The 72,089-nt window shown below is 41.1% G+C and overlaps 1 protein-coding gene across 1 annotated transcript; it reads left to right on the forward strand.

Moving 5' to 3' along the window:
• Positions 1–24,490: 24,490 nt before the first annotated feature.
• On the forward strand, positions 24,491–27,788 carry LOC147905534 (alpha-galactosidase-like). Its single transcript, XM_087380460.1, has 15 exons — positions 24,491–24,646; positions 24,804–24,862; positions 25,154–25,210; positions 25,414–25,448; positions 25,549–25,652; positions 25,848–25,920; positions 26,052–26,110; positions 26,210–26,275; positions 26,396–26,479; positions 26,557–26,621; positions 26,734–26,816; positions 26,951–27,041; positions 27,151–27,200; positions 27,316–27,456; positions 27,604–27,788. The coding sequence occupies exons 1-15, from the start codon at positions 24,504–24,506 to the stop codon at positions 27,694–27,696; spliced, it is 1,203 nt and encodes a 400-aa protein (XP_087236586.1). The 5' UTR covers positions 24,491–24,503; the 3' UTR covers positions 27,697–27,788.
• Positions 27,789–72,089: the final 44,301 nt, after the last annotated feature.

Here is a 72,089-nt window from a genome sequence, read left to right on the forward strand (position 1 = left end):
AGAGTATAGAGGCATTGCAGATTGTTTAAGTGGGCAGATATAGCACTTGATTTCACACACACATGCCACCATTGTAAAGCCTATTCGGTTATCTCACAGCATCATGCACATCATTTCAGCCTTGTAAAGCCTCTTGGCTATTCCCGGCATCATTGCCACAAGCCTTGTAAGACATATTAGATTTTATATATTACAGTTCTATCTTCACCGACAGTTCAGAGATTTCACTTGGCACAATTAGTGTATTTGCAGTTGATTCATACAGAGATTTTCACGATACTTTTAAGTACATTCCTTGCACCATGTGTATGACTAGCAACCTCAATCTGGAGGCATCTGCTAAGTTAGACAACTCCAATTATGGTACATGGAAATACCGAATGGAGACCATTCTTGTACTTTAGGACAAATGGGAGTATGTCGAAGGGTCTACACCTAGACCATTGGACGATCCAGCCACAAATAGCTCTACTCCATCTATTGTCACATCACCAACAATGGGATCTATAGCTACACAAATAGTTTCTGCACCTGTAGCAGATCCTGCCATCACGCGAGCTCAGGCAGAATGGGATAAGAAAGACAAGTACGCCTATCATCTGATCAAGCAGAATGTGCAAGATGTCATGCTAGGATAGCTCAACATAGTCAAGACATCGAAAGAAGCATGGGATATGTTCGCAGCTCTCTACGAGTCCAAGAACACATCCAGAATTCTCACACTAGGAAACTAGATCAACCAGAGTTTCCACAATAGCACCGAAACCGATTATGCTTATGTACTCCGCATAAAAGACTACAATAATCAACTTACAGCAGCAGTAGGAGAGACTATGAACCCCGTAGAAATGGTTAAAGTCATCTTGAATGGACTAGGAGAGGGATATGAGAATCTAGTCCAGAGTATTGCCATTCAATGGCAAATTCCAACATTGGAAGAACTTCAGTCAGTTCTACTTAGTGAAGAACTACTCAGGCAATTCAAGCACGTAAAGGTCATTCTAATGATCAGGCATTCATAGCTTCAGAAAGAAGTAGAGGCAGAGGTAGAGGTAGATCATATCAGAGAAGTGGTCATCATCAGCAACAAAATCAAAGTCAGCATCAACATCAGCATTAGCATCATCGTCAGCAGCATCAAAATCAGCATAGAGGAAATCATTCCAATCGAGGAAGATTTCAAGGATGAGGGAATGCATCCACCAACATGTTAAACATCCACTGTAATTACTGTCACAAGTTTGGACACTATGAAAGAGATTGCCGCAAGAAGCAGTACGACCAAGGCGGTCAATCCAATCGAGGGAATTTTCGAGGTAGAGGAAATCATTATGGTGGACATTCTAGTCACAGTCATTTTGCAAATGAACATGGAAATATGTTTCTTGCAAGTGAGGAAATGCATCAGACTGATACAGGTACCCAGACACTGATTTCAATCCCAAAGAGGACTTCAGCTATCAAGTTGACCAAGTGGAATAGGATCCTTGGTATATCAATAGTGGTGCATCATCTCACATGACAAATTATTAGGAATGGTTCACAGAAATGAAGCCATTAGAAGGTCAGAAAAATGTCATCTACACAGCAGACAATACACCGAATCCGGTTCAAGGGATAGGTGTTATCCCTATGAACAATTTCACTGGTACAAAAGGATTGGTGAAAGATGTGCTCTATGTTCTGAAGCTCAACAAGAACCTTTTGTCATAAGTAGGACAAATGACGGAACACAATTACAGAGTCATCTTCGACGGTTATGAATGCAATATTAGAGATAAATCCAAAAGATGTCAGCTAGTAGCAAAAGGTGTCAAGGAAGGATGCTTATATAGAATGCTAGCTATAGTACCAAATAAGCATGCCATGTCAGCTCAACCGCAACAGATGCCACTATCTACAAAATGGCACAAGAGACATGGTCATGTCAACTTCAAGTACTTGTTAGATCTCAAGAATCAGAATATGGCAATTGGGATTCCAAAGCTACAGTTTCTTGGAAAAGTTTGCAAAGCATGCTACTTCGGCAAACAAAAGTGAACCAACTTTGGCAGAAGTACCTCTCGTGCACGAGGTATTCTTGATTTAATTCATACAGATGTATGGGGTTATGCCTAGACCCGCAGCATCAATGGTTCACTTTACTACTTGACTTTCATCGACGACTATAGTAGATATTGTTGGGTCTACTTTCTGAAAGAGAAATCTGAAGTGTTTTTCAGATTTCAAGAATTCAAAGCCATGGTAGAAAACTAGACAAACAGAAAGATCAAGCTCATGAGATCAGATAGAGGAGGTGAATACATGTCTTCAGCATTCATGAACTTTTGCAGAAATCACGGCATTTGAAGACAATTCACATGTGCAGATACTCCTCAGCAGAATGCAAGAACTAAAACAAAGAATGGGACTTTAGCAGATAGTGCTAGAGCAATGCTTAGTGAAAAGCATCCTCTGAATCAGTATTGGGCAGAAGCAATAGCTATAGCAAACTACTTGCTTAATTGGCTTCCTACCGAACTCATACAGGGTATGACTCCTTATGAAGCATTCACTTGACACAAGCCACGCATTGGGCATCTCCGCATATTTGGTTGCATAGCATATGCCCACATACATGATGATCATCATAGGAAATTGGATGCAAAGTCATGCAAATGCATCATGGTTGGCTACAGTGAAGAAAGCAATCTAACCCTAACCCTAAATGGGTGTGTATATTTTCTATTTTTTCAACTGTACACGTGCTCTCTAGATGTGCCCTCTCTCCTCATCTCCACTCTTCTCCTCTCCCCTCATATTTTGTCACCTGTAATGTCCCAACCCTACCAACACTAAGAACCATGGAGAAGAGGTTGGCCGAAGTGGTACCCTACAATAGAAAAATCCATTGAGGAGAGGTGCCACTCAATAGAGTGAAAGATCCACAACTGGCAAAAGCAGCTCGGGTCATTACACTACTAGCACAAATCCAATTGACAGAGCACCATTTTGTCATCCTCCCAAACCTCCTACTGTGACTATACAAGCCGAAGACCACTAACTAAGTAGACTTCTTTTACAAGGAGATCATTAGCATCTGTCAACATGGCGAGAAGATCGATAATGCAATGTTCTTGATGCCCATCATCCATCACCTTTCTGCTAACCCCATCCCAGAAGGCTAAGGAAATACGGATATAGATGTCAGATTATTAGCAACGCCATCCACCTGATCGATGCCAACAAAGAAAAGAAGGGAAGAAGAGGCAATCAAAATGGCCCAAGAAGCAAAAGTAGCCAAGAAGCTCCAAGAGGAGGAAGCAGCCAGAAAGCTCAAAGCGGAAGAAGAGGCCCAAAAACAAAGGGAGGAAACAGAGAAATGGGAGCGAGACCTCCTAAGGCAACAAGAGGAGCAAGAAAAACTCTAGGTAGAGAACAAGCAAAAGAAGGCGGAAGAAGCACAGCAAGCTATGAGCGAGAACACTGGCTCAAGCAACCGATAGGTCCTAATGAGAAGATCACCAATTTTGATCCAGGATGCTTAAGAGCCTAACCCCTTGCCATCTACTTAACAACAGGGAATAGCAAACCCCTCTCTAGGCCCCCTTCATCCCAAGTGTTTGTACCAACAGGCAATGGAGTACTGTACATTGACTTCATACAACTCCATTGAGGGGTTCAGGGATTTGATACAACATGATCAAAATCTTGATATAAAGGAGCTGGCCTTCCTATAGTCGATCGATGCTCTCATGGTCGCATCACAAAATGTCCTGTTGTGATGTAAGGAGGCCTTTAGACTACAACACCAAGAGACACTCCAAACCTTCTACTAGCTCAAGAAGACAACAACCACACTCCAAAAGGAGCATCTAGAATGCTTGGTGGTGGAAGCCTCAGTACTCTAGGTGATTGAAATTGGATGCCGATATAGATATCCTCACCCTTTGCTACCACCCCATCATCTACAATCTTATGGCATGGTGAAAAGTGCTTAAAGACTCGGCCAACTATCTCATGGCAATGCCACTATTAGAACTAGTAAAACCTTGAAGCTCTAGAAGACCACCAAATCCTGCCATCCCAACATAATCCAGCGCAGTCTGGAGTGGATGTAGGCGTGTAGTCACAATGAAGCTGAGTACATCTTCGACTACTTATTTCGGGTAGCAAGCAAAAGATACCCACCACCTAGAATTAGTGTTATGTATAATAATATCATGCAAGCATTACAAGATATGCTCCAGAGTGGCATTAGCCAGTTTGATGACTCATATGTAGCTTACCCCATGGAAGTCCATGACCATGATATGGACTTAGTCTGGGATCTTTTTTCCTCTGCACCACCACCACCACCACCACCACCGCCCTCACACCCAGACACATCACTAGGCATAGGCGCAAGCTCCATCATAACAGGCACTCACCTACGCATGGCCACCACCTCACAGCCATCCACTTCACAGCATGAAGCTGAGACCATGCAAAAGTAGCCTGTCGATGGACAAGAACAACAAGACATGGGAACAAAGCACTAGTATAATATTCTCAAACCCATGCTCTTGTTAGAAATTGAAGGGTCCTATGAAGAGGAGCTAGAGGAAGAAGTGGCACAGCAACCACCAAAAGAATAGGACCAGCCGCGCAAGGCTCCACCCCAACCACAACACTTGGTATGAAGCCATCACATCATTCTGGTTGGTCGAGGATGTGGCAGATGTCAACAAATCAAAAGGGAAGCTACAGAGCTTTCATATCTCTATGAAAGATATTCTAGAGGTGCGAGGCCTCAGTAAATGTTGTCTCTGTGCCAACATGGACTTAGGTAGAACAAAATGTGTGCGTAGAGTAGCAACAAAGCTCCGCTTGTACTTGCATAAAGGCTAGAAATAATCCCTCTTAGAAATCCAACATGCAAGTTCTACATGCGAGTTTTACATGCAACTCCTACATGCGAGTTCTACATGCGATTTCTACATGCAACTCTTATATGCAAGTCCTACATGCGAGTCCTACATGTGAGTTCTACATGCCACTCCTACATGCGAGTCCTACATGCGAGTTCTACATGCAACTCCTACATGCGAGTCCTACATGCGAGTTCTACATGCAAATCCTACATGCGAGTCCTACATGCGAGTTCTATAGGCAACTCCTACATGCAAGTCCTACATGCGAGTTCTCTATGCAACTCCTACATGTGAGTCCTACATGCGAGTTCTACATGCAACTCGTACATGCGAGTCCTACATGCGAGTTCTACATGCAACTCCTACACGTGAGTCCTACATGTGAGTTCTACATGCAACTCCTACATGCGAGTTCTACATGCAACTCCTACATGCGAGTTCTACATGCGACTCCTACATGCAACTCCTACATGCGAGTTCTACATGCAACTCCTACATGCAACTTCTACATGCCTTTCCTACATGCAACTCCTACACCTTCTGACTGCTTCAAGTTGCCACCTGCAGGTACACATTCTCCGGCTCCTCTTCTTTGCCGAAATACTCAATCATTGCTGCTATTAACCTTGGCCAGCTTTAGCGAACGTCTTCAGCCTGCTTCTCATACCACACTTGAGCCAAACCCTCTAGAAATGTGGGAAGAACCAACAGCCATCTATCTTCAGTAAGAAAGTTGAGAGAAACACAGCGGTGCTTGAAGGCCACAAGATACTCATTTGGATTTTCTTCAACCCATCCACAAAACATGGGAATGTCAGCCATGCTTGGAAAATGGAAAAGAGAGAGATGAAATGAGGCTTATCTATGGGCAAACAATGGAAAGAGGTAGCTTGAACTGAAAATTAGGTGAAGATACATCCACAAAGCACACATAGGCAGGGTAGGTGTGATTGGTGTATTGTGAAATACTACCCGGGAAGAATTTTCAGCATAGAATAACTCATAGACAATCTTAAAAGGACCAACCCTCATGATATCACAGCCATCTTTACAAGCGAGGGTTAGAGACGCGGCGCTGCATGAGGTTGTTCATCAAGGCAAACAAGAATGCCATGACAAATGTCAACAGTTGGAGAGCTTGCACAACACCTTTAGCTCCTTCTAGTTCTTGTAGTTGCCATGCTATTTCTCTAAGGGGTGTGCGGTCTGGCATCCTTCTTTTGAGCAATGTCCTTGAGGACCTTTTTGATGATCTTTCGAAGTCGGTAAACTCGTATCAAGTATGCCCAATACTTAGTTTCATGATGACCACAACATTTGCATTCCTTACAAATGATCACCCTCCTTCATGGCTTGCAGCTTTGTTGGGGTGGTGCTTCCACTCGCGTCATGCGTGATTAAAGTACAAGCTTCACGTGCCAAGAAATCAGCAACTATATTTTGAGCTCGAGGGATATGTTGAATTTTTACCTCTTCAAATTGGTTGCAAAGTTCCAATGCTTGTTGATGTCGTGGAACCAAGCCTTTGCTCCGCACCTTCCACCTTCCACTAACTTGTTCACACACTAGTTGAGAATCTCCTTGCATCTCAATTTACTTGACATGATGTTCTTGTGCCTTTTGTAGCCCAAAAATGAGTGCTGAGTACTCAGCTTGGTTGCAAGTACTTGCAGGTTCAAACTTGCTATAACAATACTCCTCACCACCTGATGAAGTGAGCTTCACACCCACGCCATCAGCCTTGGTCGAAGGTTTGTAAGCTCCATCAAATTGAAGGATCCAAGATGTCATCACACCAAGAATAAAATCCGGACATCCCAAGTTTCTCGGTAGTCCAAGATAGGTAGAAGGAGAGGGTGGGGAGAATTCAATACTTGAGCCAAACATTCAGTACCAAATAAACTTGCAATCCTTTGTTGATAGTTTATCTTTAGACCAAAAAGAATTACAACTTGAAGCTCAAAATGAGGCACAAAGGGTTGATTACGTACAAAGGGATTCCTTGGTTGAAACATTACCAACCATAGTCGAGCCCTAGAAACCTTTGTAGTGAGATTGAGAATAAACCATTCAAGATGCGCTTATCCACAGGAATTAATAAGCAGATGCACCAAATCTCCTCCCAAGCTTGGGGAGCATCCCACCCTTCGAAGAAGGACACCCTTTTAGTTACCTCCGAAGCAGCAAGTAGCTCGATCATCGCACAATGAGTAGAATTAAAATCAAAGTTCTCCCAATGTATCACTAGTTCTTCACCTTGAATCATCCACAGTGTATCATCCCACCCGTCGTCTCCTTGAACAATGCATTGGACAATCAGCTGTTGAAGGTCGACATGAAGATCAAGAAAGAGATCTTGCCAATTGGTAGCCGTAATGAGTGGAGGACCAGGCACCAAATCCTTAAACTCATCGAGAAGTGACATAAATATCCACCCTGCTCTGTGTGGCGTGCATCCGTGAAGTGAACTTGGAAAAGTTCCGAATCGGTGATCTAGTAGGAGATGTGAATAGAGCACATGAAATGAAATACTTTTGCTTTTTACAGCAAGAGGAAACTCCCCACGGTTAGAGAGTTACAGTTCCCGAGATTTCAATATATAAGCAAAAATCATTACATTTTCATCACTTCCTACTTGTTGGCCCAATGATAAGTCTCCCTTTTGTGAAGGGGGAGGTCTTGGATGCATGGAGGTGTACATAGTGGACACGTGAATGCACGTGCAGGAGCTCAGAGGGAGCACCGATGTTGCAGTTCTGCAGATGCGATCGGTACGAGCAGAAGATTCGCCAGCCAGAATACACGTAGGGACCGCAAGCAAAAAGCAGGCCGACTGGAAGCGTAGAAGTAGGGAGGTTTTGCAGCCGTAGAGACAAGGAAGGCATGTAGTTTGGAGGTGCAAAAGTAGAGAACTGCACACGAAAGAGGCCGCAGAGCCGCACCTAGTCGTAGGAGTAACAGATTTTACACCACTAGCCATGGAGATTTTGATCCCAGCAAGAGGAAAGGAGAATGTGAGGGCAAAACGTTATCATGGGAGGGGAAAAGGGATTAGAAGGGGAGGGAATGAAGAGGGAGACTATGGCACAAGGGGAAAGGGAGAGGGGGATGTACATGATGGGAAGAGGAATGTAGAGATGGAGACATCAAGGGAAGAGGGTCATGCTTTATTTGAAAGGAAGGATGGGGGAAATATCAAAGTACTAGCTAGGTGGCTTTACAAGAATGAGCGTGTCTCATCAAGGAATAGCCCCCTCCTTTTATAGCCAAGAGAGGGGGTCTCTCCCAATAAATGCATCCTCCCACATGCATGGTGTGTGTGGAAAAGTCTCCCATGTGGGCTAGGTGATTATGCACTCTCAATTGTGTGCGACAACCCTTTGCCTCATTTTTCCACATAAATCAAGCCCCATATCTCAAGTCTATGATACTCCCTTGGTCTCTCCCCAATTTTATAATACGTTCAAACCTCTAGGAGGACAAGTGGAGGGTTGGCACAAGGAATCTTGCCACCTCATCCTACTTTCCCCATTATTTAACTTGCTCTCTTGGACCTTCTATACCTCCCCCACATGGGCCTGTCCTACATGGAGGGAATAACCCAATATAATATCCATCTCCACCTATTTTATATTACTTCTCCCATGGACTTTGGGCCATATCTCACTAAATGTAGCCTAGGTGGAGGGGTGGCACATGGAGGAGCCATGCCACCTTACATTTTATAATATTACTACCATGGATTATGTACATCACACCTTATGGGTCCTCTTACGTGGAAGGGTGGCACATGGTCATGCCCTGCCACCTCAACCCTGGGCCCTATGCACACCATATTTTATTATACTATTGCCACACATACAAACACACACATATATTTATGCCTTTTTACTTTGGTCAAATTTATCCATAACACCACACAATCACCTTTCTACCATCAACAGTCTCATCAATAGACCTCATCTAACATGCAAGTCAGGATCCATCCAATGTCCTGAGCTCACACATGGCTTCTCCTCAAATGGGGGCCTTACAACTTGAGCACCTTGCACCACTGGTGGTTACTAGGAGGGTGGGGCATTGAGCATATTTAACACTCTCATCTACACACAACATATTTGAGTTGAAAATCGAGCTTGGGTCAATTTCAAAACTCTAAAAACATGCGCTTAGTAGCATCATGGTTCAAACTCTCTCGTGTACCACATCTTTAATTAAGAATTGAATTGGGGCCAACTTTAAGACTTTTGCTCTATCTTATTATTGCCACTATGGCTCACATAATCTCACATCATTTTTTTCAATTTCAAAGTAAGCTTTGGTCAATTTTGTAACTATGAAAGCATATTCTCATCACTACCATGGCCATGCATGCCCACACCACATCCTAGAATTTTAATCAAACTTGGGTTGCTTTTGATCATTTAAAACATGATTAGTAGTTAGTGGATGTCAAAGAATTTAAGACCACAAAGAAAAATGGTTGGAGTAGGTTGATATAGTACTAGAGAGGAAAGAGGATATTGGTGATAGGGGATACCATGTTTAAGTTCCATTGTGAAGAGATAGGTTGACTTATTGAGGTCAAGGTTCCATTTGACACTTACAATGTTGAGGTGATGGTAGAAAGATTGGACAAAAAAATAGATCTACTTAGGAATTTAGATTGGAAATAAGGACAATAAATTTTAGAATGGTATGAATTTGAAATTAGGTATAGAGAGCTAGATGCTATGGCATTGATACTATCCATTTGGGTGGGAAATCACCTTCAGTATTGATGTTGAAGTGTTTTTAGGTAGGTAAGCGGTATGTTCAAAGAGCACAGAGCAATGATGTGGTATTAAGGCTAGTAATGGACTTTTCAAGAGCAGTATGATTAAAGAGCACAGAGCAATGATGGAGTGTTAGGCTAGTAATGGAATTTTATTAATCACATCTTTTGGATGTTCACAATCACAAAAAGAAAGGTTGAGCTGATCATTCATTTGTCTAGTTGCTCATTGTAGGGATATTGTACCATTTTCTTGGAGGCTTGGCACTAGGCAAAAGAGGATATCCACAAAGGAATATCTGAGGATAGACCCTTAGATATAGAGCCATCGACATCAAAAGGTAGAATATGAGTAGAATATGCTCGATAACAAAAGATCAAACCTTCTCATCTTGGGAGAGGTGGCAAGAATTGCTTGACAACCTATGTACAAGTATCTTATTACTTACTATCTTGTTAGTTAATGCATTTCATTTGATGTATTTTCTTTGATGTATCTTGTCATTTAATTATGCTTATGCACATAATACAAAATTTCTCTTTGACAAGCTTGAGAGTAAGGGAGTAGACCTTGATTGAGATGCAATTACATATGAGATAAGCTTTTGGATACTCTTTCTTTCATAGTATAACTAGCTTGTTTTAAATTATATAATGTTGGCATACTTCATAAACTTTCACATTTGCATAAAACTCAACCTAGGTGATCCACTCAGGAGACGACAAGGGATTTGGAGCAAGCAAGAGATTAGAGCCAATTAAAAATATGTAGTCAGCACAAGGATGAGATAGGTTCATCCTTTGAGAGAAATGTTGATTGAGGAGATTGATGTAGATCTCTCTTTTTGTTGTATATAGTATGAGGTTGTATATCCTTTTTGGGATTTCTTGTTGTGGCTTCATCCATATCCCAATGAGGCACTTTTTTTACACATACCTTTGAGCATTACATGTTCATGGCACCCCTTCAAAAGGACATTTTTGTAATCCATTTGCAATATATGCTCATGCCCCTTTGAAGGAGTTATTCATTTGAGTACGATTTCTAGGCATATGCCTGCCAATTCTATGATTTGTGTTTATTTGTTTTCTTTTTTATTTTTATATCCCATCACATCCTTGATAACTTGTTGTTCTACACAAATTGTTATTCTACGTTTTCTAAATACCTTTCTGAATAATAAATAAAGGAAATATTTAGAACCCAGGTCGATTTGTATAAGGAATCTTATGAGGGACAATTCAAAAGTCCTTCAAAAACATGAACAACTAAAACTTCCCATAGCCTCTTTTAGCGGGCTGGATATTTTGAATCTAAAGGCCCCTACAACTATAGGGTGAAGAGAGGAGCTTAATAGTGTCGACTGAGATCATTGTCAATACAAACATTTTCTTTTTTATTTTTATATCCCATCACATCCTTGATAACTTGTTGTTCTACATAAATTGTTATTCTACGTTTTCTAAATACCTTTTTGAATAATAAATAAAGAAAATATTTAGAACCCATGTCAATTTGTAAAAGAAATCTTGTGAGGGACAAATTCAAAAGTCCTTCAAAAACATGAACAACTAAAACTTCCCATAACCTCTTTTAGTAGGCTGGGTATTTTGAATCTAAAGGCCCCTACAACTATAGGGTGAAGAGAGGAGCTTAATAGTGTCGACTGAGATCATTGTCAATACAAACATAATCTATGAACATTCATAATTTTGTATATAGAGAGAAAATTCAATGCAATACCTATAAAATAATCCATTGTAATTTAATTGTAGTTTAATGAAATTAAAACTATTGGCAACGATGAAGGATTTGTAGCTAATTTTTCCATAGATTATTAGAAATACACTACTACACACAGATCCTATTGCGACGTTTACATACCGACGTTTAGCGTGCACGGGGTGCTAATCGTTGGTATGAAAAGTGCATCTCGTAAAGCGTCGCTATATAGCAACATTAGATAAACGTCGCTATATAGCGACTATTACAAAAGTCGCTATATAGCAACACTGAGATACTATTTTATAGCGACGTTTTCCAGAGAGGTTTTTTACTCATATAGGCCTTATGACAAATTTTTTTTAATTTTCATACATGTTTGATCTCATAGAGAATAAAAATATGAGAGCATGTACATCAAGCCTTTGAAGCTCATATATTCATGTCCAAGTTTGAGATGAAAAAAATCAATTAAGAGCATTTACATCAATTGTTTCATCTTGAGCCAAGTCTAAGGTGCCAAACAAGTCTATCTCCAACTCTATACTGAGTTGATCTCCTATATCATCATCGTACTCAAGCATCATACGTTCACCTAAAAGTACTTGATCATCTTCTTCAATAAAGTGTGGCAATTCTTGATGATCGTTGTCTTCTTTCTCAATATCATGATCTCCATCTTCCTCCCGTGCGATGTCATTATGCGCATCTTCCTCTTGGCTCATATTGTGATCTCCATCTTCTTCGCTAGATTCATCAGGACAATTGGATCCGGCATTGGTAGTGGCATCTCCATATCCACATCTCTATCTTTAAAAATTTGCTTACTTCATGGTGCAACTTGGATCATGTACCACCATCTTGGATCAGAACGATCCGGATGAAAAACCACCTATATTGAAGATGGGTGCCAAATGTCGTCAAATATATATATGAAATTATGCTCAAGTACATGTATCAATGGATCTTTAAAAACAAAAGCTTTGATTAATTAAATCATTAGTATGCACCTGCTCACAGTGCTCGGGAAGAACAAAAGTATCACTTTCATGGGTCCAATGTTTGGTGGAGTCTGTTGCAAAGAAACCGCTACTATCTTTTCTCACTATCGCATGGGGACCGTTGTAAATAGTTCTACCATTTTACATCAAGAATGAAAATACTAAATCATCTGAAATCAACTTCATAGATATCGCATATGGTTCCACAATAATCCAACTGTGAGGGCCGGAGAGAAGATTGGTATCTGAAGCACTTGCTCGGCTATCTTGTGTGAAGTTAGCCATGACTCCACAATCATATGTGACTCTCTTTGAATCGATGCGTTCCATGCGAAAATGTCGTCCATATGACCATAATGCACTGTACTTTTTGTACTGTAAAAGAGCATCATTAAAACAATGAAGATGCATCTATTTTATAGCGTATATTGCCACAAATAATTACTTAATTACATCAAGAGGTAAGAAACTTACATGCACCATACATCCAGTTGATAACTCTGTCTTGCGCCCGTTTATTGTCTCTCCATCGCGTTCGGCTTTACGTAGAGCCAGTTGTAGCCAATCAAGTGACATGTGAGTGGGGAGAAGAGCTTGATCCCGTGGATATGGTTGCGATCACCTGTACATTACTCTGAATCTCGTCCTTGCATTTATTCTTTCTGCTTTGGCCACTTCATATCTCTCAATCCACTTCTGCATCTCAGGGCTATTGAGGATACAAAACTTATTGAATTTCTCCATTTGCTCTTCGCTCATCTTTCTTTCAATCCCTTTTCCTTGAGGAACCTCACCAACGATGCGATCATCATCCTTGTTATGCTAAGCTTGTGGCATATCGGATCCATGGATGCAAGAAACTCTGTGATATATACTAATGACTCTTGCACAAGCCATCCCTCTACCATGCTTGCTTCTGGTCTTGCTCTTTGTCTTACAAATCCCTTTAAAGTTTTCATAAACCGCTCGAGAAAAAACATCCATCAACTATGAATGGTACCTGCAATAGCCACCTCATCAACTGTGCACAAGCAAGTGGACTTGAGTTGTCATAATGCTCGAGGGAAAGTACTTCTCAAGCAAGCCTACGGCTTCGATGGATTCCACCCTAGCCTTCTCGATGCTCGATATGGAGATCTCTTTTTGAGATATCCACCTATTTCACATGTCCATGTAAGATATTTTCATAATCAGTCTATAGATTAATAAGCTTAAATTGAAGAAAATGCAATCAATGCGATTTGATAGTAAGCATACCTCACAATACCACAGATCTTGAATATAGCATTTCTAACATCTTCTTGTAAGCACCCTTTTATTGTAATTGGGAGGATGAACTATCAAAGCAACAAAGAAGTCATGTCAACAATATAACATAATCGTAATTACGCTAATGCATCACGATTATCGTTACACTAATTCTACTTAGAATACCTGTAAGACCTTGTGCCAATCATGGGACTTGAGCCCACTAAGCTTATTGTCCTTTGAAAATGCTCCTTTCAAGCAACGCATGTACCCTATCAGTGTTTGAAAAGAGGCAATGTCTGCCTTGATTGCTGCCTCCTCCCTCGTAGAGAGGATCCACGTTGCTTTCAGGAGGACAACTTTTCCCGAAGCAGGCTACTATTTGGGCACACTTGGTTGGTTCCAAAGACTCGAGAGGAGTGCGAGAAGACTTGCGTGCTATGAATAGGATGTCTCGTTTGTGGCCCCAAGTGCATGGTATTTGGTGCAGGCAACATCTTCTGGAGCAACCTATGACAATTCAAACATACATAGGCTTCGAACAATAATGATTCGGTATACACTATCCAAATGATGTTTCTTAAAACAAACATGATGATTCTCAAAACAAACAATATCCAAATAATGAGTCAAATTAATGCAAGAGCTAACCTCATTAAGGCTGAGAATATCCACAAGTTCAAGAAATGTTTGCAAGATTTTTATTATTTCAAAATGCAACGACATTTTTCTTTTTTAAGGAAATTCCAGATTCCCAACAATCTTATCAACCTCTCTATAGCAAGCATCTCCTAGCTCTTGAGGCCAGTCTGCTGCACAATGGTAGACCTCTTCACACACTCGACATGGGATCACGTCGCACATCTGACGAGTACGGACAGCCTCGTAGGAGGAGAGCTCACGATCTATATGCTCCAGAGGACTTTGATTCCTCTCCTTGAGGACTACCCCTAGCCGACTCCTCTCGGACCTAGCACTGCGACTACCCTTGGTCCGACTCCTCTCGGATGTAGCACTGTGACTACCCCTCAGGGAACTCCTTTGCTAGCCGTGCATGGCTTTGTCGGGAGTCCCGACGAGTTTGTAGCACAGATGAGTGATGAGGAGGCAGCGAGATTCTTCTCTCTGCTATCTCAGAGGACCTCAGCAATTCCCTCCCCTACATCGATTGTTGGATGTACTGCCCAACCGTCCCCTCGTGCCCCTTCGACTGAGGGTAATCACCTACATGTGCCTCTCATAAGGGAAGGAAGAGCAGGAAGGGCAGCTTATGTTGTGCTGACTCGGGAGATGTAGACGAGTCAGCACACTCACATTCCTATAAGTTTCCACTTGGTCCGGAGACACAGTATCAGTCAGGTCCCTTGCCCTCTCCTACTCCCACTGCTACTCCTCGCTCCGGAAGCGCTCGCACAGCTTCCACTCCTTCTGACTCTGCTACCATCAGTCCTCCTTACTCATCAAGGGATCTCTCCTATCAAATCACGGCTGTCGGAGAGATAATAGAAGATAGAAAGGGCAAAGCAGTGATGGCCACCATGAGGTGGTTGATGAGCCATCACTTCAAGAGCGGCATTGCTACCGATTGGCGGTATCAAGATCACAACAAGACAAAGCACCCATAGACGCGCGCACAGACGCATTTCATGAACTAAATAAAAAACTTACGGGCGCGTCTATTTGCGCGTCAGGAGACCCGCGTCTATTAGCGCGTCTATATATCAAACTTACGCACGTATAGACGCGCTCATACACGCGTAAATAGACGCGCAAATAAACGATTTGATAGACGCACGTATAGACGCATATCGAATAGACAGACGCGAATATAAACGCGTTTGTAAATGCGCTGATAGACGCGCCTTTTTTTTTTTAAAATTTTACAGAATACTGTGTATGTTGTGTATGCTATATAGTTACAACAATCCCATATCCACATTCTCTGTAATTCAATTCTTACAGCCAACCTCATTTTAATTACAATTCCAAATAAAATATTACAACTCCAAAACGCAATAAAATTGAAAGCTCAAAAAGTGCTTGTATATACATATAGCACGAAGCTAAGCCACGTCATGTGGCTCCAAGTACAAAAAATAAGGAAGCTAAGCCATGTCATGTGGCTTCAAGTACAAAAAATAAGAGGAGTCTATATACAAGAGGCACGAAGCCAAGCCAATGGCTTTAAGTACAAAAAAGAATAGTAGCACTACTTCTACGACTAATCCTCGCTGCCTTCCACGCTCCCTGATGCGCTGCCTTCCGCGCTCCCTTCTGCACCTCCTTCCTCGTCTTCCTCGTCGTCTTGTGCAGGGGCGCCCTGTAAACAAGGGACAACATATATCAATGTATGAAAAATCAAATCTTTACTTATAATTTTGGCATTATTTAATTACTTTCAAATACCTGGGGGGCATGTCCAGTCGCTCGGGTATACTGCTCCTCAGTAATCAACCCGTCATCATAGAAGTGCCTCCATGTATCTCCTCTGCGATGGTGGCGGTGGTAGGCTGTCTCCACTGGAGTAGGGTATCTGCCCACGATCTCAAGTTGCATGACCGCGATACACTTTGTGGAGGGATTAGTACAAAGAAACAACCAACCTCCTAATAAACTACATAAGCAATATAATTTGAGATCAATACTTACAAATTGGGCCTCCCATGATTCAACACCCCCTGCTCCAAAATGCGCACTCCCATACTCCTCCATCTGGATCCTCCGTGCCTCCACGTGCTGCAGACTGGGCTCCTCCCTCGCTGACTTCATTGCCTTCTTCCACTCACGCTTCTGAGCGGTGTGGGGCGGGCCCCTTGGAGGTTGACCTGCCTCAAGTCTGGCAAGCTCGGCTAGTGCCTGCCTCTTAAGGGAAGATCTTTTATTGCTAAGTATCGTAACAATCTTTGACTTGGCCCATTTATCTGTGAACTGGCGATTGGGGGGGTTAGGATACCTAGAGCGAACAGTAGCGAGGGTCTCATCAGCCAACCTCTTTGGGTGGTCTTTATAGTGGATAAAGCAATCTCTGTAATTGTTAGCAATTACAGAGCACATGAAGGCCATTACATCCTTCCCCCGCGCATCCATCAAGATGCCTCCTGTCTGGGTGATGTCATAATAAATCGTACCATCACCCAGAGGCACGTCTAAATCATCGGAATCATCATCCTCGGCCTCACCGCCACATGGCCCAAAGCACTGTGCCATGCATCCGCCACCGCTCTCCCTGCTACTACGCCTGCCACCCTGTCGTGTCGAGCTCATACGATGGCCACTCGTAGCTGGGGACTGCGCGGGACTACGCTAACCACTCGTAGCTGGAGAACCGAGTCTCGATGGCTGGGGAGTACGTCGACGGCTCGCTGAGGCAGAAGGACCTCCTGAAGGCATGGGGGAAGGGGCATAAGACGGGATGGCAGAAGGGACATAAGACGGCATGGGGGAAGGGGCATAAGACGGTACGGGGGAAGGGGCATAAGACGGGGCATAAGACGGCTGTGCGGACTCCGCTGGGGTGATCTCAGGCAATGTGGGGTGGCTCGGAGTCTGTACTGCCGACTCCTGGGGAGTGTTAAGGGTACCCGTCATGTACCCGTATAACTCCGCAGGACTAGGAGGGTGCCCTAAAATATTATATAAATCCTTCCATATCGATTCACGCGGATCAGGTGAGCTAGAAGCACTTCCTCCCCACATGTTAAACTGGAAAAAAATAAACAAATCTATTACTTTGGGAGCTGAGAAGAAAGGGGGGACAAAAAAAAAGAGGCTCTGTCAGTTCGCGTCTATAGACCCGTCTAATCTGCGCGTCTATAAACGCATCTAACAGAGCATTTAATAGTTCAAGTAAAAGCGCGTTTATCACCGCGTCTAACAAACCGTCAAAACATCCGTCTAACAGTGCGTTAAAAAGCGCGTTTAACAGCCCGTCCAAACATCCGTCTAACATCGCGTCTAAAAGCGCGTCTAACAATTCGTTTAAACTTCCGTTTAATAGATCGTCTGTTTAGGCGTCTATATCCGCATCTGTGCATGTCTGTAGCAAGCCAGACGCACAAATAGACGCGCCTGTAGATGCGCGTTTAGACGCGCCCTTAGACGCCTGTATACACGCGCTCCGACAGTCGAGAATACTCAAAAGTGGAAAAGGACGTTTCGCCCGACAAAAGAACGTGTCGCTCATACCTAGATGCTATGTTTCGTGGATGCAAAAAAGTACAAAACTGGAAAGAGCAAGCAAGAACAACTTCAAAAGGACTTACTTGGAAAAAGGTATGGAAAGATCTTTCTTTTCCAAACTTGTTTCTTCTCCTCCTCTTCTCCTTGTTTGTACTCCTCCTCTTCTTTAGGCTTGGAAGCAAGCTGTGTAGGTACGGTCCCTTTGTCTTGAGTGAAAGCTTGGAACTGTGTGTGTATGGGAGGCTCTCTCTTAAGCTTCGAATCTATAGAACTGCTAATAATGAAGGAAAAAAGCCGCTCGCGAAGTTTAAGTTGTTAAAAGAAAAGCAAAGCGAGCGGCGCGCCGAAAAGCAGGTTTAAAAGTCGCGGGTATAGTCGCGTCTATTAGCGCGTCTACAAGCGCGTTTAAATACACAGAGTAGACGGGCATTTAGACGCGCAGGTAGACGCGACAGTAGACGCGACGATAGCGGGCATTTAGACGCGACACAGAGTTTTTAAGTTAAGCATTTGAAGAAGAGCAAATTTGGTGGGTTGTTTGTTTGTAGGATGTCTCCATCTTCAACAAGCAGCTCCAGTGAGGATGAATCCCTCCGTATCCACCATCGCGAAATGTGGTTGGAGCAAAAAATCAAATGTCTGTGTGATCGATGTCGAGGAAACATGTATCATGCACACAGGATTACGCTCAATCATATCTCAAAGTATGGAAAATGGGATGTGACCGTAAACAGGGTAAGGATTTGTAAGTTAAGGTTGATTGAGATACCTATGGGTGTTCATATGTTTGAGTTATAATGATCCCGTTTTAATTTGATACAGGATGCAGTGCCACACCCGCACATGTTACCCTATGCCCGTCGTGAGGAGGCGAAGCGTCGGCGATATGAGGTGGGATCTTCTGGAGGGACTGTTACAGATGCATGGAGTGATGGTGATAGTAGCCCTCCACCATTACCTCATGAAGCCATGGAGGAGGAGGTGTTTGATGATATGGTGCGGGATTTATATGTCCATCAAGGGAGGGATAATAGCATGGAGCAGGATGATCTTTTTACTGCAGCATCGACTCCATTGTTTGAGGGGTGCACATTCTCTGTTCTACGTGCCTCCCTTGAGTTACTAAACTTGCAAACCATCTATGGATGGAGCAATGCAAGTTTGAATGCATTACTCAAGTAAGCTTTAATTTAAAGTCGATTTTGCAAACATGATGAATTATGCGCGTGGGTCAATTACTCGAATGCTTTTCCTCATTTATGGTCTTCACGTGCAGGCTATTGTGTAAAATGCTTCCAAAGGAGAATAAATTACCGACCTCAAGAGATATGGCAAGGCAACATGTGACCTCTCTTGGAGGATTAGATTACAAGCGCATCCATGCATGTGTCAACGATTGCGTTTTGTTTCGTGGACTACATAAGGATGCAAGAGAGTGTCCTACTTGTGGAGAGGCAAGATATAGAGCAGATCTCAAAACCTTGGACGTGCCTCGTAAGGTATTGCGACATTTTCCCATAATCCCTCGCATCCAACATATGTTCAAGTGCAAATCTATTGCAGAGCTCATGTCATGGCATTCCTCCCATCGATCAACCGATGGCAAGTGGAGAACTCCCGCGGACTCTCCTGCGTGGAAGCATATTGAAGACACATGGCCAAGCTTCAAGGAAGAACCTAGGAGCTTGAGACTTGGATTGGGTATGGATGGTGTGAACCCATTTGGTCTCAAAAGCACGTCTTACAGTGTATGGCCAGTGGTATTGGTGAATTACAATCTTCCACCCTCTATGGCTATTAAGAAAGGACATGTCATGCTGTCCCTTCTAATTCCAGGGAAACATAAAGTCAAAAACCCTGATGTTTATTTGGAGCCTTTGATTGATGAGCTAGAGATACTTTGGAGAGGTATCGAGGTGCATGATGTGAGCAGGCCTCCCTCGTCACGAGACTTCAACTGCAACGCAGTCTTGATGTGGACGATGCATGACTTCCCAGGCTATGGCAAGTGTTCAGGTAAGAATTGCATTTTTTAATTATGAATAGGCAAGGACGTGGCACCCTAAACCCACCTTCCACTCTTAATTGCATCTATTGTTTCAGGTCTCACTACATCGGGTTACCATGCATGTCCTGTTTGTGGTCCTTCACTAGTTGCCTCACGGGCAGACGCATTGAATAAGGTCATCTATGAGAATCACCATCGATTTCTCCCACCTGATCATCCTAGATATGTTGCCCCTTGGAATGAAGTCCTCCCACAATCACTCACCGCGGGAGATTGGATGAGAATTTGGGATGGTTCCACGACTCCTCCACCACTTGGCATGAGCCGGTAAGGATTTGTAACTATTGGCTGGAAGTAAAGATTGGCTATATTGGTTGAAAGTGAAGATTGCACGCTAACACTTTATTTTGTTTAGATACTCCATCTTTTATCGTTTACCATATTGGTCCCACCTCAAGATCAATCACCTGCTCGATCCCATGCATATCTTCAAGAATGTGGCATCTACCATTTGGGAGCATTTGAATGGGACACGAGATTCGGCAGGCATAAGGGAGGATCTACGTACCACAGGGAGGATGCGTGAAGCTTGGCCTCAAGAGAGACCAAATGGGCGTGTTTTTTTACCTTGTGCACCGTGGATGTTATCAAAGCTAGAGATGGCGACGGTGAAGCGTGCTATTACTACAATTCATACTCCCACTGGATGCATGAGGTGTTTGAAGGGAGCCTTTACAAAGAGCAAGAAAAGAGGTGTAGAGCAATTATATGGCTTGAAATCTCATGATTGGCACAAGATGCTCCAAGTAAGTATTTTATATGCATAATATCTTTTTCCTTTCAAATTTGTGAGTGAATAGCTATAAGCAACTAATCAACCACCTCCTCGCGGGTTCAGTTCATACTACCTACTAGCATTTCACGTAGTGCATCAAAGGACGTGAAAGATTGTATTTACAAGATGGGCGAGCTTGTGAGGTATGTGAGCTCAAAGGAAATAGATCCCACCACGCTTGAGAATGCTCGAGTTATGTCAGTGGAGGCGGTTTGTTTAGTGGAGGAGACATTTCCACGTTCTATTCTCACAAGCCAACTACATCTCATAGTGCATTTGCAGGTGGATGAGATTGCTATATGCGGTACTATACATGCATGATGGTTGTTCTTCCTCGAGCGCTTCATGAAGACCTTGAAGGGCTTCGTGAGACAAAATGCAAGACCCGAAGGTAGCATGGCCGAGGGTTGGTTGGTACAAGAGTCACTTGTATATATTTCTGAGTTTCTTGTTGATGTGGATAGCTCTCTCCCACGACTATGGAGAGATGATGAAGACCTAAGGATGACCTCTATTGTGCCTCAAGGAAGAGGACGCAACAAAGTAATAGACACGGAGTTGCGTAATAGTATCAACCTCTTTTGTGTGCTTAATAGTGATGTGATGAAAAGATGGGTGACAAGATACGAGGGTGCAAAGGCAAGAGGACAAGAAGAAAGGGCCCTCTTTCGTACACACCACCACGGATCTCGTGTGCCATACCCTCAGCGTCTAAGAGCACTTCCAAAGGATATTTATGTGGATTGGCTACTTGATGAAATGAAGAAAGCAGAGAAAGACGAGGGGATGCATATCACAATGGAAGAATGGGAGTATGCTAGGGGATGCATGAGCAAGGTCGGTATATAGAATGTTATGCATAAGTTAGGAGGTTTTTATAATTTAGATTGCTTATTTAATTGATTTTTTCTTGGTGTAGTGCACTATGTTCAATGCTATATGGTGTGAGGGCAAGCATTTTCGAACACAACGGATTGATGATAAGAGAAACACACAAGATTGCGGCGTCATTGCTAGCTTTGAGGGAGCCAATGGAGTCATGGATGATTATTGTGGCATAATCCAAGATATCATTATGCTTGACTTTCGACGCTTCTTTGTGTATGTTTTGGATGTAAAGTGGTTTAAGGACGTGGTGGAAAGAGGCCCTAATGCAACAATCAAACGCCATGCAAGTGGCTTTGTAACTATTGACTCCACAAAGTTTTGGCAAAGTAGGAAGGACACACTAATACTACCGCAACAATGTGAACAGGTACTGTGCACACACATAAAAATACTCGCTTTTAAATATTTGATGCAAGAAAAGTAACATGATTGTATTTGTGTTTGAATTAGGTTGTCTATCAACCAATGGTGGATAATAACTTCTTATCCATTTGGTGGTCCAATCTGTTATCAAAGCATAGCACAACATCCCCCTCAGCAAAGTGTCTTTCCCATCCCTTGCGTATCTTAGCATCCAATCGGGCCTTTTGTCGATTCTTTTGGATCTCTGTTTGGTGTAGTGCAAGGTGTTGGATCTCATCTAACTTCTCAAGTTGTACCAATCTGGCCTCTACATGTTCATCTTCTGTCATCCTCTGTTCTTGTGCCAATCTCAAGGCCGGAATCTCTATCTCTAGTGGTAAAACTGCCTCAGTACCATACACCAACTCAAAAGGGGTGTGACCTGTAGATGTTTTATGAGTGATGTTGTAAGCCCACACGGCTTCAGTGACCTTCTGATCCCATTGGCTCTTGTTCCCTGCGGCCATTTTTCCTATGGTTTTACAAAGGAGGCCATTGGTCCAATAGGTGGTGGCATGTCATACCTATTATGCCACGTTCCAAAGTGATGTATAGTACATTTACTAATATGGAGCATATGGAGGATGATCATGCCCATGGACGTGATGATGATCGTGATACAAGAGAGGAGGATGATCATGAGATAGGAGATATAGATATTGAGGCCGGCATTACCCGTGAGAACGAGCCTACCATTGGAGATCTTGATTTCGATGAGCACATGAGTGGCACAAGTAGTAGTGGGTTGAATGTATTTGTAGATCTAAACACTTGTTTGGATTTTGAAGTAGATAGTTTGGCAAGGGTTGATCTCATTGAGGATGAGATTGAACCGTAGCCCCACAATTGATATTGGCAAAACTATTTTACATATTGTCTCATTCTCCTCATTTCCCTTAATTCTTGTATATGTGGGCTTGCAAAAAATTATGTGCTTTGGTAATCATGGGCAATGTTTGGAAAGCAATGATGTACACCAAAATCTCACTTTCTGTATTCTCTGGATCGAATCTAACTCCGCGTCTAAATGCGCGTCTAAGTCTCAGTGTAAACGCGCAAATAAACGCGCAAATACACGCGCAAATAGACGCGCTAATAGACGGGATGTTAGACAGGCCCGTATTTTCTCAGGTCTAACGCGCAAATAAACGCCGTTATTGACGCGGAAATAGACGAGCATTTAGCCGCGCTAATAGACGTGCCCGTAATTTCTCTACTAGAGCAACGCCTATAGACACGCTCGCTATTTTGCGCATCTACCAAGCGCGTCTATAGTTGCTTTGTGTTGTTGTGGATGACCAAAAGAAGCAGGCGGTCATCAATGAATTAAAACAAAAATATCCTGACCCGCCAAATTGGGAGTTTAATGAGGATTATATGCGAGAGCGCTTGCTGAAATGATTCTTTAACAAACTTTTGTCAGTCTTAGATGTTTGATATACTTATTCAAACACTTAGCATAAAATGTGACTTACAATGCAACCCATTAGGCTAACCACTCAAGTATGAATTCCTAAATCAATCTTGCTGAAATGATTCTTTAACAAACTTTTGTCAGTCTTAGTTGTTTGATATACTTTTTATACTCATTGAAATCGGTTTTATTTTCAGATATACTAGAGAAAGTGTCAAATTTGAGACTGCTTGGGTGAAAAATTGTATTATCATACATTTGTGAGCATTTTGTAATTACGTGTAATGGGTTTTTGTACTCCTTTTATTTTTATAAAATAGTCTTATGACTCTACCTTAAGCTCAAGATAGGGAATTGTCAAAGACACATTTACACCAAGTTGTTTTTTTTGCCAAAATATTAAAAGGACACTTTTATGTCCTGTTATGCTACCAAACTAGTGATAAAGTCCCTTTATTAGGTTGTTCTTAGAAAGCTTGATGTCGATGCAAATGAAGAGAGCATTATAAGGAGGTTAACCAAGCACAAGAGGTATTTGGAAACTCAAGTCAAACCCATAGAGTAATAAGCAATACCTCAATATGGGGAAGAGGGAGTACAAATAAGCACCCCTCCACCCCCCTCTTCCCCTTGCCCCGCCGCCCCCGGCGCTGGCTTTGTCAAATCCTAACAACAATTGAAAGGAAAACATGAGTACACGACCCTAAAGCCTCTTGTCGTTGAACGGAGAAAAAGAGAGCGAGAGAAAGAGAGAGGGAGAGAGAGAGAGAAAGAGATAGAAAGATCGATAGATAGATAGAGAGAGAGAGAGCTGGCGGGGGTGCTACGCCAGGCTTTTTCGGTCGCATCACGGTTGGCTGATACGCTACGATTGCAATGAGTCAACAAAAGCAAAAGATCGTCGTCCAACATCCGCCAGCACAGGACGCCAAGATCGGCAACGACGGAGCTATCGAGGCAACAAGTCGTAAAAGATCGGCTTAGATGCTTGCTGTTGATCATCTTATCCTTATTCCTAATTATCTAACTTATCTGCTTCTTATATCTTCTTTTTAACCATTTCAATTCGTCGTCTTCTTCTTCGTGTAAGCTCTCTCTCGGCCTCCTCATCCGCTTCCCACCAGCTTGTCAATCCAGCTATGGCGCCTCCTCCTCCTTTCTACTACCTCCTCCTCCTCTCCTTCTTCCTTTCCTTTGCTTCCTCCTCCCTCTCCTCTCCTTCATCCTCCCTCCCTCGCCGCCAAATGCTCTCCAATGGCTTGGGCCTCACTCCTCAAATGGGGTATTTCTCCTCCCTTCCCATCTCCGTCCTGCTTTTTCCTGTCTTCTATTCCGTTGAGCGTCCATTACAACATGTGCCCGTCCCTTGGCATGCCTTTATAATCGATTTTGAGAACCAAACGCCTTTGCCTCTCCTCACATTTTTATTGCACCTGCAGATGGAATAGTTGGAACCACTTCGGTTGCCAAATCGATGAGCAAATCATCCGCAATACTGGTACGTTTGCCTCCCTTCAGGACGTAAACGCAATTCTGGACGTTAAATAGAAGCTTTGTACATGGAAGTATAATGAAATGACTCCGCGCCGTCGGAAAATATATCTTTTTGCTTGTTCACATTGCACCAAACTTATGTTGCGGCAGAAACCAAGTCCAGAATCGATTTACAACTTCATCTTCGTCCCTGCATTCATTCGAATTGATGAATTCAATCTTTAGTTATGTTGAGACTCTGTATCTTACTAGATGGTCGATTACAAGCGCATCCTTTTACGTGTTATGCTTGCAGCCGACGCGATGGTTTCAACAGGGCTGGCTGCACTAGGGTACAAGTACGTGAACATAGGTAAGCTGCTTGACTGCGATTCTACACTGTCGATTGTGTCGAAATGTTTTAGTATATCCAGAATGCACGGAATCACAAAATACATTTCTGCATTTCGGGTCACCGGTGCACGTTACGGATGCATTTCATAATCTCTCAGCGTTCGACAGTTGTATAGAATTTATGGAGCATTGAGTTGTTATTGATCCTTTAACATTGAACAGATGATTGCTGGGCGGAACTGAGCCGTGACAGCCAGGTGAGTAACTCAATATTGCAGGTACGCGAGAAACTCAACCGAAAGTCTCGCCATAATTCTTCTCAAAACTTATTGCGAAACTTAACGAATGGTCGCACAGGGTAATCTGCAAGCAAGACGTTCCACGTTCCCGTCTGGCATCAGCGCTCTTGCGGATTACGTGCACGCGAAAGGCTTAAAGCTAGGGATTTACTCGGACGCAGGGTCAGTTGCTAACTTTTTCCAAGTTTGTACTGTATCCATCTCCCCTATTCGCATTACGTGGAGTTCGGTGCATCACAGATTCATGAAATCCGATTACGCATTGGTACAATGTGACTGAAGTCTGAACGAGATCGTTGTCTCTCAGATAATTTATCGATTTGATCTCGCGAGACTGATATTGCGTTAATTCCGCAGCTACAAAACTTGTCAAGGCCAACCTGCTTCGCTTGGGCATGAACAACAGGACGCCGCAACGTTTGCTTCTTGGGTACGTCGGTCCTGCTGTGCTGAGATTCTTAAATCTAACCTGCATTGCAATTTTAGACTATCGAGCTGAGCAAATGTTCCAAATTCGAATGTATGGTTTTTCGTTGCTTGTCTCACGCGCGAAATGCGCAGGGAATCGACTATTTGAAGTACGATAATTGCAACAACGATGGATCATCGCCCGAAACGAGGTTGGCAGTCCCTGTCTTACGACATTCTATTTTCCGGGGGGCGATGCCGATTACATGGCAAAGTCTTTGCTGTTACTTTTCTCATTCTGCTCCTTGCAGGTACCCGGTAATGCGAGATGCCCTGTTGAGCACCCAGCGTCCCATCTTTTTCTCCCTCTGCGAGTGGTGAGCACTGAGTCTGAAACGTCCCGCCCCGCTTATATTTTTTAATCAGACGAGCCGTGCACGCGGAGTTTTGACAATGTATCCGTGGATTTTACCCCTGTCCCCTTTTGTTGATACCAGGGGACAAGACAATCCAGCCACCTGGGCTCCCAAAGTCGGAAACAGCTGGAGAACCACTGGCGATATCAGCGACAATTGGGCAAGGTGAACGGAATCCATGGTTAAAAATTGTCACCGGTCCGTTAGCCCAAACTTATACCATGGTTGTGTGGATATGGCAGTATGACATCCCGAGCCGATTTCAACAATGTCTGGGCTTCGTATGCCGGGCCTGGCGGATGGAACGGTGATGTCCGGACTCCGAACACTTTCTTGCCGAAGCATCAGCTTTTTCTTTCGCGTCGGCAAGAGAAATATTTTTCATCATGTCCAGCTAACAATCAATCCGGCTTCTGCAGACCCGGACATGCTAGAGGTGGGAAACGGAGGCATGACGACGGAAGAATACCGGTCGCACTTCAGCATATGGGCAATAATGAAGGTTTCCAGACTACTCTCAGCTCGTTTTCGCTTTCGATTGATCGCATTTGTGCTAGCTAGATGCTCTCATGGGGCAATCAAATATGTATGCCAATGCTTCTAACACGTAGTCGCTTGGTTGTGTGTCTCATTCAGGCTCCGCTTCTCATCGGTTGTGATGTTACAAACATCGGAAGCGACAATCTCGCGATATTAAGCAATCCCGAGGTTATTTCTGTGAACCAAGGTCAGTAGTTATATTAGGCAAATCTCGACGTCTTTGAGGGATAGTTTGCAGATGATCTAGGAGGTTTGCTGATCAAATGCTTGGGTTCCTCAATGTGTTAAAAACACAGATTCACTAGGAGTGCAGGGAAAGAAGGTAAATCAGAACGGAAATCTGGAGGTAAGCCGTAACCGATACTATGTGCCTAGAATATGTCGTTTCAAATAATTCTCATTTGCCGGAAGCTGGCTACCACAAATAATGCGAGAGGACGTGAATTGTGGCAAATTTACAGGTATGGTCTGCGCCATTATCAGGGAACAGGGTAGTGGCAGTATTGTGGAATCGTGGAGATTCACCGTCTGTGATCACGGTCCAGTGGTCGGACATGGGTCTAGCGTCCTCGGCAGTGGTACAAGTTCGCGATTTGTGGGAGGTAAGATCCACGCTTTGGGCTCATTTCAACGGAGGGCATTGTAGTGGTTCACCAGAGAATTCCCGTCTGCACCACAGTAGCCTTTCTGCTTAAACGCGCCATCAGATTAACTCATGTGTCGTGATAAGCATTTGCGTTTTCTTGCAGGAACAAGATTTGTCGACGAGCTATCAGGGCTGCTTGAGCGCGCAAGTAGGAGCACACAGCGTCAAGATGTTCATTCTCAAGCCCTCCAGCTAATGTCAAAAGTGGATCAATCCCAGCCGACTATATAATTGTGACATGTTATTCAGATCCGTCGATAAGTTCCGAAGCAGAAGTCCGGTAGATTAAATTAGGCATGGCCTTCTACAACACGCGCGCGTAGTTGCCGGGAATCTTCAACAAGACTAAGAAAATTTGTTGCCAAACCCACAACAAATTTCGTGGTAGGCAGTGAGGTTGTCAACCAATCAATGGCAGCTGCAGCATCGCAATCTCTATCGTTATTCTAACGCTTCAGGCGATCAACGCCGGAATAATTCTGTTGTGACAGATGTCCAAATGTAAATGTTTTTGTCTTCCCTTAGGCCAATCTTTCCTTCAAAACAAAGGCGTGTGTTAATGTGATTGGTTGGGTGCCAAAATGTGTATCTTAAATCTACAATTCAAAGTTCAGCCTCACAATTTGCCTTTTAAGTTTGCAAATTTCTTTAAGTATTTCGAAATCACTCACCCACCCACCCACCCTTTAATTTGGCCTGTCATAGCATACTATAGAATCTGGACATGTTGTAGGACCACTAGGGTGCCAGTCCATCCGCATAAGGAGTGAGTTACAATATTGTTGTGAAGATCCAAAACCCATGTAGGTGCCTTGTTATTCATGCATTCTTGAGTTCTTTTGGAAACACTAGAAAAATCATATGGTTCCTCAAGCTTTATATTTTTGTAACTTTTTATGTGGACATGGCAATGGAAGATTAAGGGGAAAATCTAATCAAAATTCACATTACCATGTAGAGATAACAAGTTCATCCTTATTTGCTATGGGCTTTAAATAAAGTCCGCTTTATTCTAGGGTAAAACTAATGAAGATGACTTTGTTGTAAAAGAACACAAGTCATATAACAAGAGTGAATGTCGGCAACAATGACAAGTCTCGCTAACTATGATTAAAAAAAGTTGTTCGAGACTTTGCATAAGACTTCAAGTGCCCTCATCTACCTTAAGAATCATCGCCAAAAATTAATAGTGTAATAGGAAATTTTATCCAAAAGTTGTATTGTTGATGAATCTTGGTTTACTATAGTTTTGATCCGCTAGAACCTTAATCACTAATGAATGTTGATTTAACACATAGATTACATCTGCCAAGAAAATGCTTACCTATGATCGGAGAAAATATTCTAAAAACATAGAATAAGAAAACATACCTGTTAAGCCTTAAAAAATAATCTAAAAATGCAACAAATGTTGATGCCTTTACATTGCTAATGCATTTGAGGATGGATACAATATTAATTGCTCATAAGTAAGTAAGATAGATAGGGTCCTCACATAAATCAAAGGTTATCTTATGAAAGGGTTTAGTACATACATCGTCAGTGTGATGGTGCATGGTAGTAGTATTCTCTCATCAAGGGAATACTTGTGATGTAAGGAGTTTAGAGATTTTTCATGATGGAACAACTTCAGTCAAGTTATTTCATTTATGCATTGCATGAGTTTACACTTGGAGATACACCAACGATTGTGCCACCCTTTATAAAGAAGAGGATCACTCTTACATGTGATTGCTTCACGTGAAGATCATCCCTCATAATGTGGGGGATTTTTTGCATGTAGCAATGGGCCACCTATACAAAGGTAATGGACATTGTAATGCTTTAAGTAGTCCTTGTTTGATATCATGATAATAAAGGGTATGCATTGTATCAACGCTCACTATTGGAAGAATCTTAAATGCAAAATGTTAAGCCTACAATAACATGCATAAAGGATTGCTTGTGAACAACTCATTAGGTACCATAAACTTTACAATTAAAATCACGACATTGCAAGCAATGATAACTTTAGTTGGCCGTGACATGTGGCCTCACGAAATTCCCGTCAACAGAAAGGGAAACCCACACGCTGATAAAATATGAAGAGGGGAGAGGAGAAGAGTGGAGATGAGGAGAGAGGGCATAGCTAGAGAGCACACCACAAATGACTAACTATACACTAGATTTAGTTGAAAATGTAGGACATATACTAACCCTTTTAGAGTTAGAGTTAGGGAATCTAACCCTTTCCTTTATAAATACGTATTTCATTAATTTTGGCCTGGTGCACTGTCCAAATTCGTTTTGTGAGATAATTTTGGATAAAACATTTAAAAAAAAGAGGCTCTTATAAAACAAAACATTGAGTCAAAAAGGAACCATGTCTTTTTTACGGTTGTGCATGACACTAAGGCAAAAACGGTGTATAATGCGTGTTGCTTATGCAAAGCATATCCAATGGGAACAATACTTTGCATATGCCTCAACCTATGTGGTGTTGAGTTTCATGCAAAGTGACGTGCCCATGCCATAAGTACTTGTTCGAATAACACACCTAGGAATGCATTTTTGATGGTAGTGCATATCACAAGGATGAAAATGGTGTATACTGTGTAATTGACAATGCAAATCATATACGATGGACATAGTACTTTGAGCACACCTCAACCTAGGTAGTATTAACTTGTGTGCAAAGAGGTGCCCCCATCCGATAAGCACTTGTTCGAATAACACACCTAGGACCATGTTTTTTGACGGTTGTGCATGACACTGGGGCAAAAACAGTATTTAATGCTCCCTCGACCATGCAAAGCATATTCGATGGGCACAATACTTTGCATGCTCCTTCAAAGTGGGGGTATTGAGTTGTATGCAAAGTGATACACCCATACGATAAGCACTTGGTCGGATAACACACCTAAAAGTGTGTTTTTTAATAGTTGTGCATGACACAAAGGCACAAACTATGTTTTATGCGTGATATACCATGCAGAGCATTTGCGATGGACACAGTACTTTGCATGTGCCTCAATCTAGGTGAAATTGACTTACATGCAAAGTGGCGTGTCCATTCGATAAGTACTTGATCAGATAACATACCTAGCGATGTGCATGACGCTAAGGTAAAAATGGTATTTAATGCTCGATCGACCATGCAAAGCATATTCAATGGACATAATACTTTGCATGTGCCTCAAATGTAGTGGTATTGAGTTGCATGCAAAGTGTTACTCCCATCCGATAAGCACTTGGTCAGATAACACACCTAAAAGCATGTTTTTTTAGGGTTGTGCATGACACTGAGGCACAAACGGTGTATAATGAATGATCAATATACCATCAAAACATATCCAATGGGCACAATACTTTGCACGTGCCTCAAAATAGGTGTTATTGAGCTGCATGTAAAGTGGTGTGTCCATCCGATAAGTACTTGATCGGATAACACACCCAGGAGCGTGTTTCATTACGAATGTGCTTCACTAAGGCAAAGACGGTATTTAATGCTCAATCGACCATGCAATGCATATCCGATGGGCTCAATACTTTACCTGCACCTCAACCTAGGTGGTATTGTCTTGTTTGCAAAGAGACACACCCATCCGATAAGTACTTGGTCATATAACACACCTAGCAGCGTGTTTTTTTACGGATGTGCATAACGCTAGAGGAAAAACAGTGTATAATGCGTGATCGACCATGGAAAGCATATCTGATGGGAATAATACTTTGCAAACACCTCAAACTAGTTAAACTTGACTTGCGTTCAAAGTGGAGCCCCCATCCGATAAGTACGTTTGAATAACACCCCTAGGACCGTGTTTTTTTATGGTTGTGCATCACACTAAGGCAAAAACGGTATTTTATGCTTGATCGACAATGCAAAGCATATTATATGGACACAATACTTTGCACACACCTTAAACTAGGTGGAATTGACTTGCATGCAAAGTGGCATGCCCATCCCATTGGTACTTGTACAAATAACACATCTAGGAGCGTGTTTTTTTACGGTTGTGCATGACACTAAGGCAAAAACTGTGTATAATGCATGATTGCCTATGCAAAGAATATCCGATTGGCACAATACTTTGCATATGCCTCAAACTATGTGGTGTTGAGTTTCATGCAAAGTGACGTGCCCATACCATAAGAACTTCTTCGGATAACATACCTAAGAGCGCATTTTTTAACCGTAGTGTGGTGTATAATGCGTGATTGACAATGCAAATCATATCAGATGGGCACAATACTTTGTGCACAACTCAACCTAGGTGGTATTGACTTGTGTGCAAAGAGGTGCCCCCATCCGATAAGCACTTGTTTGAATAACACACCTAGGTTTGTGTTTTTTGACAGTTGTGCATGACACTAAGGCAAAAACGGTATTTAATGCTCCCTTGACCATGAAAAGAATATCCGATGGGCACAATACTTTTCATGGACCTCAAGAGAGGTGGTATTCATGAGTTTCATGCAAAGTGGTACACCCATCCAATAAGCACTTGGTCGGAAAACACACGTAAAAGCATGTTTTTTAATGGTTGTGCATGATACTGAGGCACAAACGGTGTTAAATGCATGATATACCATGCAAAGCATATCCGATGTGCACAATACTTTGAACTCACCTCAACCTAGGTGTTATTGAGTTGCATGCAAAGTGGCATGTCCATCCAATTAGTACTTGATCGGATAACACACCTAGGACGGTGTTTTCTTACAAATATGCTTAACACTAAGGCAAAAACGGTATTTAATGTTCAATCAACCATGAAATGCATATTTTACGGCCACAATACTTTACATGCACCTCAACCTAGGTGGTATTGACTTGTTTGCAAAGAGGCACATCCATCCGATAAGTACTTGTTCGGATAACACACCAAAGAGCGTGTTTTTTTACGGATGTGCATAATACTAGGGGAAAAACGGGGTATAATGCGTGATCAACCATGGAAAGCATATCCGATAGGCACAATAATTTGCATGCAACTCAACCTAGTTAAACTTGACTTGCATGCAAAGTGGATCCCCCATCCGATAAGTACTTGTTTGAATAACACCCCTAGAACCATGTTTTTTTATGGTTGTGCATCACACTAATGCAAAAACGGTGTTTTATGCTTGATCGACAATCCAAAGCATATCCGATGGGCACAATACTTTACACACACCTTTAAATTGGTGGAATAGACTTACATGCAAAGTGGCACTCTCATCCCATAATCACTTGTTCGAATAACACACGTAGGACTGTATTTTTTTACGGTTGTGCATGACACTAAGGCAAAAATGGTGTATAATGCATGATTGCCTATGCAAATCATATCTGGTGGGCACAATACTTTTCATATGACTCAACCTATGTGGTGTGAAGTTTCATGCAAAATGATGCGCCCATACCATAAGTACTTGTTCGAATAACACACCTAGGAGCGCGTTTTTTGACGGTAGTGCATATCATAAGGATAAAAATGGTGTATAATGCGTGATTGACAATGCAAATCATATCCGATGTGCACAATACTTTGATGCACCTCTACCTAGGTGGTATTGACTTGTGTGCAAAGAGGTTCCCCCATCTGATAAGCACTTCTTTAAATAACACACCTAGGACCGTGTTTTTTGACGGTTGTGCATGACACTAAGGCAAAAATGGTATTTAATGCTCCCTCGACCATGGCAAGCATATTTGATGGGCAGAATACTTTGCATGTGCCTCAAGAACGGTGGTATTGAGTTGCATGCAAAGTGGTACACCCATCTGATAAGTACTTGGTTGGATGACACACCTAAAAGCATGTTTTTTTATGGTTATGCATGACACTGAGGCACAAATGGTGTTTAGTGTGTGATATACTATGCAAAGCTTAGCCGATGGGCACAATAATTTGCACACACTTCAACCTAGGTGTTATTAAGTTGCATGCAAAGTGGCGTGTCCATCTGATGAGTACTTGATCGGATAACTTCTCCCACCAATAAATTAAGTACTAATTAAAATTATGATAAATGAGTAGATTATTAAAAAGAGACTAATTAATATTTATGTAATTGTTGCTACTGCAGAGCCTGCTTGCAAAGGACTCTCACAAAGGAGATGGCTATAGATTTTATTCCAGGGATGGATGTGATTTTATGTAGCAAAAGAGAAGTAGTTGCATTTGCTACAATCCATGATAGTGATCCCAATTCAGTTTGCCAATTTCGAAGACTTGGCAAAGATAAGGTGGCAGTTACTATATCAAAGATTCTTAGTGCACATGTTGAGCTAAAGTATAAATATGGAGATATGGAAACACTTGGAGATGTTATGCCCTACAATACATCCAACAAATCATTTATAGCATGGGACAGAGACGAGACTTATGCAATAGACATTATCAAGAATACAAAGTGCACCACCTTGGATTTTACTATAGGGGACTTTTTACAAATGAGATCATTTGCAAATAAGAATGTAGCAGAAGGTGAAGTATTGGGATTTGAACAAGTGGAGGAATGGTCATTTGCACAGATGGGGATTCTAAAAGTCACTGATGATGGTATGGTTGATAACATAACATCCTTATGTGATCCCTACTAGGAGGTAGGCAAGAATATGAGATGGAGCATGCAATTTTTAAACATGAGAAAGAGGCACATGGTTTCAATGATAAAGACAAGGTATACTACAATATCAAAGGACCTAAAAAGCATGCCCATGTGCCAAGCTCTATCACTTCAAACGTGGATGATTTCAATGTACTCAATTATAGAAGTGACATCTTATCTGGAGTGGATGAGTTCATCGGTTCTGAGAAACAAAAAGATTTTAGAAGTGAAGCCTTATCTGGGGTGGATGAATTCTTGCACAATGAGAAGGGCAAAGGTTTTAATAGCGATGTCTTGTCAAGTGTGGATGAGTTCATGCATATTAACAAACCCGGTTTCAATCAAGCTTGTGGATTTGTGAAAGCCATGCAAGTTGTCCCAATGAGCGATGTTCTCTCAAGAGTGGAAGAGTTTCAAGGTTCTCAATACTCTTGTAGAATATTGAATTCATTGAATGGTCCTAAGAGTATGTTAAAAACGAGGATGAGATTAATAGAGGATTATTTAGTATTTAACTTGATTGTGATATGGCCAAGGATGCAACAACCAATCATGGATGCTTGGTTACAAACAAATGTGAGGAGAAGAAGTGCATAAATACAAATAACAATGTGCACGAGGAATGAGAAGAGAAAGCAAATCCAGACAGATCCACAAAAGCAACCAAAGACGAAGAGAGTAATGAAGGAGGAGAAAATGTTAAATGCATTGGGATATCTATGTTGCAAGCAAAGATGTATGCACTTTATTGATCTTGCAGACATCAAGGAATGTAGAGGACACGTGTGGCAAAGAAGAGGAAGCGAAAGAAATCAATACCTTCTCACAGGTCTCTCTTGCTTTCTTCAGAATGGCAATAAAAGGCTAAGTTCAAGACAAAAGGAAAAACCTCTCGTAAATGGAAAAAGATTTGCAATAAGGCATATCGCAATATTACTGGATTATCCCATGGTACATATTGGGATTTAGTCACCAAGGCAAAGGGCGGTAAAAAATTTAGCATTCATGGTAATAGAGGAAGGTCCAAATCAAGAATCTCAACTATTAGGGAAGTAGCAATTTTGCAAGACTTCATACATGAAAATGCTTTACCTCAACCCCATATATCTACCAAAATCCCTAACAGTGATGCGATCACTGAAATGCACCTTCCAATGGGCTTGACAAAGCTCAAAGTATTTGACTCTATTGCAAAAAAGCAAAGGCAAAGAGGGGGCGCCGTGGCTTCTTCTCATACTTTGTATACTCTTTGGAAGAAAAACTTTGGATATGTTAAAATCCCAAAGAGGCAAAAAATGTCAAAGTGCAATGTCTGTGATGATTTAAAGTGAGCGATTGAGAGTGCAAGATATCCAAATCAAAGGGAATTATACAAAAAAAACTAAAAATCTCATCATGACCTTATTTGACATTCCAGACAAAAATATGCATTTTGGAAGGAGCAAGCTATTTCGGATAACGATGACTACATGTGCCTTATTGTAGATGGCATGGATCAGAATACAACATTGCCTTGTTTCGTTGCCACTCCACCTAAATTATAAGGAAAGCACTTTCTAAAGACACATTTATGTGGAGTGTTAGTGCATGGAATTAAGTTTTTTGTAGATATATGGATTGATTCCTTACATCTACATTTGAGCAATCACGTTGTAACATCTATTATGAAGGCAATTCGCAATGTACATGCAAAAAAAGGTTGCCTACCACCGACTTTGAGAATACAAGCTGAAAATTGTTGGCAAGAAAATAAGAATGTACTCATGTTTGCATTCTGCTCAATGCTAGTTGCTCATCGAATCTTCAATGAGGTTGAATGTGGATTTTTGTATGTTGGGCATACACATGAGGATATCAATCACGTCTTTAGCACAGTCTCAAGAGAGCTTAAATGCAAGGATGTGGAGACAATAGATGACTTGGTAAGAAGATGTGGGAGGCAAGTTGGAGGTCATAAGGAAAGTACGGTATGTGAGAGGCTCAAAAGAATGTATGATTGGAAGAGCTTCATTCTACCTTTCATACAAACAGGTGGTGATGCATTGACAGGTCATACCAATCCACACTACTTTCATTTTTTTTAAAAAGATGAAAGACTCGTAATGCAATGGAAATAGTATTCTCATGATACAAAATGGGAACTAAAGAACCTTACAATCTCTTAACTTCAATTCCCAACAAGGAAAGGTATCCAACATGGGCTCCTATAAAAGAATTCAATGAGAGGTCTAATTGTGAAATAGAAGGACTAAAAGCATTTATTACATACAAAGAGGAAATGCTCCAGAGATATCCTGATTCGAAGCCTACTTGGAGAGAACACACTACCACTGTAATTAACAAGACACGAAAATTAATAAAGGACCTTGAGAGAATGTGAGGCTCAAAGGATGTCAAGGAAGAATGCAATATATTTTGGCCAAATGTTCATAACGATTTGCGCCCAGCTCTAATTAATCTTTGAAAATGAATTTGTATCATTACTCCCACATCCATATTATGGACCGAAGAAGAGGGAGTTTATGCCACAAGTAGATGTAGAGGTTGATTGTTTGATTGTGGTTCAGCCATCAGATGATGAATATGAGAATGTGAAGTTTTGGGTTGCAAAAGTAGTTGATGTGCAAAGAGATGATTAAGGAGAGCTACAACATTTACAGTGGTATGGTATGAGCCAAAGGGCAGGAAGGAGAATATGGATAACAACACATTGTATACTAATTGTGTAATGAAGGAGTGAGTCCCAAATGATGAAGCAGTCTCACAAGTTTTGATGGAGACAATCATAGTGTCTTGGCATTCAAGGGCAAAGAAATCAAAGAAATGCATGGGATATGAGGCAGAAGGAAAAATAAAAATACCACAGCAAAGTATTTTAAGGATGCTCACCTTGGAGGAAGTAGAAGGAGACAACGCAAATGAAGAATGTCCATGTTTAAAGCTTTGTATTGAAGTCCATTGAAGGCTTTTATTTGGGTACTAGGCAAGAAGCCAATTGACAATTATAATCATATATTATTAGACTAGTAGGTGCAACTGTACTGAGTCATCACCTCCTATGTCAAATGAGAGTCAAAATATGCATTGGATGTCACCCAAGGGGCTAAGCTTGGCAAGAAAATAGGGAGTTAATGCAAAAGGCACCTGGCAAGCGACTGTCACATTGAGCAATAAGACAACGGGGAGTCAATGCAGATGGCACGGATTCATCAGGCTCTTTAAGAGCAACAATTTTGTAAACCTTGTTCAATCTATATCATTTTATACAAAGACTCTAGCTGAGAGCAACATCTCTCATTGTAATCATATAATGATAGCTATAATTGCTATTATAATTCTTTGGTTCAATACGAAACTTGGGTCTTATGGCATCATGTCTTTTTTCTATTTATTAAAAGTTTTAAATTTGTGCATATTGCGAGTGACAATGCTATTTACATGATATATTTAAGTCCCCTTTCATGGATTTATAAATTTATCATGTTAAGTAAAATATTAAAAACAATTAAATTAACAAATAACATAGGAATAGCTAGAATTTCTAAAATAGGATTATTTCAAATTCTTGCATGTTAGTGTAAAAGTATAGATTGAAAAAACAAGATTTTTATGTGAATATGATAGTGCCACAAAGTGAACTTTTGATTTGGGAAGAATATTTTCAGAAAGTAAAATTTTGATTTGGGAAGGATATTTTCACAAAGTAAACTTTTCATTTGGGAAGGATTTTTGGGCTTCATCCAAAAACAACAGAAAAAGTCCAAAATTAATGAAATAGGTGTTTATAGCAATCGATTGGGTTAGTGCTATGCACATACGATTGCATGATGTTGAGCATGGTTTCTCAACACTTTCCCTCAAGATCAACATCATGAAGTAGGCCTTCCCTCAAGATGATGATTCTCGGGAATTGAAGAAAGACTAAGCATTACATTCCATCACACCCCTTTAATGGGAATGTCCTTCCTCTGAGTCAAACCAAGAGCTTGTCGGTGTTTCTTGAAAAGCTTTTTACAGAGTGGTTTGGTAAAGATGTCTGCAACATTCTCTCTACTATCACAATGCTACAGTGTGATGTCACCAAGTAACACTCTTTCTCTGATGAAGTGTCCTGGAGTGATATAATGGATTCTTGGCCAATGCTTGAGTCGATTGATTATCACACTATATTGTTGTTGGCTTTGATTCATCAAAGCAGTCTGTTTCTGACAATAGGCTTCTGAGTCATATAGCCTCACATGTACCTATAGTGAGTGCCCGATATCTGCTTTAGTCAAAGACAAAGAAACTATTGGCTATTTATTTGACAACCATGATATAGCACCTTGATCAAGGAAAAATGCATATCCCTATGTCGATCTCCTAGTCTCATGATCTTCGGCATAGTCACTGTCATAGTATCCATGCAACCTTGGATGACTTCCTCTGTATTCTCAAATATATAGGAGATCCGATGAGCTGTCGATAGTACCTATCATTAACTGTAGGCTTGTTTGAATCTTTTCTAAGTTTCAAACTTTGTTCCATGGGAGTGGCTGCAATCTTGCAATCTGCCATATGAAACTTCTTCAAGAGATTATCAACATACTTTAGCTGACTCATGAAGATGCTGTCTGAATCTTTCAAGAATTCAATACCAAGACAATAGTGCATAAGTCCAATATCTTTCATGTCGAACTCTACAGACAAGTCTTGTTTCAACCTTTTGTTGATATCACTAGTGACACTGATGAGCAGATGGAATGTGTACCAGCTCCATGTCAAGAATGCTTTTCTCAATGGTTACCTAGATGAGGAAGTCTACATGCAACAACCAGTAGGTTATGTTGAACCAAGAAAAGAGAATCATGTTTACCATCTCAAGAAAAGTCTCTACGGCTTAAAGAAAGCACCCAAAAGCTGGTACAACTGAATCAACAAGTATTTTGTTGATCTGAGATACATGAAATCCAATGGAGATCATACTCTCTACTATAAAGTTCAAGGGGAAGACATTACTTTTTCACTTTTGTACGTAGATGATCTGATTGTGCCTAGAAGCAAGGATAGTTGGGAATAGCCAAGTGTTGAGAGGAGGAGAAAGAGGGGAGAGACAAACATAATAGTTGCTCCCAAGGAACTGATTCTATTCATAGATCATAGGCATGACCGGTTTCACTGCTGTTGTGAAAACTATGGTTTCTCAGTGTGAGAATCTTGGAAGTGTTCTTGGACTTATAGAGAGCTATGAACATATCCCATGCTTCTTTTGATGTCTTGAATGTGTTGAGTTGTCCTAGCATGACATTTTGCACATTCTACTTGATTAGATGATATGCATACTTGTCTTTCTTATCCCATTCTACCTATGCTCGGGCAATGGTAGGATCTGCTACAGGTGCGGTCACTATTGGTGTAGCTGGAGATCCTACTACTGGAGCTGCGATAGAAGGTGGAGTAGAGCTACTACTGGTTGGATCATCCAATGGTCTAGGTGTAGATCCATCGACATACTCCCATTTGTCTTGAAGTAAATGTTGGTGTAGTTGGAGATCCCGCTGGCATATTCCATTGCTGGTGCTATAACAAGAGGTGGAGTAGAGCTACTGCTGGCTGGGTCGTCCAATGGTCCAAGTGTAGACCCATCAACATACTCCCATTTGTCCTAAAGTATAATAATGGTCTCCATTCTGAAGAGGTGAGTGGGATAGAAGAGGTGCATAGTGACACAAAGAGAGAGCTCAAGTGGCACAAAATCAAAATGTATTGAAATGAAGGAACAACCTCCATTATATAGAGTGGAGAGGAAGGTGTCCTAGATCATAGGCACCTCCCCTACATCAATGGCAGTTAGCCCCTACATCATAGGAATTGGCTAAATCAAAGGAACCTCCCATGTGGGGGCCTTTGTACTTACATCATCATTTATGTCATGGTCTAGACACCTCATACCACTAGGTGTGCTTCACACACACACACACACACACACACACACATGTGACTCCCCTAGATGCACACATGCACCTTATAGGATGCCATGACCAGTTTCATGCGATGTATACAAACATAGCAAATATTCAAGTAATTTTTTCTATTGTACCAAGGATTAATGTATGAGGAAATTGCTTCGACCACTCCAAAGATGAGTATGCAAGGGTAGTTTGAGATGTCCACAAAGCCAAGGTTAAATGTCACTTGCGTAGTGTAAGGAAGCCATAGCAACACAATAGGAAGGCCCATAAAGATCTTGCAAATCAAGAACCAATAATCTAAAAACACAACGAGCATCTGGGCATCCGAAAGTACCGAACACTTGGGCATCTAGAAGTACTAAACAACTGGGTAGCCGGAAGTACCGAACAACCATAAATATAACGAGCATAAGCCACACACGTCTGACAAGAGGCAAGCTGGTGTGGATTAGACACAACTTACATAATCATAGCGGGAATGAAATAGCAACCTTCTTGCATCTGGAAGTACCGAACAACCAAAAATACAACAAGGATAAGCTACACACAAATGACAAGAGGCAAGCTGGTGTGGATTAGACACTGCTTACATAATCATAGTAGGAATAACAACCGGGAAGATGAGCATCTAAGATTACAAAGAACATCTGAAAGTAACTGAGAAAATGAGCATTCGAGAACGGTGATCACGTCCAAATGAGTACTCAATAGTAATCCATATGTGCCACATCCAAATGAGTACTTAATAAATTATCCATATGTGCCATGTCCAAACAAGTACTCAAGAAGTAATCCATATGTGTTCATAACTATTGTCACCTTAAAGACCCACATCCAAATGAGTATGCAACAAGTAATCCATAGATGCCACATTCAAATGAGTACTCAATAAGTAATCCATATGTGTTCATCATGAAAGCCATATAAGTATGTGTCATGTCCAAATGAGTACTCAATAAGTAATCCATATGTATTCATCGTGAAAGCCATATAAGTATGTATCACATCCAAATGAGTACTCAATAAGTAATCCATATGTTCCATGTCCAAATGAGTACTCAATAAGTAATCCATATGTGTTCATATGAAAGACTTCATGTCCAAATGCGTATGTAATATGACCACGTCAGAATGAGTACTCAATAAGTAATCCATATGTGTTCATCATGAAAGTCAAATAAATATGTGTCACATCCAAACGAGGACTCGGTAATAATCCATGTGCCATGTCTAGACGAGTACTCAAGTAGCCATATGCCACATTTAGATAAGTTCTCAAGTAGTTAGCCATATGTATTCATAAATATTGTCACTTGAAAGATGTTGAACCTTTCCACATTTAAACGAGTACTTAATAAGTAATCCATAGGTGCCATGGCCAAACAAGTACTCAATAAGTCAGCCATATGTGTTCATCGTGAAAGACATATAAGTATACCTCACCACATAAAGGGCGGAATAAAAGGGCAAAATAAAAGTATGCCTTGCTTGAAGATATTAGGTGAACCAATAAGTAAATACATACCATAAGTCATCAATAAGTTAATCGACAAAGAAGGAACATACTGCTGGTCTAGTAAGACCTTGCATATACTCGTAAATATAGATGAGTATGAAAGAGAAAGCAGATGTACTCATGCTGTAGGTATGCAATGTGAATTTACTCCATTGAATGGTATCTAGGTACCTGTGCAAACCTGTAGGTACTCAGAGACATAACTGAGTGTGATGAAAGAGAACATATGAGCTCAGCCTGGACGCAAACGAGTGCCTTGAAAATGACAAGGAAGCATGTGAGAAGGGCCTTTGCATATGTGAAGTAACGCATCCAAGAAGTGATGATATCAAAGCTAAATAGAAAAGAAACATTGAAAGAAAACATGTTAGCATGTTAACAATACAAAACATTCGGCAAGTCCTTTTCTTCCATAGGATGGACTAGCTTGTGAAAGTGAAGCTAGTGTTGAATACATTCAATGAGCAAGTCAAGCAAGATGTAAGCTTATAAGGGAGAAAGAAACATTAGATCCACATTTTCTTTTGCATAGTAAGCACACCTACATGATTAGCACATCAGCCCAGAATGACAAGAAAGTGTTTACGATGAGGAACCTCCAAGCAGTAATAAATAAAAAGCTCAATATCAAATCTTTACCCTACTCCAGATCAAATACAATGGATGGTCTATAGGCATGCTTGATTGACAAAAGATGAAAGATAACCTTCTTTCAAAATCATAAGATAATCGAAAGTAACTCTCACCTTAAAAATAACACAAAACATTTAGGAAATCAAAAGTACGTGATAAGATAATCGAAGAAAATCTAGCCTTCAAAACAATACAAAATATTTTGGAAGCTCCTTTAAATCAATCAGCTCACGCTGAAAGTAAAGCTTGATTTAGAATATTTGGCATGTCTATTTAACCAAGATTCATGGAAACTTAAACTAGCTGTAGCTAAACTTGTTAGTAGAACATAATAATACATGTATTATAATTTTGTGAATAAAACATGAAGCATATTAATGTAGTGGAATACAAATAACATAACCTTTCAAGTGGGATATCAAGGACAAAGCATTGTACTAAACTACGATGATATCAATATTAAAGAAAGTTGGTTTTATCTCTATACCAACAGGCAAAGAAAAGCTCCAAGACATAGATGTATGTCATAGTGGTTAGTGATCTTGGAATTAACCATTGTCGTCTCGCTGAAAAGCAATCAGGTTTTGTGAGGTACTCGAGTATAGATATTAACAAAGAAATTTGGTTGAAGGAAGTTATATGAATTCTAAGTAGCAATGCACTTACACAAAGACTCAGCAAAAGCCATGCACTAAATAAGAAGTTGGTCAGTAAAGGATGCGCTAAATAAAAACTAGCTTAATAGATGTGAAGCATCATTAGCTTTTATTTTTGCAAAAGCAGCATGAAGCGACAAGTGCTAAGCGCTAAACTCTTGTTTTCACTAATGACCTAATAGAAAGCAAAAATTTCTTTCATATGGTAGATAACCTTTTGTCCAAGTGATTTTCCCAATCAACTTTTTGGTCTGTTGAATGTATATAATCATCACTACAAAAGCATGTAGATTGAGCTACCTCACTCTTAACGAAAAGATTGAGACTCTACTTGACATTGATTAGATAAGTCGATCTTCGTCCCTAAAGATTGAATATGCTTGCAACAACGATCCTGCGCTCTTGGTTTTTATGGATATGACTGGTAGGCGTTGGGTCTCCTCTTCATCTAAATTTTTGTGGATTCATGTAGTTAAAGAAGTTTGCTTTATGTGATTGAGCCTCTTATTGCTCCATGTGGGAATGTGAAAGCGTGATACACCAGTGTGTTAAATCCAAAGGAATGCAAATACTAAGTGCAAGATAGTGTGATCAACTGGTGGAGACTGAAAGGGGGAGGGCAATGCCATATCACTTGAGAAGCTTTTTATCATTAAGTCTAATTTTTCATTGCTTTTGCTTTTGCTTCAAATATTGTTGATTTTATAAAAGTATCATGAATCTTTTCCATCCTCATGTCCTAGATCAAGTTCTCTTTGGTTATGGGTGTTCATCTTGCTATCCAAACATTCTTCTACCAGTTTATTGATAGCAGGAAGCAAAAAGAATCAACCATAACTTTCTTACTTGAAATCGGAATATAGTGATCTAGCCAATCAAAATAACTGGCGCATACGCTTTGAACAAGCCATCACGGGCAATTTTCATCAATCATGATCATGGTGTTGATTCGCAATTCATCTTTGATAACTTTTGCATATCAACTAAAACCCTAGCGATCAAGTAGTCAAAATGATCATAAAGATCTTCTCACAGTCACGCGAGAGCGTAGCCAGGCTTTGATACCATGTTGAGAGGAAGAGAAAGAGAAGAGAGATGGACACAAGAGTTGCTCCCAAGGCAGGGATTCTATTCATAGATCATAGGCATATATATAGTTGAGGACTAGGCTGAGTTAGGGAAAGCTATATATAGCTCTAACACCAAAAGACTTTACAAGGCTTGAATTGATGTGCACAATGCCGTGAAATAGCCAAATAGGCTTTACAATGATGGCATGTATGTGTGAAATCAAATAATGTGCTATTTGCCAACTAAACAATCAATCAATGTCTTTGAACACTCTGAAGTCTTCTCACTGAACTGTGGAATGTCAGGCTTCACGTAATATGATGATGAGAAACTGCATGTGAGTGTGCTGGGATTGACTCTGAGTATGAACTATTTAGGAATTTTTGGCATGGCTTCAATTGGCTGCTTTTGAGTTCTCTCCGCTATGGATGATATAATCTACTCTAAACTAGATCTAGACCAACCGTCGAGTGATGAAAAAGCAACAAATAATTCCTTTTCTTTGTTCGTTTTAGGTGCTGGGTGGTCAGATGCGTCGATTAGAGGCTGATGTGCGGATTTGTCGCCTGCACCTCAAAATGTGCACGTGATGTGGAGCGCATAGTTCTTTTTGGAGCGTCCTCAAATTCTTCTTGGATCAAGAGATACGACTTGATGTAAGTGGACAGGCAAAAAGGGTGCAAATGTGCTCAGTGATGATGTGGCACTTAGGATGTCACATGCAGTGACTGTGCCTAGCAATGGGTATGCCTGTGGAGCACTCTGATGATGTGGTAGGTGTGGTCACATGTAGTGTGCACAGTGTTCTTGGCAGGAGGTAGGGGTGCCTAGCTGGCATTGTTGATTGGGTAGCTGAGGTGGCAGGTGATTGGGCTTGTTGAGGTGGCGGCGATGATGTGGCTTTGCTTACATGGTTGATGACATGGCCTGGGCCTCACGTGTTGATGTGGCACCATGGCACACTTTGCTGACGTGACAATCTTACCCAATCTTCCATGAGGAGGATTAGTTGGGTGACGTGTCCTATGTGACATGGTAGATAGTGGATGTTGACACGTGTCAATCTAGGAACCCACTAGCCTTGAGGATAGGGTTATTAGAATCTAATAAGATTTTGTCACGAATCTAGGGATTCCATCCACAAAATGTCTGTTGAGTCCCACTCGTGGAGCGTTTGCATCGTTCGGGTTTGCTGTTGAGCATTTAGCCATCTAGTTTATAGATGCATGCGGTAACTGTGCATCCGTTTGGCTGGTGATGTGTTTGGAGAGATGCAAGCGTGGCCGATGTCGACCGATTCTTTGAGCCATCTATTGACTGCGTGGTCGAAGGCGCGTAGGTGACTGGCTGTCCATGAAGAAGAAGGCGCAGCAATGGTAGTTGCTGTGCCTAGTAAAATGGGCCGTTGGAGGCTCGTTGGATGGAGAAGTCTCGTGAGCGGCGTCGACGACTATGGCTATTCGGGACTATGGCTGGAGCTAAGCTCTAGATGAGAGTGCAAGGTAATCGTCCGGGCGTAGCTTTTGACCATGTTGTTGCTGTTGAGGCTATGGCGGAGGCGTTGTTTTTGAAGGCGTTGCTTTAGTTGCTGTAGGTTTAAGCTGACCTGGGTCGCTGGAGCCGTGGAGCAGGTGTTGAGAGTGGAGCTTCAGCCCGTGTCGCTGTAGTCGCTTGCTGTTGACGTTGCCTCAGAAGGTAGCTATTGGGATCTGCAGACGTTCAAGAAGCAAGAGTGCGGGCTCATGGGTGCTGTTTGCAGTGGTCTCTTCGGAAGCTATCTGGCTCAAGCCATTGCGCTATTGGCTCAGTGTTGAAGGAGTTTGGTGCCGGGCTTCTCATTGGAGTCACCGATTGATGAGAGGACTCACTCTGTGTGGGCGTTTACACCCGCCCAATTTTCTGCAGTCTACTTTGGTGTTTCGTCGCTATAAGAGCTTGATAGAATCGCCTACTGGACCTCGTTGTTGCGGTGCGTTGTTGCGGTGTTGCTTGCTGTGGGCTCGTCTGTCAGTGTGAGCTCCTTACTTGCAAATGAGTCGTTGTAGAGCCGTGGATGCTACCAGTCGTGGTCGAGAGGCTTTGCTAGCTAGTCGACCGTTGGTATGTTATGGCGCATTTTGCCAGCTCGTTCGCAGGATGAGTTGTGGCTTGTTTGCGGTTGTTGTAGCTTTGCTCCAAAGCTCTTTCTCTCACACAAAGTCTGACCAGATAGAGAAACTATAGTCGAGACTTCTTCACAGCAGCTCTCTATTTCAATTTCTCACAGAGGTCTCTCCCTCTCTTAAACATCATGAATGAAAGATCTCTCAGATTTAGTTCTCAAGTATAAGACTAGACTCGAGAATTTTCTCAAAGGGAACAAAACAAGTCTCCCTCTCGGTGAAGAAGACTAAATACTCTCACTCTCTTGAAGCGGAAATTCCTCGAAGAAGTAAAGAACTCTCAATGGAAATGCATGGATGGAAATTTTCTTGGAATGAATGGAAAGTTTGTTTCATCAACGGAATGAAAGGATGGAAGCTCAATTTCTCAATCACTCTCGATCTATCACACTCTCTCATACGGATTGCAATGCCTTAATGGAAGGCAAGGGAGCTCTGATACCATGACAAAATATGAAGAGGGGAGAGGAGAAGAGTGGAGATGAGGAGAGAGGGCATAGCTAGAGAGCACACCACAAATGACTAGCTATACACTAGATTTAGTTGAAAATGTAGAATATATACTAACCCTTTTAGGGTTAGGGTTAAGGCATCTAACCCTTTCCTTTATAGCACTCTATTGGGTTAGTGCTATGCACATATGATCACATTATGTCGAGTGTGGTTTCTCAACACACTCATGATAAAATTTCCAAAGGAGTTATTCATATTATATAAGAGATGATTACAAAAGGATGCCTTCATGGCGCACATAGACATTCTTCACTACTCTCCCCTCTCCAATGCACTCATTAAGTAAGAACTCATGATGCAATCTCTTTTGAGGCTTGTACAATGCAAAATTACTATTTTTTGATTATTTACACCTTCACACTTAGTTCAAGAAGGCCATGGACCTTCGATTACCAAAGGGATGCCTTGAAGTCTAAGCTTTTCAACATCATTCGCTAGATAGCAAAGTTGTATCTTAGCTAGGTCCCTCAAGGCCCAACATTTAGCTAGAAACAAGCCTAAACCATGCCCTACACTTTCTTTTAGCTTTTTCTTCAATGCATAGTAGAGACTAGAATTTCACCTAACTTTAAGTGCAACCAACTACATGTTGGAATTTACTGCGGATGACGAGTCTATTAGAGTAGAAATTATTGATTGGGAAAGAAGCCTCACACTGGACCGAAAGCAAGTATCTGCAAGACCCAGCTTATGCTCCTCCAAAGCCATTTCCATGGTTAGTGCCAGAATTGTATGCCAGTATGAATACCCATCCAAATTCCTGGGGTGCATGGGCACTGGACTCAAATTGTTTTGTTGTTGGTTGGTAATTTAGAGAAATTACCAACTTTCTCATAGATGCTACAAGATTTGGTGATATTGGTATCTATATTCATCCTATAATGGCATAATTTGAAAATGTGCAATTTGTGCATAGGCAAATATCTTTTAATAAATCCAACACTATTTACAATTTGTATTAGCTATTTTCCCATGTAATCCCTTGCTATATGGCTCATAAGCATGTCAAACATCATTGCATTTCATAACAAAATCAACTTGATAGCATGCCCTTTGGCCTAATTGTATTTTGAAGCAATTTGCGCCACATTAAACTTGCTTTAAGGAAACTAGTATATCCAATTTTGTTAATGTGTATCACCAGAGGGGGAATTTCATAGCGGCTGAAAATTTTTCTGTCCCCATGCACTTTCTAAAAATTTGACCTCTCGCCTTGCAAATCTTTAAATATGAAAGTACATCCTCTTCCTACTGCCCTGCAAAGTACAACCTCCTTCTGTTGTCCTACAACTTGCCCCATGCATAATCAGCATGACGTGACCTTGTTCTTTTTGTTTGGCATTATCTTCCTTACTCGGGTATGTCTTCTATTCTTTGCTTGCCTTAAAAGATAGCTGGCCTCTATTTTGGTGGTGGTTCAATGATCATCTCCATGGCACCAATGGCAAGATGCAACTTGTCATGGCTTGCAAGAGAACGAGACAGAGGCTACGAGATAGGACAACAATGTAAGTTTAAACTATATCACCAAGAAGTGTTGGTGAAGGAGCACAAACCACGTAAGTTCCAATTATTGCAAAACATATGTTTGGGACATTCTAAAATCATGGCAATTTGTGATTGGTGATTTTAAACGTCCTTGTGACATGCACAAATAAAGGCCAAAGTCTTGGTCAAGACACAAGGAATAGATTGCAAGGCGAGGAAAGAAATGGCACGATATTGGAACAGCAATTGAAGACACTTTTGCAATGTCTACAAAGGGAAAAAAAAAAGAGAAGAAAGAAGACTTTCTCATAGAGTAGCATGAAGTGATTGCAGATGCACACATTCGATCATTGCCATCGGAGCTTAGAACACGAGCGATGGTCTCATAATTAGTGGGAGCATTCGAGGCAGCAACATTAGGCCATTCAAATGAACATCAGTATCGAGTATTCTCAAGATTCAATCTGCACACTAAAATTCATCTAGTGATAACCCTACCAATACCTCGGGAGATGCACGTCTAAGAGATGCTCTCAAACCTAAGAAATGGACTACAAAAAGTGAAAGAGGTGTATAGTTTAGATCAAGTAGTAGAGGGAATGCAGAGCAAAAGCATTGCAGGATCATTCCGATCCAAGAAGTCTTCAGGCTTCAACAAAATGCAAGAAAAGGAGGGACATCCTAAGTGCGGAAACTATTAATTGAGTGAGAAAATTTTGGCACCATAATACAAGAGCTTCTCCAAATAAGAAAGACATCTACAAAAGCGGATGAGATGCAAGCAATGGCATGAGCACATCATACACATGCCTGATATAATGCAGGTTAGTGGTTGCCTAAACCAACCCAATGGTTGTTTTTGATTGAGTTTTGGAATAGTTTATCTGTTTAATTTCTAAACTGGTTTGGCTTGGACTTAGTGTGATGATGGTTGGAACATCATGCAATATATCACCGTGTTGGTTTAGGTCAAATACATGTTATGTGATGTGTCCTAAACCAACATGATTGAACATCAATATATTCTACAATAGAAAGAAATATCAATATATTATTATTTTCTGATTGATGACTAGCCCGATGGTCGAAATTATTGTGTTTCCTAGTAGTTAAATATTAGATAAGTTCAATTTTTGGGCTGGTTTGGGTCATATACTAGTTAATTTCTAAACCTGGCTGGCTTGGACTTAATGTGATTGTCCTAAACCACTCCAGTGGTTGGAACATCATTTATTAATATATCATCGAGCTAGTTTAGGTCAAACGGGAGTTATGTGATTATCCTAAATCAACATGGTTGAAATAGAAAGCTAGCTTGGACTTATGTGATTGTCCTAAACCATCTCGATGGTTGGAATGTTATGTGATTATCCTAAACCATCTCAGTGGTTATGTGATTGTCCTAAATCAGCGTGGTTGAACATAAATTTTAAAAAATATATTTTGCAACCGAAATAATTGATGACTAGCCCGGAGCTTGGAGTTTTTGTGTTTCCCAATAGTTCAATTAGTTTGTTTTAGTACAGTTAAATTAGTTTCATTTTAATTTTTGGGCTAGTTCGGGTCATACATGGGCTGGCTTGGATTGCGATCATCCAAAAATAGCCCAATGGTTGGAACAACAATATATAATTGAGCAGAGTAATGTTATTGTCATTTAGTTATTTAAGTTTTAGGTTGGTTCGAGTTAGGTGATTGTCCTAAGCTAGCCCAGTGGTTGGAACAATAATATATCACCAAGTTGGGATAGGTTAGGCACCAGTTATGTGACTATCGTAAACTAGCTATGTGAAATTTTGTTTTGTAGTATTGTAGGTATTTGTTCCATTCCTTACTAGTTCTATGAGGGTGTTCTTAGATGACTTCAAGTATTTGCTCCTATGAGAATGTTCTTAGATGACTTTAGTGTCTTTGGCAAAAAATCAGAACATCTGCACCATCTCACACTATTTTGGGAAATGACACTCATCAAGGTTCAGTTTAAATCCATACAAATGTGCATTTGGGGTGGGAGTGGTTTATGGAAAGATTTCACAAAAAAAAAAAGACATTGGAGAGGGTTCCAAGAAGATCTAGCAGAAACCTAATCTTGTTTTAATTTTGTTGCCAAGAAGCATAGTGTATGCACTATCTTGTTCCTCAAGTCGGAGAATGACAATTAATTAAAGTAAGTCGGACCCTCAATTGTGATCTGATATCCTTAAATAATTGCCAAGGGTTGTACTATCCTCTAATCTACCATTTCAAGCATAAATGGTGCAAGTTTAAAGCTAGATAGGTTCAATTTTAAAAAGAGGGAGTTACAAAGCATGTTGATACCTAATTCACTACTTCTGAGAACAAATAATTTTATAATTGGGTTTTTGAACTGAATATTAATGGCAGGGACCTTACACTAAAACATCTTCTTCTTGAGAGTTATAGAATTCTGGATCCTAACTTTCTTTTGCTTCATTTGTCTACTCCTTTATTGTCATTATTAATGTAATTAGATCCATTAACTTAGCACTTAACTGATTATGGAATGCTAGTACTAGATTTGCTCAAGTCACATATTCAATGAAGCTTTTAGTAGGGCTAGAAATATTTCATTGCAAATATTGATTGACTCATCTTTTGGTTATTTTCTTCTGGTGCATTTTTCTAAGTCTTGGAACTAGATGGAAATCTAGATGTTTGCCATATTAGGCTTGAGGATGATCAAAATTATTTACCTCTTTGTTGTTTTGGATCTTTTTAATTTCTTCTTGAACCCTAATTTATATCTGATTTTGATCTTGCCAATGTACTGTGATCTCCAACCACCTCATTCTCAATGTGACCAACACTAGCACATTGGCCGATCGACTGAACCGTTGAAGGTTTCATTTCTTCCAAACAAAGAAGAAGCACATCTAAGCTAGAGAGCACATGTTAGATGGAGGGATTCTAAACCAAAAGGTGATAGTTTGAGGGTCTCTCTCTCTCTCTCTCTCTCTCACACACACACACACACACACACACACACTCTCTCTCTCTCTCTCTCTCTCTCTCTCTCTCTCTCTCTCTCTCTATGTGTGTGTGTGTGTGTGTGTGTGTCACTCTCTATTCTCTCTCTCTCTCTCTCTCTCTCTCTCTCTCTCTTTGTGTGTGTGTGTGTGTGTCGCCCTCTATTTCTTCTTTGTTTTTGACTATTTACCTCTAGATATGATTTTTACAAACTACAACAGGTGAATGTTCTCTCTCTCTCTCTCCTCTTCTTCTTTTTTGAGTTTTTCCTTTGCATGTGACTTTTATATATGACTGAACTGTAGCTCTATTTTTAAATAGAAGCAAACATGTCTCCAAAAAAAAATGTGAGGTCGGGAGGAAAGATCAACGAATCCAAGAAAGAGCCTCAGATCCTATCTCCAACAAAGAGAATTATAACAAAGGAAAAGGGGAAGGGCAAGCCACCTCAAACCCTATCAATTACAATTGGGGTGAAGCATGGGTGGAAGTTAGTCCTTAAAGCTAGGCCAAAAGTCTAGCAGGACATGGAGCAGTGGATGCAAGACACCTGGGGCACCCAGGACAAGGTAAGCCAACGAGGCTATCACATTAGAATTCTCAAGTAAGATTTCTATGAAGACTTTATTTTTGTTTATAGAAGGATATACCAGACTTTATTTTTGTTTCTAGAAGGATATAGCAAACTAGAACAATCATGAACAATGAGGTGGCACTGTAGTGGCTTGAGCTTATGTAGCATCATCTATTCATGCCACTGAGGTGGATTGACACAAATTTTCCCACCATTGAGAAACTAATGTGAGGAGTGCTAATCAGGACAACACCTATATCAAATAGGAGAATGTTGCAGGAACCCTATTGGAAGGCCTTACAAAGGAACATCCTATGAAGAGGGACCTGAGTACTATGGTGTGAGACATCGACTAAGGATTAGCAAGTGGTCTTATCTGATTGGAAGAGAACGGTGGGGGAAGAGAAACAAATATTGATGTCAAAATTAGAAATGGTTGTTGCTACATGTGAGTCAAAAGCCACAAAAGACATCAACTCAATAAAACACACAGCCAACTAAGTGTTGAGATATCGAGCTCCACTCGTGATATGCCAGGGTGACCGTTGTGCATTTGTCACCGACTTGTTAGCTGCAGATGCGGTTGGTACACTGCCCATGAATAATAGCTAGATGACAGCTATCCTTATGTACTCTAATTCATGGCTCAGTTAGTACGCCACCTTAGTTAGTTGAGTTTGGTTTGAGACCCACATATAGGGTTCTTCTATTTCTTTGTACTAGAATTCTTTTGGCTTTCACAACTAAGAAGAGAAAAACTATTTTCAGCCTCCACCTTTGTGTGTATTCCCCCATTGTGTATGTGAGAAAGCTGCAAGTTAGACTCCTTCCCTCTCTCCCACTATCTTCACATGGTATCAGAGCTTGGTTCATGGTAAGGAGCTCAACAAAGCAAACCAAGTTCGCGGTGTCCTGGTAAGAGGACCAGTGTTGCTTTCCTTTTTCGAGTTTGGGAGCAAATCTCTGCAGGTAGCACAGCCGAAAGTGCAAGAGTACACTGTCTCAGATTGAGACGCTCTTCGTGGTGTGGCGAGAGGGCAGTATATGCTGCGGGACAGGGCAAAGCCCTAGGTGACTTTATTTTTCTTATTCGAGGCCATTTCGGGGCCCGTTTTGAAGACAAAAGTTCTTCGCAGGCACTCAGAAAAAGGCCCTATTTTTGCTGTGTGACCATTGCTTTGCAGGTCGGTGAAAAGTTGCCGCAAAAATTGCATCGTATGCCTGTGCGCAGAGATACTAGGAGTTACAGAATCATCCTTACTACCTGTTGATGCAAAATCATCACTAGGAAGTGACTGTGTGGTCAAATAGCACTTTCGTCAGTTTTGCAAATTTGCCCGTGTGATGCAGAAGCTGTGTTCTTTGCAGTGACAGAATATTTTGCAGTGTTCTATAATGGCGTCTGATTCTCTTTCACAGATTGTCACTGAAAAGCTTGACAAGAACAACTTCCAAGCATGGAAGTTTAGAATGACGAATTTCCTTGCGGGAAAAGGCTATTGGGAGTTCATTATAGGAAATGAAGAAGAACCAGTTCTTCCTAATGTTCGCAATCAACAGGAAATGCAAGCATTTAAAGGATGGCATGAGAGAGCCAGAAAAGCTATGTACTGGCTGTCTATCAGTATTTCGGATTCTATGATTGTGCATATTCAGGATGCAAGTATGCCAAAGGAGGCATGGGATACTTTGGCAAAAATGTACAGCACAAATATGCAAGCCAGGAAAATGCAGCTCAAGCAGGAGTTGCACAATGTGCAGAGGGAAAATATGAGCATGAATGACTACCACATGAAGGTGAAGAAAATTGCAGATGCACTTGCTTCCATTGGGTCGCCAGTGGAAGATGATGATCTAGTTTCTGTGACCTTGAATGGTCTAAGAAAGGATTATGCACAGTTTCGGACATCCATTGCCGTCCGTGAAAAATTTCCTGATTTTGAGGAGTTCTTTGCTCTTCTAATTTCTGAAGAGTAGAGAAATGGTGGTGCATCTTCTTCAGGAGGAACTTCAAAAGAAACTATCTTCTACTCAAATGCTGGAAGAGGTAGAGGTAGAGGTAGAGGAGGCCGATCTGGAGGCCATGGTAGAAATCAAAATATGCAGCAAACTCAAGAAAAACAGTCCTTTGGAGGAGGACGTGGTAACTCTAGAGGCAGGGGGAGCCAAAGAGATCGTGGTGGATGGCAGAGAGGCCAAAATGCAAACAACAAAGTTGAATGCTACTATTATGGTAAAATGGGTCATATGGCTAAAGACTGCTACAAAAAGCACAACGACATTATGAATGGAAAATTGCAGCACGGCAATTATGCATCTTCTAGTAGACAGGGTGATGATAGAAATGAGCATCTATTTATGGTGTAGCACATGACCAATTCTGTGACAAGTGTAGAAGAGCGAAATGATGTGTGGTATGTTGACTCAGGTGCGTCAAACCACATGACAGGTCATGCAGAATGGATGCAGGATGCAAGGAAAATGAAAAAACCAGGATTTGTGGAGACTGGTGACGATACTACACATCCTATTGTGCAGATTGGTAAAATTCCTTTGTTTATGCAAGATGGGAAAAAGAAATACCTGTCTAATGTATTTCATGTCCCAAATATCACCAAGAACCTGGTTTCTATTGGTCAAATGGTTGAGCAGGCCGACTTGTAGGTCAGATTTAATCCTCATGGATGCTTTGCTGAGGATATGAAAAATAAGGGTTGCTATGTAACCTATTTCTAGCATTTCCTTAGGCCCCCTCTGTAAATTTTTATCGATTTCATAAATCCCATAATATAAATTATATTTTTTTGCTACAAGCATTTTAAAAAGTACTTTTGTGAGAGATACATTACTAGTCCTAGAGTCATTTTATCTCATGAGAGACTCAAGACATAATATATCTAAAGATATCTTTATCAGGTGTGTTATTTGAATCTACTCCTAATCTACTATAAGGAAGAGAGGTGTTAATTGCAACTAGCAATGCCTTTAGTAGGCTCAAATTTGACTCTGGGCAATGCCATAAGACTAAGAGAAACAAGGTGAATGATGTTCATAAGGCCTACCCAAAGGAGATTGATAGTGGAATGATTTGAGAGAAATAAAGATATAACTTGTCATGCTAGTGGCTTCCTCCATTGCTCACAGATCTAAAGCTAATGTAAGGTAGACTAATATTGATCAAAAGGAAGGGTAAGCTAGTGGCTTCCTCCATTGTTCACATATCTGAAGCTAATGTAAGGTAGACTAATATTGATCAAAAGGAAGGGTAATCTCTAAAGTAACAAGAGATACAAATTCTAGAGGCAGGTATGTTTGGAGATCTAGTTGCCCATGTCTCCTCAGTGTTTAATCAAGGGAATGTTGTCGAGCATAGTATAGAGCAAGAAATGATCAAACCAATAGAGGAAGTCTACTCTGCATGTTTCATTGTTAGTTCGCATGTTGGTCTAAAGTTGATCCATGGATTGTTGTGGGCTTGTGAATGAGTTGTATTGTAATGAGTTTTGACATGATTGTTAGAGTTGGGTGTTGGTTGTGATCAAAGAGTTGTAGTTAATATAAAAATCTCCCAATATGTATATTGGGATTGTCATGTTCAAAGTGGTGAGCATTTGGGGCAGGGTATGAAATAGAATGTTTGCCTTGGTCTTGGACGACTTGTAGACATTAAGTATAGCTATGGGGGGAGTTTTCCAAGATCGATACGGCTACCCTCAACCATACATGTCATGATCTGGCACAAGAATTTGTTTAAGCTTTCAGCCTGTCCGTTTGCTCGGGGGTAGTATGGAGTAGATTTCCGGTGCACTGTAAGGAACTCACTCATTAGTATTTTTATTATATCATTCATGAAATGTGTCTCTTTATCACTCACAATCTCGAGTGGAAGGCTGAATCAGGATATCAAGTTCTCATACAGGAACTTGTGGTGACCCTCGTATCCGCTTTCTTGGTGGACTTGCTGCCCATTCAGTGAAATAATCTATGGCCACGATAATATAATGGGCCTAAGTTCCCTTCGCACTTAAAATTACTCAATTTCATCTTTTATCAACTCAGCATACCTTGATTCATTTGACACCATTTTTAAAATTAGTCTTACCATTGAAAATCAAAAGGGGTGGTATGTGTATGAATTTTAAGGGTATTCCCTACAAGTTTTTGCATTCATGCATAGAGATACTTTCATACCTTGCAAAGATTTGATGGTTCCATGATGAATTCTTTTAAAGGATCTATATTTATTTAAAATATCTTGATTTGGGAATTGTACCTAGGCTAAGTTATGTCATAGGTTGAAATTCAACGTTTTTCCATTCTTAAAGGCACAAATCCTAAATTCCGTGCCCTTTTAAATTCATTTTTAACCCAAAACATTAGAGATCAAAACTTGATCCTAACCAAATCCAATATTCAACCACAACAAGGACCATTTGCAAACTCTCAAGCAAAATATTTAATTCTAGGAATTAATATGAATTGTAATTATTATACCTCTTCCAATCCATATTATAGAGAAAATTCACCATAACTTGATCAAAACACATCAGAATTAAGTGCAAACTTCAATATCAAGTTTAGTACACCAAATTCAATATTTTTGAATACTTTCTAAGAATCTTGGAACATCTTTCACAATATGATGCCTATACCAAATTTTTATACTCTATTTTGTAGCTTTTGTAATATCTTGATTGTCCTTAATGAGAATTCAATTCTATCTTCATGTGTAGGTTTTATCCACATTAGAAAGGCCTGATCACTGATGATGAGGACCCTGATCAATGGCATGTAGTATTGGTTATGATGAATGGAGATGCATTGGCAAGGATCACAACACTTGTTGAACACAACTGCATCTGCAAAGAGTTTTGGCCACTATAACCTGGCCTATAATACCTTGTGGGCCATAAGTTTGCTAGGAAATGGCCACCAGCAATTCCTAAATGAGCTTCCTCTAGGACTTCCAGGAATTCATCTTGTCAAATGCATCGACAGATAACACCATCCTTCCCCGTCCAGTAGATTGTCTGGCTATCAGTTGGTATGGGGCTACATCCTTGATGAGCTTTCTAGCCCTATCCTCCTTATTGAGTGATTTTCTTAGGGAAAACCACTTAATAACAAGTGTCCAATTTCCTTTGCCCATTCAGGAATTAGATCTACTAAGAAGAGTAAGGCATCTCGGAGATCGTCTTCCACTCCGGTTGCAAGCTCACCATTAGGGATCCAAGACGTGTGATCTGCCATGAAGTGCATACATCCCTTTCAAACTGCTATCTTAAAATCAAATTCCAAAAGGTTAAGCATCCACCAAGTAATACAGCCTATCATGCATGGTTCATTTGACTAAGTAGAGGAAAACCTAGTGATCAACAATGAAGACAAACCTGTTTGCTAACAGGTAATGCCTAAACTTTTTGATTGCATATACCATGGCCAAGCCTTAACGTTCAGTGGTGGTGTAATTCATTTTGGCATCATTCAACTGGTAATTAGCAAAGTTTATGGGATAATCCAAACTATGCTAGTATGCACTCTATCTCAAATTTTGAGGCATCAATGTGGACATGAATCTATAAGTCCCAATTGGGTGCTCACAAAATAGGGGCTGATGCCAAGACCAACTTTAGGGTCTCATAGGACAACTGACATTCTTCTATCCAATGGAATATAATTAACAATTTGTACAGGGGGTGGACAATCTCTGCATAATTATAAATAAATATACAGTCGTAGCTTGTATGCCTAGTGAACCACTATATGCCCTTTGCATTGGTGGGTGTGGGTAACTCCAAAATTAGTTTGATTTTGTTATAATTGGTGGAGATCCCATTTTTGGACACTACGTGTCTGAGTATTACCCCATGTTTCACCCAAAATTGGCACTTTAGGGGACGGAGGGAGATTCTATAGAGATGGTATCTTTCAAACAACAATCTTAGATAATTAAGATGATCGTCCCAATTAGAGTGAACACACATATCAACCAAGAAAACTTCTAAAAAATCCCTCAGTTATTCCTTGAAAGCAATGATCATTGATCATTGGAACTTTGTAGGCACATTGGTGAGTCTGAAGATCATCACCTTTGAAGCATAGACCCCCCATTCCATAGCGAAGGCCATTTTAGGATGATCTTTTGGTGTTATGGACACCTGGTTATACCTTGCAAACCCATCCAATAAGCTATAAGCTTCCTTGCTTTTGCGACTCTTTCCAGGATGTGCTTTGTGAAGGGCAGTGGGTGATGATCCTTATGGGTCATGGCATTTACCTTCTTGAGATCAATGGATACTGTAACCTTTCCATTCTTCTTTAGTAGTATAATGATGGGAGAAACCCAATCTGTATGCTTAATCTCATATATGAACCCCGAGTCGATTTGCTTTTGTATTTGCTCTTAGAGGATCATTGCATACTTTGGGTTCATGGGGTAGGGTCGTTGCCATACTAGTCTAATGTCGTCCATCATAGGTATGGTGAGTTGCACTACTTTTGATGGCATGCCCTTCATGTCCATGCACTTCCATGCAAAACATTCTTGAAATTCATGGAGCAAGGCAAGCAAGGACTATTCTTGCTCAAAAGTTAGGTCATCAGCTATGTAAATCGGATTAGGGTCCTCTCCTGGATTGCTGGCAAGGTTCACTTCCTTAACCTTTGTAGGTCCGTCATACCCATTTTGGTCTTTACGCTTGGCCAACCTCTGAGCTTGTCCCAACAGTATCCTATAGTCCTGTACCATGTAGGCTTTAACATGTTTGGAAACCTGATGTAGGTCAGTCTCCTCCTCATCCTCATCATCTTCTATAGCTTCTGGGACAATTTTCTTCACCTTGCAGGACGTTTTAGGGTCCTTAGCTTTTGAGGCCTTGAATTTGTGGGGTGGTTTATTCTCTCGATAGGGCATTTGTGTAAGGAGGCCTCCATTTTAAGGGAACCTAAGGGGGCCTTTAGCCTACTATTCAAACAGGCTCCCCAATTTGATGAGAATTCATGATGTACCGTAATGGCACCCACATATCTCAACCAATGAAGGTCTATTTTGACTTTCCTTACCCCTAGTCTTCTGTGGGGAATCTTAAGATGTTTATCATATTAAGGGGCACCACCATGCCTGGCCCCTTAGGATCAGGACTTCCATCTTAGTTCCTATCCTTTCAACCACGTCTATGGTTGCCAAGACATGCATCCAATTTTGGATAAGGCTCTGGTGGTAGAGCGTACCAATGCTCATCCTGATCCCCACCTTTATCTTCTTCATTGTAGGCTTGGAACACATTCAAAGGAGTGGTTCCCTGAGTCATATCTGACTCAAATGCAAACAAATTTCCAGTCTCATAGGTGTGTCTTTCAAGTCTGAAGATCAACCGTCACAATTTGCTCATCCTTGCGCAGATAAATATGGTTGGAGGCCTGGTCACATTCTAGGCCTACAGTGCACATGAGGGTCTGCCTAGATAACATCGTAGCCATCCGATTGCCATGGAAATTCATTACCACAAACCACACTCAATAGGTGAGACCAAAGGTTTTGATTTCACAACCAGGTTGGTGCTCTCCATCTCATATTTTCCCCATTTTCCCACCATTGCTTTGTGATGACACTGACACTTGATCTACCCTCCAAGATAGCTATGGCCTTCCTATTGTGGCGAAAATCAAAATCACAGTATTTTTGTCATCGCTCTCAAAGTATCGATCTAGCTTATTGACATGTATTTTGAGCAAATTCAGCTCTTCATGTGGGGCTTTAGCAGCATTAGTGTCCACCTCTTTTGTGTTGACCATCTGCCCATTCATCCAATTGGAAAGATCCCTCCAAATGATGGGATTTCCTTTGCGCAAGGCTGCTATGGGTGTCTTTATCTCCATGGACCATAAAGCGGTGAACCAAGCCACATCTTGTGGTTGACCAATTGGTGCTCTATGCTCGAATGGGGGTTCCTCAAACCCATAAAAATACGTTACTTCATCCTCTACATCTTGAGACCAAGTTGGGTCCTCTTTAAACATCTTATGTTGTAGTAGAGACTTCTCTGATGAAGTGCCATTTGCAACGATCTCCACTTTATCCAGGGTGGGCAAGGGTCGTGCAGATCCCTTTGGCACTTGACGATTAGGCTGAACGGTGTCCATATTATTAAGAGACTTAAGCCATTTCTCAAATCTCTCTTGGCAATCCTAGAATAACCATTGTGCCTCAACTAGGCGTTGCTTCTTGAGTCCAAGTCGGGTATTCATTTTGATGCACTGGGCTTGAATCCCATCTATGCGACTGTGTCTCACTGGCCTTACCATTTACCCTGGGGCCATGGTGTGGTGGGTTCCCTGTATGGTCGACTAGGTCTTAAGGATGTTAAGGTGGAGATTGTTGTAGTCTCTTCGTCCCAGCCACTATGGATAATGACTCTACCTGAACCATCCCCCACTTTAATTGCATTTGCTTGACCCCTGCCCTTAGACTGGGGCACGACCTTCCTTGCCCTATTGGCCTACTTATGGAGCTCCTTACTCATGGCTTTGGCCTAGGCCCTCGTAATCACATTTACTGACACTGAGGAAACTTGTCCCCTTACGATAATAAGTTAATATTGGATTTTGGGTCAAGAGCCGACCTAGGAGCCCTTCTCATAGGTCAATCTTTATAGAGATGATCCGCTCCACGAGACAAGCACAACGAGGTATTCTTATTGGTTGCCAATAGCCTTGGTATGGGTTGATCATCTTTGTATGGGTAATCCCTTACCAAGTAAGCCCCTTTACATTTATAGTAGGCTATGGCCTGGTTAACTGTGGCTTTTTTATAGGGACACTCACTAGCATGATGCAGACCTTGGCAAGCATGACACTGGATGGCCAATTTGTGATTCACAGCATTCATGTCCCTAGCTCATTGTGTTGTAGGATCTTTTTGAATGTATTGCTTGTTGTGCATCACATAATGTTTGATTTGATTGGGTTGATACATAGGACTCTCATAGGGAGATGAATCGGGCACTGGTAAGACATAGCCAGGGTCCTCCCACTCACTTGGCAGCTATCACTTGGTTTATGGGAGTAATCCGAGGTCGTTGGGGTTGTGGTCCTAGGATTGGTGGTGGCAATGACAAATTTTGAGCTTGCATTGACCCTTGGTTGGCATGGGGGGCCCCATATAAGGCTAACTGGACCTAATTATATAGATTAGGTGGCATCAGTAAGGACAGTGGTTGCCGTTGTTGGTACATGGGTGGGGGCATTGGCTTAGGGTAATGGCATTGTGAAGTTTCATGATTTTCCCATCTAGCAAAATGCATGCAGTAGAGTGAAGACCTTGCCCTTAGGCGAGGTAATTGATTCATCGGTTTGTTGCTTGTGCATATCCCACATCATGCATTGTCTTGCCGTGAGAACAAGTGCAAATTACTCTAGCCTGCCCTGGCCTGCCCATTCCACCCTTAAGTTGTTGGGCTACTCGATTCAAGAGATCTATGGCTACCTCATCAATGTTTGTGGCCTTAGAAAATTTGGTGGTTTCCTTGCCCTTGATAGAGCTAACAATGAGATACTACTAAGGGAGTGATCGGTGACTTCTTGGGCTAGGCTTTATCTTTCATGTTATCATCTAGGAGCACGGCAGTCTTACTACATAGCTCAAAGGATGTGGGATTTAGGGTGAACTGATGGTCATGCAACTTAGCATCCCTTAATCCAACGTGGAATCGAGGTAGGAGATTCTCATCACTCATCCTCTCATGTGGTTCACAACAAGCATTTAGATGTCTAATCTTGACAATATATTCCCGAAGGGTATTGTGCTGTCTTTTTCTAACTTCATACAAATGGTTGATCAGGATCCACTTTACGCTTGTGGGAGCAATCCCACTATGAAGACCTTTCAAAGAGTCTCCCAATTGATATTTAGGACCTAGGGCTCTATACCACTAGCCTACCTTGCCATCAAGTCTGAGTCTGAATGTGTTCACTTTATCCAAGTCACCAATGTCTCCAAAGGCTTTGCAGATCTATTGAATCCTTTTGACATGGGAAACCTGATGTCCTTCACCTAAGAACTTAGTGATGAGATTAGAGATTGTGACCAAGCAATTGCAGGAGGCATTCATATCCCTTCCTAAGATTACTGGTGGCACCACCCCCCTTCCTAGTGCCTATACTAGGATCCTCATTGCTTCATCAATGAGTACCATCTATGGTGTGGGCGGAGGTGCTTGGGCTACTGGCATTGTGCCAAAGTTGGGTGGTCCTTGGGGTCAATTATAAAAGTTCATCGGCCTCATAGGGTTCAGAATGGATTGTCCTGGCCTCATGGGACTAGACTCGGCATATGTGGTGGGTTTGGGTCTATTGGTCTTATCAATATAGGCCTTGGTACACGTAGATTCATGTTTGGAACCCGCCCATAGGATGAAGATGTGGGGAAGGAGGTGCTTTCAGGAGCTCCTCCCCAGTTTGCAAATAGATTGGGACGAGGAGCCATTGATATTGGGAAGGTGTTATCTCTAAAGTTAAACTAATTGGCCCTCTGCCCTTCAAGAATAGGAGGCCAATACCCGGGTGCCTAGGGTTCAAAAGTCCTTATGAAGGAGGGTTCCCCTGCATAGAATTATGCATACGGCTCTGAGGGTCCCTCAGCTGATGATGGTATAGGGTTGCTGGAAACTGATTGATTTGGTTGAGGTTAGCCAAGCCAAACCATCCCATTAAATTGGAGACTGACTTCCTTATTTGTGAGGATGTGGTGGCAGATTTAGGCCTTACTGAGCTAGAGTTCATGTTTTGCCCCCATCTCCACGTCAAAGCTCATAGCATCCTTTGAACTTGAGGATTCTGTGTGTGGGACCTTGTGCCGAATATGAGCTTAAGGTTGAGATCCTAGATGATACGGAAAGTGTGGCACTAGTGGGACCAGTTAGGATGTTGTTGGAAGTGCTATCCTCTAGTTCAGGTTCAGCTCCTATCACCATTCTAGATATTTATATTTATATACTAGACCAAAGCGAGGTGATCAAGGCTGGCAAATGCAATCGACACACTTGACTTTGATCCTATTTCTCACCCCCTCTCTCTCCTTTTTTCTTCGTTTATACAAAGCAAGAAAATAAAAAACTCTCGCCCTCCCATTCTCTCTCTCTCTCTCTCTCTCTCTCTCTCCTTTCTCTCTTTTATTTACATAAATGATGCAATCTTAAATTGAAAGAACTAATACTATTCTACTCTCTCCACTAGTCAATTAGGGGAAGGTGATCAAGGCTGGAAATTGCAAGCCCTACATGACAAACATGGAGGTTGCCAAGGCCGGAAATTGTGAGCCACACACCCAATACAGAGTGAGAAACATAGAACATAAGAGCTTAAACATACATGTCCATTAGGGTGAGGTGATCAATGCCAGCAATTGTGAGCCACACACCTGACCCTGACCGATTAAAACAAAAAAGGCAACGAAGGCTAGAAGCTCACTGAATGCATCGCACAAAATTGAAACCAATGGCACTTTGTGAAGATAATGTGGTAGGGACCTAGCCAAAATTAAAACGCAATATGTCAGTCATACCGCGTAGTATCCTAGACCAACCGATAGGCTACATTTGGACACAAGATGCCCAATGATTGCCTTAATATACCATGCGATAATTTAGAAATACCCTATGGTATTTTGTACCATGCGGTATTTACACAATATCGTCCAATGTTTTAGACCACCTAGTATTTTTATGGTACCATGCAGTAGTTTGCAAGTTAATGGTAATGCTTAACTGGTCGAAAAGTTTGTGTTTTTAAATGCTTAGCTAGTCGAAAAGTTTGCATTTTTTAACACTTAGCTGGTCAAAAATTTTTGAACATTTTTTTTGTATTTAAATAAGAAATGTTTTTTTATTAAAAATCTTTTAAGAAAAACCTAATGGTCAAGTGCTCCCTTTGCATATGTCTTCAAGCTCATCGAAATCCGAAGAAGAGACCAGTAGAGCAAATATTTATCAATGAGTATTGTGTTATTGTTTACAATGCAAGAACAAATAACACACCATATCAATCGGACACATAAAGAGATATGTCACTTACAACCTTTACTTGAGCTTTAGCTAAATGATGAGATACAAGTTCCATTTTGGCTAAAATTCCATTTTTTAATGTGACTTTCTCGAGACGATTCACTATATTCTTTTCATGCAAGGAGATGAAATTGTTCTAGGAAGTTTGAAAGCACACACATTGTATAATTATCCTTATGAGTAAATGTTGACCTATTGATATCAAAATACTCTAAGGCAAGATTGAGAGCTAAAATAGCAACAAAATAGAAGCATGGAAGAGGAAGATGCATTAAATGAGGATGAAATAATGCATGACATGATAAGCACTTACTTTGATGATCCTCCACCCCAAAATGAAAGAGATGAAGATGTCAAAGTGGTTAGGGAGGATAACATATAAATGTAGGTCGATATCATCAAAAGAGATCAAGAAATCATCCGTTTTGGAAATGAGACTTCTTGCCCTTGAAGCCATATGTTTGATTGAAAAGGCATTTCCAACAAATATCATGGACATCCAATTGCATCTACTCGTGCAATTGTAACATGGAAATGGAATATGAAGGCATGTTACATAGTTGATTGGATGTTTTTCTTGGAACATTTTATGAAGGTATTAAAATGGTATGTAAGACAAAAAGCTATAAAAGAGGGAAGCATGGCAAAAGATTGGTTGGTACAAAAAGCTATACTAGAGGGAAGCATGGCAAAAGTTTGGTTGGTATAACGGCCAATGTTTTATATATGTAGTTTTTTGAATTTGGGATGATAGAAATGAGCCAAAAGTTGTAAGAGAGATATAATTTTCCCTTCAACTTCATTAAAGCTTGCATGAACAGATCATGGATTTTTGATTTAGGGGACATTGTTTGCTTGAGTATAGCCATTTTTGGTGAGGTTCACGGACTTTTCTATATATGGGTATCTTGCATGACCCATAACTTATGCATTGCTCAATGGAATTCGGCAAACTTTGTCTTCAAGTTGTAGTACACATTCCAAATTGAACATGAGAGCAAAAAATTATGGAAGAAGGATTTGGAATGAGATCATTAAAGCATTGCAAGTGCTATGTTGCATGTAAAGCATGCATCCTAAAGACTATAGGATATAGCAATTTATTCAAAAACATCAAAATTTTGTTCTATACATACATGCAACCAAGTAATCATTCTAAAGTACACTATGTGAGCTTCTTCTCAACCCAAGAACACACCTAAATGAGATCATTATGCATGGGTTAATGGGCCTTCAAAGTTATACCCATTTGAGGGCACACTCCATAACTTTCTTTTACTTTGTTGAAAACCAAAACGAATTGAAATTTTGGAATCCAAACTATTGGGACTAGTGCATGGTGGCCTTAAAACATTGATAGTTGTTAGTATTGGCATCTAGATTCACCCTAAAATGAAAGAAGTTGGAAAAGAGCAATTTGTGCATGTGCAAAGATATTTTAATAAATCCAACACTATTTACAATTTTAAATTGTTTATTTTTCCATGCACTTGCTTGTTATATGGCTCATAAGCATGCCAAAGGTCATTGCATTTAATAATACACAGTATCAAACCTGATAGCATGCCCTTTGGCCTATTTTTGTTTTGAAACATTTTAGGCCACATTGCACTTGTTTGGGATATCCAATTTTTTTGACGTGTATCGTCAGAGGGACAAAAACCGATGGCTAAAATTTTGCTACTCCCGCGAATTTTGAATTTTCACACCTTCGGCCCATCAAATCTTAGAAGATTAAGTACTTGCAACTTGCCCTCACCCTGCAAATGCCTTGTAACCCACATGCACCTCGACATGACCTTGCGTAGACTTTGGTTTGCTATAGTCTTCTTTTGGGTAAGTTGTCTTCTATTCTTTGCTTGCCTCACCAGCTAGCTTCTCTAGGTGTATTCTAGACTGATTGTGGCCATGGCATCAATGACAACATGCAGATCACCATGGCTTGCAAGAGAAGCAAATAGAGGCTATGAGAGAGGAAAGACAAAAAGCTAGGTCAAGGCATAAGGAATAGAGTGCGGGTCGAGAAAAGCACTGGCACAGTATCGAGTCAGCAAATGTAAGACACTTTTGCAACATCTGCGAAGGGAGAAACAACAACAACAAAGAAGACTCCTTGCAGAGCAATAGCAAGAAGTGGTTGCAGATGCATGCATTAGATCATTGCCATCGGAGCGAAGAACACGAGCTGTGGTTTCACGATTGGTGGGAGCATTCGAGGCAACAACATCAGGCCATTCAAGTGATTCCTAGTCTTGAATCTTTAGAAGCTTTAGCCTGCACCCTAAAGTTCGTAGAGTAACAACCCTACCAATACCTCGCCCAAGAGGTGATGCTCTCTAACCTGAAAAATGGCCTACAAAAGTGAAAGGGATGCACAACTTAGATCAACTAGCTACAAAGAGGGCGACATTAGCTATGTTGGTGTCCCTTGAAACAAAGTAGAAATGGCTTGGGCACACAATGTCAAAGATGTTGTCAACCAAAAGCACCAACATGGCTCTAGCGGCGGTTGAACGTAAAGAAAAAGCAATGTACATCATTCCAATCCGAGAAGTCTGTGGGCTTCAATAGAATGCAAGAAAAGGAGAGACAACCTAAGTGCGGAAGTCACTGCTACAGTGACGACATTTTGACATGAAAATACGAGACTTTCTCCAAATAGAAAGGACATCTGTAAGAAGTGGATGGGATGCAAGGTGTTTGAGGAGCACATCATACACATGCTAGATACAACGCAGGTCAATGGTGCCTACACCAGCTCGGTGGTTGTTTGTGATTGAGATTTGGGATAGCTTACTTGTTTCTTTTCTTAAACTAGGCTTGGACTAAATGTGATTATCCTAAACTAGCCCGGGGGTTCGAACATCATGCAACTGTAGGCTGGTTCAGCTCAATCGTCAGTGATGTGATTGTCCTGAACCAGTGTGGTTGAACATACATTAGTTGTTGTCTAGCCCGATGGCATGGTTGAGCAGAAATTAACAGCAATATATTTCGCAATATATTGTTATTTTACTAAACTAGCCCGGTGGTTGGAACATCATGCAACCGTGGCTACTCTAGCTCAATCACCAGTTATGTGATTGTCCTGAACTAGCATGGTTGAATAGACATTAGTTATTGACCAGCCTAGTGGTTGAAATTATTGTGTTTCTTAGTACTTAAATTCATTAAATTTAATTTCCTGCTATTCGAGTAATATACCACTATTAAATTATGGAATTCAGAAATGAAAAGTAATATATTGTTATTTTCTAATGGTGAAATTCAGAAATGAAAAGCAATATACTTGTTATTGTCTAATATGTGAAGTTGAGACCGTCAGGCTAAACCATCTCGGTGGTTGAAACTGTGATAGTGTCCTAAACCATCCAGGTGGTTGAAATTGTGACTATCCTAAATGTGTCCTAAACTAGCCCAGTGATTGAAATTGTGGCTATCCTAAAATAGCGCGGTGGTTGAAAATTATTTTGCTTCATTATATACTTTAATTAGACTATGTTTTGTATTCTTTTAGTAGTAGAAAAAAGGGGGCTCATTGTTCTATTGTTCCCGCATGTTGGGTCAACATCAGATAGAGTTGTATCTCAAGTTTGTGGATCAGAATCCGGACATTTCAATTGGGCAGAGGAGCTTTGAGCATTGTAAGCCCTGGTACATTAGAAAACTCAAAGACATGAATGTTTGTTGTTGCAAAACACACATAGACTTTGACCTGGCCTAGCAAGCTATGAATGACTTGAGATCCGGTCATGTTGGAGCATTCCTCCATGGAGATTGCATAGTCTATAGGCCACGTGGATCCTCATCATGTGTTGCAAGGGAGGGTAGGTTTTGTATCCTATGGTCTTTGTGGGAGCCAGTGGTTTGTCCAAAGGGAGACCGTGAGTGGCACAGGATTGAATGCATTCGTGGCATGCAAACATTGTAGTTTGAAGCTGAAGAAGAAGACATTCAATGTCTATCTAAATAAATGAGGGAAGACAACCACATTGATCTAAAATGGAGGAGATTTGAAAATGTCAATGTTGAAGGATCCATCAAAAAGAGATGGCTACTGTCATATAAGAGCACCCAACCAAGGGAGCTTGTAGGTTTCGTGGTTCAATCCATCCCAAAATATGTGCTTCACAATTTCACAACCAACTGGTAGGATAAGCAATTCAGGACGTGCCTTTCAATTTTCCTGGTGACACTATTGTATCTGTTATAGATTTTGCAAAAAATTATTCTTTTCAAGAACAAGATGAGATACAAAGTGTTCAGTGGTACAACAAGTAGATAAAAATTCTTGTGCATATCACGTACAATCATTTGCTTGATTCTTCCATGCTTGATGCCAATCTATTTGCTGACTCACAAGAGTCTAGGTCAGTGCAATGCACTTACCATTTCTACATTTCAGATGATAGGAACATGACACCCTCTATTTGTGCAACATGCTTTTCTACTGCATTGGGAATGGATGAAAAAGAAAAACCCCTGTGTAGAAAATATAAAACAACATTGGGTGTAGTCAGATGGTGCTGCCTCTCAATTTAAATCAGCACGGAGATTCCACTTCATCTCAAGGTTCAAATCCCTAACCGGTTTAGACATGATGTGGAATTTCTTTGGGTCTAGCCATGGCAAGGGTGAACATGATCAGATGCCTATCCTGCTATGCAACAAGGTCCGAAATGCATGGTCTGCTTTACCCCCATCATAGATTATTGTTGTATCCGATGGCCTGCATGCTACCACCCTGTGCACGTTTTTGATTTGGAGTGTTTGTGCATACAAAATTACTATGTAGAGAATGCCATTTGCCATTGCCCAAGTCATGGACAGATCAAAGTATGATGAGACAGTTGAGTGTGTGAAGAGGTCTGCCATTGTGCAGCAGACTGGCCTCAAGAGCTAGGAGATGCTTGCTATAGAGAGGTTGATAAGATTGTTGGGAGTCTGGAATTTCTTAAAAAAGAAAAATGTCATTGCATTTTGAAATAATAAAAATCTTGCAAACATTTCTTGAACTTGTGGATATTCTCATGGTGCTCGTAATACCTGATTTTGTATCGACCTGCTTCCATGTTAGTACTTAAATGTTTTAAGTAGCCTAGTGGTTGAAATCTGACAGTTAACTATACCCAGTCTAAAGGCAGTCTAAAGGGCACTAGCACCAAGGATGTTTTTATCAAAGCTATGCTTGTATATTAATATTAAATCTTGGCGAAACTTTATCGAGCTAGTTTTTTTAGTTTCACTATATTTGTATAACATATTACAAATTTATATATTTTCTTTTAAATTTTAAAGAAAAACTTGTAAATCCTAGCGAACCTGTAAATTTATTCTCATAAAAGTTTCAAATCTTGGCAAATTTTTCAAGCCTTTATTTTTATTAGGGCATACAAACTTTCGACACCAATATAAAAGTTTCATTTCTTTACAAAACTAATAGGAAAAAATCATCTATGACTAGCACTGTGCAACAAATTTTTGGATAGCACGACAGTAGTGTAGGGATAGCATGGTAGTAGTGCAAGAGAAGTTATCATAAGGTTGCCGATGTTCTCCTTCATCTCCTCCACTTTTTTCTCACTCTATGCAATAGCGTCATCTCAATCCCTCAGCATCTGTTGAACCTGCGTAAATTGCTGAAAAACATCTTCATGGGCGGTTTCCAAGACTTCAACTCTAGTTTGGAAATCTTGCAGGACAACAGACTGCTTTTCATAACTGTCGAAAGCCAGAGAAATCTTGTGCAAACATCTATCGTGATCTTCTTGCAGGGTATTGTAGCTTGCTCTTCGGACTTCCAACAATGTTTCAAAAAAACATCCCTCACCATGGTTGTTGCAAATTGCTCCACCATGGTGGCTGGAACTTGCTCCACCATGGCTGCTCTCTGCATCCTTCCTGGCCTAGGGAGCTGCCCTATTGTCTTCTCCACCCCGGCTACTCTCTGCCCCATCCTTCCTAGCCTTGAATCTCTCTCACAATTCCTGCATTAGCTTTTTGGTTTCTGCATTCTCCCTTTTCAGCTCCTCCATCATCTGGTCTTTTTCAATGATCAATGCGCTTTGCATGTTACAGAGCCGTTTGTAAAGAACCTCGTTTTTTACTCTCTAATATTCAAGGTCCTTTTGCATCTTTTCTAGTTCCTTGTCTACCATGTCATTTCTCACTTCTTCAGGCCTATCTCAAAGCTCCTTCATGCACTTCTCTGCTTCTTCTCTTCTATGCCTTTCCATGTTGATCAATTTCGTATCGACCTCAGCTTGCTCTTATGCCTGCAAGGCCCTCGCTTGTGCCTCATCTACCTTGGCTTCTGCACCTTCCCTGAGACTTTTCTCAAGTTGCACTGCCTTTGCTGCAACGGTGGCTTTCTCTTGTAGAAAAGTCACCTTCTGAGAGATCTGCTTCTTGTATTGCTCAAAAATCCCTTTGAGGGTAGATGCCATCAGGTGCATTGTAGCTCTAGCAAACTGCAATGACAATTGGGATTTGCCATCCACGCAATTCTTCAGGTTGGTTAACACACTCTTGGAGATTGCCCTTGAAAAAGATGCATCACATCCTTTCAGTTGCTCTACTGCCGCTTGAACCTGCCAGAACTTGTAGGTTCCTCTCGTGGAGGTTTGTTAGAAAGTTCAAAATCTTGACTCCACCATCTTTACTAATTTGAGCGTTGGGGTATACGTCTAGAATATCCTATCTCTTCCACTGCTTCTCAAAAAAGTGTGCTTGTGAACTGCCTCCATAAATTTTTAGAGCCTTTTCAATCACTCTTTCATTGATGGTAATCTTCTAACCTTGACAGACTAGTTGCCCCTCCTTCACGTGCACCTCCTGCACAATCCTAGTGAAGTTTTGGAGAGCATCCAAATTGGGCTTTTGAATAGGGAGAGAGGAGGTCCCATATGTCATGATTTCAAGATCAGGGGAGGAGGGACTCTCACACTATGCTACAAAGGGGGAGGAAAGATTGTGTGAGGAGCTCCCAGACTATGCAGGGTCCATTACGAGAGGGGATAGAAGTTGCAGGAAGAGTGCAAGGAAGAAAGAAATGGTCAAGAGGGATAGAATATAAATGGAATATTGGAGGCTTGAGATTACAAGGGAGAACGAAACGTTTGAGAGGGATAGAAGAGGAAACGGTTAAGGGAATGGAATAGTGGTTTAAAGCCTGACTACATTGTCAAGGCAAGGCCACCGTACTAGTTGTAGCTAGAGACTACTGTCAAGGAAGGTGAGAGCCACCATGGTGGTTGTAGCCTGACTACTGTCAAGGTGAGAGCCACCATTGTGGTTTGTCCAAAATTTTGAATAATTCAAGGCGGTAGTACTGACTTGCATGGTAATGAATGACTAGAGGTGGTGGCATCTAAGGTTCCTAGCCACGTCTACGGTGGCGGCTAAGGTCCACCAAGCTGTCAGTTAATTACCAGCCATCACAATGGCCTACAATTACTCAGCTTCTAGTTACCACCACCGGGCTTGCATGCATGATTACTATGAGTGCAGTAAATTATGGTAATGAGGGATTAAAGGTGATTAGGCTTCATGATTTACTTTTGTGGGAATTGCTGCCCAATGGTGGTGGCTATCATCAGCCACGTCTGTCGTGGCTATGATTCCACCGTGCCACCGCTCACCGACCACCGCACTTCAGCATGCATGATCACTACGAGTGTAGTAAAAATTACTAGTCACGAGGCTTGCATGCTCAGTAGAAAACTAGAGTCCATGACCTGATGAGTGATTAGACATGGTAATGAGAATTACTACCTGGTGGTGGTGGCTCTCATCAGCCACATCTATCATGGCTAAGATTCCACTGAGCTGGCAGTTAATTACCAGCCACCGGAGTGGCACCACATGGCATCTTCTTCATGATTACTAGCCCGCCTGGGGGATTCCACCACGGTGGCCTACAATTAATATAGATGGAACCCCGAGCTCCAGCCACCATGGTGGCTCAAACTTTATAATATATATAAGATTTGTGGCATTTGGTATTTTACTACATTGCTTTGTTCCGCCCATGCTCTGCTACTTTGCTCCACACCCCTCCTCTAGCTCTTTTCCGCCCTTGCTCTACTTTGCTCCATGGTCCCTCCTCCAACTCTCATCACTGCATCTACTCCCCATCTTTTGCTCACCCACTCATCTTCAACATGCCTAGTACCACCCCCCTCGATGCTCTATGATCCCAATAATATATGCCTTCTCATATAAGGTGATTGCGTTCCACTCACTTGGAGTAGAAATACTAGCACTAGTGGAGACCCTTCGTTCCCATAGGTGACTCCCTACACATATGAATGTCATCACCTTAGATAACATGCTCACAGAGGGCCTCTTTATGGCTTTGTGTATGGGTTCCCCCTAGATGTCAACGAAGGCCTCAATAT

Source organism: Dipteris shenzhenensis, chromosome 1 (assembly GCF_047967505.1).
Source record: "Dipteris shenzhenensis isolate YYH24624 ecotype China chromosome 1, Dip_SZ_1.0, whole genome shotgun sequence".
In the NCBI taxonomy this organism is placed as follows: Eukaryota; Viridiplantae; Streptophyta; class Polypodiopsida; order Gleicheniales; family Dipteridaceae; genus Dipteris; species Dipteris shenzhenensis.

Excerpts from the sequence above, each read along its gene's own strand:
- LOC147905534 (XM_087380460.1), top strand. The coding sequence starts at position 24,504 with ATGGCGCCTCCTCCTCCTTTCTACTACCTCCTCCTCCTCTCCTTCTTC. Across the intron at positions 26,622-26,733 it reads CGGGCCTGGCGGATGGAACG|ACCCGGACATGCTAGAGGTG; the intron begins GTGATGTCCGGA and ends CGGCTTCTGCAG. Across the intron at positions 27,201-27,315 it reads ATCAGAACGGAAATCTGGAG|GTATGGTCTGCGCCATTATC; the intron begins GTAAGCCGTAAC and ends GCAAATTTACAG.